Genomic DNA, 72089 nt, shown 5'->3' with positions numbered 1-72089 from the left:
CTTGATAAAGTTTTGAAGAAGTTCAAAATGGATCAGTCAAAGATAGGGTTCTCACCTGTGTTACAAGGTATGAAGTTGAGCCAGACTCAATGCCCGAGCATTGTAGAAGATAGAGAAAAAATGAAAAGCATTCCCTATACTTCAGCCATAGGTTCTATCATGTATGCAATGTTGTGTACCAGACCTGATGTGTGCCTTGCTATAAGTATAGCAGGGAGGTACCAAAGTAATCCAGGAGTGGAGCACTGGACAACGATCAAGAACATCCTCAAATACCTAAAAAGGACTAAGGACATGTTTCTCGTTTATGGAGGTGACAAAGGGCTCATCGTAAATGGTTACGTCGTTGCAAGCTTTGACACTTATCTAGATGACTCTAAGTCGCAATTCGGATACGTATTTATATTGAATGGTGGAGCTGTCAGTTGGTGCAGTTCCAAGCAGAGCGTCGTGGCGGGATCTACGTGTGAAGCGGAGTACATAGCTGCTTCGGAAGTAGCAAATGAAGGAGTCTGGATGAAGGAGTTCATATCCGATCTAGGTGTTATACCTAGTGCATCAGGTTCAATGAAAATCTGTTGTGACAATACTGGTGCAATTGCCTTGGCATAGGAATTCATATTTCACAAGAGAACCAAACACATCATGAGATGCTTCAATTCCATCCGGCACCAAGTCGTGGAGGGAGACATAGAGATTTGCAAAATACATACGGATCTGAATGTTGTAGACCCGTTGACTAAGCCTTTTCCATGAGCAAAACATGATCAGCACCAAGACTCCATGGGTGTTAGAATCATTATTGTGTAATCTAGATTATTGACTCTAGTGCAAGTGGGAGACTGAAGGAAATATGCCCTAGAGGCAATAATAAAGTTGTTATTTATATTTCCTTATATCATGATAAATGTTTATTATTCATGCTAATTGTATTAACTGGAAACTTAGTACATGTGTGAATACATAGACAAAACATAGTGTCCCTAGTATGCCTCTACTTGACTAGCTCATTAATCAAAGATGGTTATGTTTGCAAACCATAGACATGTGTTGTCATTTGATGAACGGGCTCACATCATTAGGAGAATGATGTGATGGACAAGACCCATCCGTTAGCTTAGCATTATGATCGTTGTTGTTTCATTGCTACTGCTTTCTTCATGACTTATACATGTTCCTCGGACTATGAGATTATGCAACTCCCGAATACCGGAGGAACACTTTGTGTGCTATCAAACGTCACAACGTAACTGGGTGATTATAAAGATGCTCTACATGTGTCTCCGAAGGTATTTGTTGGGTTGGGATAGATCGAGATTAGGATTTATCACTCCATGTATCGAAGAGGTATCTCTGGGCCCTCTCGGTAAAGCTCATCACTATAAGCCTTGCAAGCAATGTGACTAATAAATTAGTTACGGGATGAAGCATTACAGAACGAGTAAAGAGACTTGCCGGTAATGAGATTGAACTAGGTATGATGATACCGACGATCGAATCTCGGGCAAGTAACATACCAATGACAAAGGGAACAACGTATGTTGTTATGCGGTTTGACCGATAAAGATCTTCGTACAATATGTAGGAGCCAATATGAGAATCCAGGTTCTGCTATTGGTTATTGATCGGAGATGTGTCTCGATCATGTCTACATAGTTCTCGAGCCCGTAGGGTCCCCACGCTTAACGTTCGATGACGATTTGTATTATGAGTTATGCATTTTTGATGACCGAAGTTCACGGACGTGACAAGGAGTCTCGAAATGGTAGAGACATAAAGATTGATATATTGGAAGGTTATGTTCGGACATCAGAAAGGTTTCGGAAAGGTTCGGGCATTTTTTGGAGTACCGGGAGGTTACCGGAACGCCCCGGGGGAAGTAGTGGGCCTTAATGGGCTTTAGTGGAAAGGAGAGGAGGGCCGCAGGGTGGCCACGCCCCCTCCCTTGGCAGGTCCGAATTGGACTAGGAGGGGGCGGCGCCCCCCCCCCCTCTTTCTTTCTCCCTCTCCTACTCCTTCCCTCTCTCCCCCTCTTGGAAAGGAAGGGGACTCCAACTAGGATTGGGAATCCTAGTTGGACTCCCCATGGTGCGCGCCCCTCCTGGCCGCTGGCCTCCTCCCTCCCTCCTTTATATACGGAGGCAAGGGGCACCCCAAGGCACAACAGTTATTCTGTTAGTCGTGTGCGGCGCCCTCCACAGTTTAACACCTCGGTGATATCTTCGTAGTGCTTAGGCGAAGCCCTGCGCCAGTAACATCATCAACACCGTCGCCACGCCGTCGTGCTGATGGAACTCTCCCTCGCCCTCAGCTGGATCAAGATCTCGAGGGACGTCATCATGCTGAACGTGTGCTGAACACGGAGGTGCCGTACGTTCGGTACTTGGATCAATTGGATCGTGAAGATGTTCAACTACATCAACCGCGTTACTAAATGCTTCCACTTTCGGTCTACAAGGGTACGTGGATACACTCTGCCGTCTCATTGCTATGCATCTCCGAGATAGATCTTGCGTGATCGTAGGAAAAATTTGAATTACTGCGTTCCTCAACCTACCGGATTCACTTCGACATGCAACAACATGCTGCATACCTCAGACATGTGGTGGATGCTTCAACTGTATCAACAAACCCAAAAATAATTCATATAATTAAACAGTGGCCTACTCCAGCAACATCGAAGAAAGTCTGCAGTTTTCTAGGCTTTGCAGGGTACTATAGAAAGTTTGTCCAACATTTTGGGATCATAGTAAGACCCTTGTTCAACCATATGAATAAAAATCAACCGGTTTTGTGGATGATGACACCAATCAAGCATTTGAGTTACTCAAGCAACGAATTATCTCTACACATGTTCTGCAATTCCTAAACTTCACTAAACCCTTCACCGTCGACACTGATGGGTGTGATTATGTAGTCGGAGCTGTTTTACAACAAGGTGGGCATCCCATTGCTTACATGAACAGGCCACTAGGTCCGAAAAACAGAGGGTTATCTGCATATGAAAAAGAATGTATGGGCATCTTGATGGTTGTCAAACAATGGTGACCATATCTCCATGTAGATGGATCTGTAACTAGGACAGACCAAATAAGCCTAGTTCACCTTGATAGTCAATGCTTGTTGACATCATGGCAGCAAAAAGCATACACCAAACTGCTCGCCTTATGCTACATTTTTTGTCGACAACTCCAACAACGCATCCGATGCTTTGTCCTGTCGCAAGCCTGTTGAAGTCATGTTATCTTTAGCCGTTGCCTGCCAACCAGTTTGGCTTGAGGATATATCCACCAGGTACACAACAATCCCGCATGCGAAAATGATCAATGCTTAGTCAAATATGGCCATTCTACATGGCCTACTTTATTTCCGCATTTGCTTCTAGCTCGCGGTGCCCCTGCTCTACAACAAAGCATACCCCCATGTTTTCCACACAACATAGTCGGTGGGTATTTCGACTTTCCAGTCACATACCGCCGTCTCTGGCTATCGTTTGCTTGATCAAAGATGAAGGAACAACTGCACTAATATGATAAATCATGTAAAAATTTCCAACAAGCTAAACCGGAACAAGCCAAATACCCCGTCCTCCTGGAACCAATTCCTCTTCCATACAGTGCCTAGAAGGTGCTAACCATGGATTTCATTGATGGTCTTCCACAATCACGGGTTTAACCGCATTTTGGTGGTGGTTGGTAAGTTCGCTCACTATGCATGCTTTCTTCCTTTGAATCATCCCTTCACAACCGCTAAAGTCGCTCACTCATAGATTGGCTAGAAGAACACAAGTTCATGCAGTAGATCCTAAGCAACACCTGCATCGTGCACGTAACATCATGAAAGTGCAAGCCTACAAGAAGCACACCGAGCGTACATTCAACATTGGCGACACCGTCTTCGCATGCTCCAGCCCTACATTCAAGCTTCCATTGAAAGGCGCGCCAACAACAAGTTATCATTTCGCTACTTCGCCCCCCTTCAAAAGTCTTCTTACTACTCGTCAAAAAAAGTCTCCTTCCTCCTCACGTGATGTGTTGCTGGTCCGCCCCGATTCCTATGGCTTCTGGGACATGAAGGTGTGGAGGATCTCTGTCCCTGTTGGCGGGAGGGGCCCCGATCTCGTTTTTTGTTAGGCTCAACATCTTTGTTGGGGCTATGTGGCGGTGGTGATGTCCCTAAGTAGGAATAATGTTGCCCATGTCTGATCCCCGCCCTGATGGTGTGTCTAGTACCGTCGGAGGGCGTGTGGAGGTGTGTCGCCATCGGATCTCAAGATTTGGTCGGTGTGGTCTTCACTGGATCTATTTGGATCCAGTTTTCGTTCATGTGGTTACATGTTTGACCTTTCCGATCTTCGACTCTCTTCATCAGTGATGGTGCTGCTCTGGTGCGGTAGTCCTTTGGGACCTTAGCACGGCGACTTCCCGACTGTCTATTGCAACAAGGTTTGCCCGGCTGCAGTGAGGGAGCGGCGATGACGACGGCGTGCCTTCGGCTCGCTCCAGTGCTTGTAGTCATCACTAGGTGATCCATGGACCTGGTTCTAATATTACCTCTAGTGTTCTCTGTATTGCCATAATTGATTAATGAATAAATCAATATTTTCTCTCGCAAAAAAAAAACGCTCACCTACGAGCTCGACCTCCCCAATGAGTCCAAGGTACAGCCGTTGTTCCACATCTCCCATCTACGCAAATTCCCTGCGCCTGGGATGACGGCCACGACGGACCTTCCGGCGCCATCATCAACATCAACGAGGCCGATTGAGATCCTTGATAAGAAACGGTGCCACACTCTCACTGGTGGAACATGAGCAAGTCCTGATCAGCTGATTTGATCCATCCGTTATGGACACCACCTGGGAACATACTACAAACCTGTCCAAGCGCTGTCCAGAGCTCTTGACCTGAGGATAGGTCAACTCTCAAGGATCGGGGGATGTCAAGACCCCAAATGCCTCAAGCCCTCAACAACCCAGAACGTGGCCATGGCAGCCAACACGGCTGGCAGCGAAGCAGAAAAACGCTGCCACGACAGCTAAAAATAGTGCCATGGCAGCCACCGGAACCGACCGTGAGAAGAGGCGCGTCACCACAAGGCTAACCTGGCCGGTGCAACCAAACCGGAGATACATCAGTTCGGACTGGGTCAAAAGCACCAAGGCTCGAGCCAACACATCACCCGCGAGAGGTGTTTGACGCACCGATAGATATTAAGAGCATCTCTAACAGGCGCGCTATATAAGCGACGCGCTGAAAAAGTAATGCTTTTAGTGCGCGCGCTACCGCTCCGGGCGCTCCAGCGGACGCGCAAAAACCGCGCGCAGGGCATATCTAATTCAGCGCGTGGGCGAAAACGCCATCGCGCATGCTTATTTGTTGCGCCCGCTCTCGCGCGCTGGACTCTCGAGCGCTCGCTCGCAACTCCACCTATCCATCCAGCCGCTGCCGCCACCGCCCCCCGCGCCACCCTATTTCTTCCGTCGACCGCCCGCGCCACCCCATCATGATTTGTGCGTCTGATGTTGTATTGTTGGATGTTGTATTGTTGAATTATTTGTTGTATTTGATGAAATATACTACTCCCTCCGTTCCTAAATACTTGTCTTTCTAGAGATTTCAACAAGTGACTACATACGGTGCAAAATGAGTGAATCTACACTTTAAAATATGTCTACATACATCCGTATGTTGAGTCCATTTGAAATGACCAGAGAGACAAGTATTTGGGAACGGAGGGAGTATTTGTTTGAGTTGTAATAATAAATTAAATTATTTATTATTGATTTATTTTGTTTGTGTTTGATCTTCTAGCTTGTGTTTGGAGCGCATATGTTGTTTGTGCAAGAGCACGCGCTGCATTTTAGCGCGGCAGCTGGAGCCAGCGCTATGCGTCGCGTCAAATCTAACGATGGGCACGCCGCAAACCAGTTTTTAGCGCGCCGCGCATTGGGTGGCTGTTGGAGATGCTCTAAAGTAGGCTCGGGGAAAAGGTGCTGTTATGGAGGGACAAGTGGATTCACGGCGTCGCGGCGGCCGACATCGCAGCACTGTTTGTGGCTTCGATGCAGACCAGAACTGTCAACAATCGTATGGTACAGAAGGCCCTTGAGGATGGCAGATGGATGAATGACTTTGAGGCAGTAGCGGAGCTAGCGAATTGCTAAAGCCCGGGCACAATGTAAGCTAAAGTATATTTTGGCCTTCCAAAAAAATACCAAGTATCACATATCTCACAATGTGCTCAATTCTGAAATTTGAACAAACCTCATTTGAATCGACACAATCAATGCTAAATAGCATCTTTTTTTCATTAAATTACAGATAATGACTCACCTAATAGTCGCGTGCCGCGGTAGCCCTCTTTTACAGTATGGTGCCGGCCGCCTCTCGGTCATGGCTTTGTGTGGCAGTGCTACTGGCACGGCTGAAGAGCCACCGCCCGCCGGAGCCGGAATGAAATTTCTACGGGAGGAGCCGCTGCCTGGGCGCTTGCACTTTCGATCGTACTTGACCCTCGCCCGCCTTGCCCGGTGGAGTAATGGCCCTGCCGCGTGCCAACACTATTGCGGACCCTTCATCGATGCCCTCCGGCAGTCCGCCCTCCACCAGTCGGCAGATCATCTTTGAGAACGGAGTACCGAGCTAGGGTTTAGGCGTGCCGCGTGAGCGCACGCTCCCATCTCCCGGATTTTCTCGCCTCTGCTCGACAGGCAACAAATCGATCAATTGGTGTCCTGATTTTCTCGAGTTTGTTGTAGCCCACGTTAGGAAAGGGTGCATGGCCTCCTGGTTGTTCTTATAAAGGCCCAATAGACAACAAAATGACCACGCTGGCCCAGTTAAAGAGCAATTTTCCTGCAGCGTATTTTCACGAGTTTTCAGCGTATACGAGCAACTTTTGCGATTCCTGCGGCTCCGGGAGCTCGCCAACATTTTGGAAAGTGGCGGCGTCGAGCCCGGGCACGTGTGCCCGGACGGTAAAATCGCCCTTGCTTTGAGGCCAACATATCTTTTACCGCGCAAATCCAGTGCATGCATCTTTGTCACGCTATTACCACGGTGGAGCGACCTGACGGATCCTGACGGTTTCACTTGGCCGGCCTCAACGACCGGCAACTACACGGCCAAGTCGGTGTATGACCATCTATGCTCTTACCTAACCTGATCAACAACATCGGCCTGCAGTTGGGGGAGTTGGGCCCCGCTCAAGTGTAAGTTGTTCGTCTGGCTGCCCTGCAGCGCAGACTGTGGACCTTGGATAAAAGAGCCAGACATGGACTACGGGACCATCCTTTGGCTTGTTACACGTGCATGCAGGCCAAAGACAACGTCGAGCGCATCCTAGCAAACTGAACCTATGCGCAGATAGTGTGGCATAGGGTGTTTGGGCTAGTCATGCTTGAGGTGGAATGCCCCACGGGAACAAATGTTTTTGCGGAATGGTGCTCGGGGAGCGTACGAGGTTCAAGGGAGCTGACTGAAGAGGTTTTGACACTTTGGTTGCCGCCATGGTGTCGGCTCTTTGGAAGCACCGGACAGTAGGGTGTTCAACAGGAACGACCAACAGAAGACGGCGCATGACCTACGATTCATGGTGCTCGACGAGATTGCGGAATGTAGGCTCACAGGGGTGGGTGTGGGTGGATTACAATGTTTTGTGAGGAGTTACCCTAGGATAGGTAGGAGTTGGTGTCGAGCATGTTGTACCCCGCTCCCGGATATTCGCATCTGGGACGTCACTCTTTTTTTTTTGAGAATTTTTCATTCATATCACGAATCAGTACAAAGTAGTTGACCCTTACAAGCACATTGAAATGCAAACACAAAGGACCATGAACACCTAGACTACCCTAAGACAACCATAACACAAGAAGATCTCCGGAGCCCAGTATCATCATCCCTAAATCTTGAGAGAAGATGCTATGTCTTGAGCTTGCGTTGGTTTTCCTTGAAGAGGAAAGGGTGATGCAACAATAGTAGCGTAAGTATTTTCCTCAGTTTTTAAGAACCAAGGTATCAATCCAGTATGAGGCTCCTCAAACGTCCCACACACCTACACAAACAAACAAAGAACTCGCAACCAACGCAATAAAGGGGTTGTCAATCCCTTCACGGCCACTTGCGAAAGTGAGATCTGATAGAGATAGTATGATAAGCTAAATGTATTTTTGGTATTTTATAATATAGATGCAAAAAGTAAAGATGCAAATAAAAGTAGATTGAAAGCTTATATGATAAAAGATAGACCCAGGGGGCATAGGTTTCACTAGTGGCTTCTCTCAAGATAGCATAAGTATTACAGTGGGTGAACAAATTACTGTCGAACAATTGATAGAAAAGCGAATAATTATGAGATTATCTAGGCATGATCATGTATATAGGCATCACATCCGCGACAAGTAGACCGACTCCTGCCTGCATCTACTACTATTACTCCACACATCGGCCGCTATCCAGCATGCATCTAGAGTATTAAGTTCACAAAGAACAGAGTAACGCATTAAGCAAGATGACATAATGTAGAGGGATAAACTCATGCAATATGATATAAACTCCATCTTGTTATCCTTGATGGCAACACTACAATACGTGTCTTTGCAACCCTTTCTGTCACTTGGTAAGAACACCGCAAGATTGAACCCAAAGCTAAGCACTTCTCCCATGGCAAGAAAAATCAATCTAGTAGGTCAAACCAAACCGATAATTCAAAGAGACTTGCAAAGATAACTCAATCATACATACAAGAATTCAGAGGAGATTCAAATATTATTCATAGATAAACTTGATCATAAACCCACAATTCATTGGATCTCGACAAACACACCGCAAAAAGAGATTGCATCAAATAGATCTCCACAAGGGAGGGGTAGAACATTGTATTGAGATCCAAAAAGAGAGAAGAAGCCATCTAGCTAATAACTATGGACCTGTAGGTCTATGGTAAACTACTCACAACTTATCGGAGGGGCAAGGATGTTGATGTAGAGGCCCTCCATGGTCGATTCCCCCTCCGGCAGAGTGCCGGCGAAGGCTCCAAGATGGGATCTCGCGGATACAGAAGGTTACGACGGAGGAAATTGTGTTTCGTGGTGCTCCTGGATGTTTTCGGGGTACGCAGGTATATATTGGAGGAAGAAGTACGTCGGTGGCCGCCCGAGGGGCCCATAAGACAGGGGGCGCGCCCTACAGGGGGGCGCCCTCCTATCTCGTGGCCGCCTCGGCTGCTTCTTGGCTTGCACTCCAAGTCCTCCGGATCACGTTCGTCCCAAAAATCATGCTCCCGAAGGTTTCATTCCGTTTGGACTCCGTTTGATATTCCTTTTCTTTGAAATACTGAAATAGGCAAAAAAATAGCAATACGGGCTGGGCCTCTGATTAGTAGGTTAGTCCCAAAAACGATATAAATGTGTAAAATAAAGCCCATAAACATCCAAAAGGGGTAATATAATAGCATGGAACAATCAAAAATTATAGATACGTTGGAGACGTATCACCCCTTGTATATGGACATTTATTATGCAGTCTGTCACTTTTATTGCTTCCATAACAAGATCGTACAAAGCTTATTTTCTCCACACTAATAAGTCATGCATATTTAGAGAGCAATTTTTATTGCTTGCACCGATGACAACTTACTTGAAGGATCTTACTCAATCCATAGGTAGGTATGGTGGACTCTCATGAAAAAACTAGGTTTAAGGATATTTGGAAGCACAAGTAGTATCTCTACTCGGTGCTAGGAATTTGGCTAGTATGAGGGGGAAAGGCAAGCTCAACATGTTTGAATGATCCATGACAATATACTTTAACTGAGATGTGAGAAAACATAACCCATTACGTTGTCTTCCTTGTCCAACATTAACTTTTTAGCATGTGATACTTAATGAGTGCTCACAATTATAAAAGATGTCTAAGATAGTATATTTATATGTGAAATCTCTCTTGCTTTAATATTCTTTCATGAATTGTTCAAATGACCAATACAATGCTTGCTAATCTTCAATAAATTTACAACCTCTACTTCTTAGATATGAAGTCATTACTCCCCATGGGATAAGCAAATGATACATATATAATTTCAGATTTATGACATTCAACTCATTCAACCATTTACTCATAGGATATAAGTGAAGCACATGAGTAAATGACAAACTACTCCAAAAAGATATAAGTGAAGATCAATGAGTAGCTAAATAATTATGTAGCTATGTGAAGACTCTCTCTCATTTAAGAATTTCAGATCTTGGTATTTTATTCAAACAGCAAGCAAAACAAAATAAAATGACATTGTAAGAATAGCACAACTCATGTGAAGAAGCAAAAACTTAGGCTCAACCGATACTAATCGATGATTGTCGAAGAAGAAAGGTGGGATGCCTACCGGGGCATCCCCAAGCTTAGATGCTTGATACTTCTTGATTATTACATTGGGGTGCCTTGGGAATCCCCTAGCTTAGGCTCCTGCCACTCCTTATTCCATAGTCCATTGAATCCTTACCCAAAACTTGAAAACTTCACAACACGAAACTCAAAACAAAACTCGTAAGCTCCGTTAGCATATGAAAACAAACCACCACTTTAAGGTACTGTAATGAACTCATTCTTTATTCATATTGGTGTTAAACCTACTGTATTCTAACTTCTCTATGGTTCATACCCTTACATACTAGCCATAGATTCATCAAAATAAGCAAACAACACAATGAAAACAAAATCTGTCAAAAACAGAATAGTATGTAGTAATCTGTATCAAACGTATACTTATGGAACCCCAAAAATTATGAAATAAATTGGTGGACCTGAGGAATTTGTCTATTAATCATCTGCAAAAAGAATCAACCTAAAAGCACTCTTATGTAAAAACTGGCAGCTAATCTCGTGAGCGCTAAAGTTTCTGTTTTTTTACAGCATGATCATAAAGACTTCACCCAAGTCTTCCCAAAGGCTCTACTTGGCACTTTATTGAAACAAAAGCTATAAAACATGATTACTACAGTAGCATAATCATGTGGACACACAAAAACAGTAAGGGTAAATATTGGGTTGTCTCCCAACAAGCGTTTTTCTTTAATGTCTTTTTAGCTAGGCATGATGATGACAATGATGCTCACATAAAAGATAAGAATTGAAACATAAAGAGAGCATCATGAAGAATATGACTAGCACATTTAAGTCTAACCCACTTCCTATGCATAGGGATTTTGTGAGCAAACAACTTATGGGAATAATAATCAATTAGCATAGGAAGGTAAAACAAGCATAACTTCAAGATTTTAAGCACATAGGGAGGAAACTTGGTATTATTGCAATTCCTACAAGCATATATTCCTCCCTCCTAATAATTTTCAGTAGCATAATGAATTAATTCAACAATATAACTAGCACCTAAAGCATTATTTTCATGATCTACTAGCATAGAAAATTTACTACTCTCCAGATAAGCAAATTTATTCTCATGAATAGTAGTGGGAGCAAACTCAACAAAATGACTATCATATGAGGCATAATCCAATTGAAAACTAAAATCATGATGACAAGTTTCATAGTTATCATTATTATTAATAGCATACAAGTAATCACAATAATCATCATAGGTAGCAACTTTATTCTCATAATCAATTGGAACCTCTTCCGAAATAGTGGAATCATCACTAAATAAAGTTGGCACTCTTCCAAATCCACTTTCATATTCATCACAATAAGATTCAACATCCTCCAAAATAGTGGGATCAATACTACCTAAAGTTGACACTCTTCCAAACCCACTTTCATCAATATAATCTGTTGGAAATATGCCCTAGAGGCAATAATAAAATGGTTATTATTGTATTTCTTTGTTCATGATAATTGTCTGTTATTCATGCTATAATTGTATTATCCGAAAATCGTAATACACGTGTGCATACATAGACCACAACATGTCCCTAGTGAGCCTCTAGTTGACTAGCTCGTTGATCAACAGATAGTCATGGTTGCCTGACTATGGACATTGGATGTCATTGATAACGGGATCACATCATTACGAGAATGATGTGATGGACAAGACCCGATCCTAAGCATAGCTCAAAGATTGTGTAGTTCGTTTAGCTAGATCTTTTCCAAATGTCAAGTATCATTTCCTTAGACCATGAGATTCTGCAACTCCCGGATACCGTAGGAGTGCTTTGGGTGTACCAAACGTCACAATGTAACTGGGTGACTATAAAGGTGCACTACGGGTATCTCCGGAAGTGTCTGTTGGGTTGGCACGAATCGAGACTGGGATTTGTCACTCCGTATGACGGAGAGGTATCTCTGGGCCCACTCGGTAATGCATCATCATATTGAGCTCAATGTGACCAAGTATTTGGTCATGGGATCATGCATTACGGTACGAGTAAACTGACTTGCCGGTAACGAGATTAAACGAGGTATTGGGATACCGACGATCGAGTCTCGGGCATGTAACGTACCGATTGACAAAGGGAATTGTATACGGGGTTGTTTGAATCCTCGACATCGTGGTTCATCCGATGAGATCATCGATGAGCATGCGGGAGCCAACATGGGTATCCAGATCTCGCTGTGGTTATTGACCGGAGAAGCGTCTCGGTCATGTCTGCATGTCTCCCGAACCCGTAGGGTGTACACACTTAAGATTCGGTGACGCTAGGGTTGTAGAGATATGAGTATGTAGTAAACCAAAAGTTGTTCGGAGTCCTAGATGAGATCTCGGATGTCACAAGGAGTTCTGGAATGGACCGGAGGTAATGAATTATATATAGGAAGTCGAGTTTCGGCCATTGGGAAAGTTTTGGGGGTCACCGGTATTGTACCAGGACCACCGGAAGGGTCCCGGGGGTCCACTGGGTGGGGCCACCTATCCCCGAGGGCCCCATGGGCTAAAGTGGGAGGGGAACCAGCCCCAGGTGGGCTGGTGCACCCCCCCCTGGGGCCCCCTGCGCCTAGGGTTGGAAACCTAGGGTGGGGGGCGCCTCCACTTGCCTTGGGGGGCAAGGCACCCCCTTGGCCGCCGCCCCCCTAGGAGATCGCATCTCCTAGGGCCGGCGCCCCCCCCTAGGGGCCCTATATAAAGAGGGGGGAGGGAGGGCAGCCGCACCCATGCTCTTGGCGCCTCCCTCTCCCCTTGCTACACCTCTCCCTCTCGCAGAAGCTTGGCGAAGCCATGCCGAGATCGCTGCTGCATCCACCACCACGCCGTCCTGCTGCTGGATCTTCAACAACCTCTCCTTCCCCCTTGCTGGATCAAGAAGGAGGAGACGTCTCCCTGACCGTATGTGTGTTGAACGCGGAGGTGCCGTCCGTTCGGCGCTAGGATCTCCGGTGATTTGGATCACGACGAGTACGACTCCCTCAACCCCGTTCTCTTGAACACTTCCGCTCGATCTACAAGGGTATGTAGATGCACTCCTCTCTCTCGTTGCTAGATGAACTCATAGATTGATCTTGGTGAAACCGCAGGAAATTTTTTATTTTCTGCAACGTTCCCCTACAGTGGCATCATGAGCTAGGTCTATGCGTAGTTCTCTTTGCACGAGTAGAACACAAATCTGTTGTGGGCGTAAATGTTGTCAACTTTCTTGCCACTACTAGTCTTATTTTGCTTCAGCGGTATTGTGGGATGAAGCGGCCCAGACCGACCTTACACGTATGCTTACATGAGACAGGTTCCACCGACTGACATGCACTAGTTGCATAAGGTGGCTAGCGGGTGTCTGTCTCTCCCACTTTAGTTGGAGCGGATTCCATGAAAAGGGTCCTTATGAAGGGTAAATAGAAGTTGACAAATCACGTTGTGGCTTTCACGTAGGTAAGAAAACGTTCTTGCTAGAACCCTATTGCAGCCACGTAAAACATGCAACAACAATTAGAGGACGTCTAACTTGTTTTTGCAGCATATGATTTGTGATGTGATATGGCCAAAAGTTGTGATGAATGATGAATGATATATTGTGATGTATGAGATCATGTTCTTGTAATAGGAATCACGACTTGCATGTCGATGAGTATGACAACCGGCAGGAGCCATAGGAGTTGTCTTAATTATTGTATGACCTGTGTGTCAATGATTTAACGCCATGTAATTACTTTACTTTATTGCTAAACCGTTAGCCATAGTAGTAGAAGTAATAGTTGGCGAGCAACTTCATGGAGACACGATGATGGAGATCATAGTGTCATGTCGGTGACGAAGATGATCATGGAGCCCCGAAGATGGAGATCAAAGGAGCTATATGATATTGGCCATATCATGTCACTGTTTAATTGTATGTGATGTTTATTATGTTTATGCATCTTGTTTACTTAGAACGACGGTAGTAAATAAGATGATCCCTCATAATAATTTCAAGAAAGTGTTCACCCTAACTGTGCACCGTTGCGAAAGTTTGTCGTTTCGAAGCACCATGTGATGATCGGGTGTGATAGATTCTAATGTTCACATACAACGGGTGTAAGACAGATTTACACATGCAAAACACTTAGGTTAACTTGACGAGCCTAGCATGTACAGACATGGCCTCGGAACACAAGATACCGAAAGGTCGAACATGAGTCGTATGGAAGATACGATCAATATGGAGATGTTCACCGATGATGACTAGTCCATCTCACGTGATGATCAGACACGGCCTAGTCAACACGGATCATGTATCACTTAGATGACCAGAGGGATGTCTAATCTGAGTGGGAGTTCATTAAATAATTTGATTAGATGAACTTAATTATCATGAACTTAGTCTAAAAACCTTTGCAAATATGTCTTGTAGATCAAATGGCCAATGCTCATGTCCACCTCAACTTCAACGCGTTCCTAGAGAAAACCAAGCTGAAAGATGATGGCAGCAACTATACGGACTGGGTCCGGAACCTAAGGATCATCCTCATAGCTGCAAAGAAAGATTATGTCCTAGAAGCACCGCTAGGTGAAGCTCCCATCCCAGAGAACCAAGACGTTATGAACGCTTGGCAGTCTTGTGCTGATGATTACTCCCTCGTTCAGTGCGGCATGCTTTACAGCTTAGAACCGGGGCTCCAAAAACGTTTTGAGCAACACGGAGCATATGAGATGTTCGAAGAGCTGAAAATGGTTTTCCAATCTCATGCCCGGGTTGAGAGATATGAAGTCTCCGACAAGTTCTTCATCTGTAAGATGGAGGAAAATAGTTCTGTCAGTGAGCACATACTCAAAATGTCTGGGTTGCACAACCGCTTGACTCAGTTGGGAGTTAATCTCCCGGATGACGCGGTTATTGACAGAATCCTTCAGTCGCTTCTACCGAGCTACAAGAGCTTTGTGATGAACTTCAATATGCAGGGGATGGAAAAGACCATTCCTGAAGTATCTTCAATGCTGAAATCAGCAGAGGTAGAGATCAAAAAGGAACATCAAGTGTTGATGGTGAATAAAACCACTAAGTTCAAGAAAGGCAAGGGTAAGAAGAACTTCAAGAAGGACGGCAAGGAAGTTGCCGCGCCCGGTAAGCCAGCTGCCGGGAAGAAGTCAAAGAATGGACCCAAGCCTGAGACTAAGTGCTTTTATTGCAAAGGGAAGGGTCACTGGAAGCGGAACTGCCCCAAATACTTAGCAGACAAGAAGGCCGGCAACACTAAAGGTATATGTGATATACATGTAATTGATGTGTACCTTACCAGTGCTCGTAGTAGCTCCTGGGTATTTGATACCGGTGTCGTTGCTCATATTTGTAACTCAAAGCAGGAGCTGCGGAATAAGCGGAGACTGGCGAAGGACGAGGTGATGATGCGCGTCGGGAATGGTTCCAGAGTCGTTATGATCGCCGTCGGCACGCTACCTCTACATTTACCTACGGGATTAGTTTTAAACCTCAATAATTGTTATTTAGTGCCAGCTTTGAGCATGAACATTGTATCTGGATCTTGTTTAATACGAGATGGCTACTCATTTAAATCCGAGAATAATGGTTGTTCTATTTATATGAGAGATATGTTTTATGGTCATGCCCCGATGGTCAATGGTTTATTCTTAATGAATCTCGAACGTGAGGTTACACATATTCATAGTGTGAATACCAAAAGATGTAAAGTTGATAATGATAGTCCCACATACTTGTGGCACTGCCGCCTTGGTCACATTGGTGTCAAGCGCATGAAGAAGCTCCATGCTGATGGACTTTTAGAGTCTCTCGATTATGAATCATTTGACACATGCGAGCCATGCCTCATGGGCAAAATGACCAAGACTCCGTTCTCCAGAACAATGGAGCGAGGAACCAACTTATTGGAAATCATACATACTAATGTGTGCGGTCCAATGAGCGTTGAGGCTCGCGAAGGATATCGTTATGTTCTCACTCTCACTGATGACTTGAGTAGATATGGGTATGTCTACTTGATGAAATACAAGTCTGAGACCTTTGAAAAGTTCAAGGAGTTTCAGAATGAGGTAGAGAATCAACATGACCGAAAAATAAAGTTCTTACGATCAGATCATGGAGGAGAATATTTAAGTCACGAATTTGGTACGCACTTAAGGAAATGTGGAATCGTTTCACAACTCACGCCGCCTGGAACACCTCAGCGTAACGGTGTGTCCGAACATCGTAATCGCACCTTATTGGATATGGTGCGATCTATGATGTCTCTTACCGATTTACCGCTATCTTTTTGGGGATATGCTCTAGAGACAGCTAGATTCACTTTAAATAGGGCACCATCTAAATCCGTTGAGACGACACCATATGAATTATGGTTTGGGAAGAAATCTAAGCTGTCGTTTCTAAAAGTTTGGGGATGCGATGCTTATGTCAAGAAACTTCAACCTGAAAAGCTCGAACCCAAGTCGGAAAAATGCGTCTTCATAGGATACCCTAAGGAAACCATTGGGTATACCTTCTACCTTAGATCCGAAGGCAAGATCTTTGTTGCCAAGAACGGGTCCTTTCTGGAGAAAGAGTTTCTCTCGAGAGAAGTAAGTGGGAGGAAAGTGGAACTTGATGAAGTACTACCTCTTGAACCGGTAAGTAGCGCAGCTCAGGAAGATATTCCTGTGGTGGCTACACCGACTGGAGAGGAAATTAATGATGATGATCAAGGTACTTCGGATCAAGTTGCTACTGAACTTCGTAGGTCCACAAGGACATGCTCCACACCAGAGTGGTATGGCAACCCTGTCCTGGAAATCATGTTATTAGACAACGGTGAACCTTCGAACTATGAAGAAGCGATGGCGGGCCCAGATTCCAACAAATGGCTTGAAGCCATGCAATCCGAGATAGAATCCATGTACGAAAACAAAGTATGGACTTTGACAGACTTGCCCGATGATCGGTGAGCAATAGAAAACAAATGGATCTTTAAGAAGAAGACGAACGCGGATGGTAATGTTACCATCTATAAAGCTCGACTTGTCGCTAAGGGTTATCGGGAAGTTCAAGGGGTTGACTACGATGAGACTTTCTCTCCCGTAGCGAAGCTGAAGTCCGTCCAAATCATGTTAGCAATTGCCGCATACTATGATTATGAGATATGGCAGATGGACGTCAAAACGGCATTCCTTAACGGTTATCTTAAGGAAGAACTGTATATGATGCAGCCTGAAGGTTTTGTCGATCCTAAGAATGCTAACAAGGTATGCAAGCTCCAGTGATCCATTTATGGGCTGGTGCAAGCATCTCGGAGTTGGAACATTCGCTTTGATGAGATGATCAAAGCGTTTGGGTTTATGCAGACTTATGGAGAAGCCTGCGTTTACAAGAAAGTGAGTGGGAGCTCTATAGCATTTCTCATATTATATGTAGATGACATACTTTTGATGGGAAATGATATAGAACTTTTGGACAGCATTAAGGCCTACTTGAATAAGTGTTTTTCAATGAAGGACCTTGGAGAAGCTGCTTACATATTAGGCATCAAGATCTATAGGGATAGATCGAGACGCCTCATAGGTCTTTCACAAAGCACATACCTTGATAAGATATTGCAGAACTTCAATATGGATCAGTCCAAGAAAGGGTTCTTGCCTGTATTGCAAGGTGTGAGATTGAGCTAAGCTCAATGCCCGACCACGGCAGAAGATAAAGAAGTGATGAGTGTCATCCCCTATGCCTCAGCCATAGGATCTATTATGTATGCCATGCCGTGTACTAGACCCGATGTAAACCTTGCCGTAAGTTTCATAGGAAGGTACCAAAGTAATCCCGGCAAGGAACACTGGACAGCGGTCAAGAATATCCTGAAGTACCTGAAAAGGACAAAGGACATGTTTCTCGTTTATGGAGGTGACGAAGAGCTCGCCGTAAAGGGTTACGTCGACGCTAGCTTCGACACAGATCTGGATGACTCTAAGTCACAAACCGGATACGTGTATATTTTGAATGGTGGGGCAGTAAGCTGGTGTAGTTGCAAGCAAAGCGTCGTGGCGGGATCTACATGTGAAGCGGAGTACATGGCAGCCTTGGAGGCAGTGCATGAAGCAATCTGGGTGAAGGAGTTCATCACCGACCTAGGAGTCATACCCAATGCGTCGGGGCCGATCAAACTCTTCTGTGACAACACTGGAGCTATTGCACTTGCCAAGGAGCCCAGGTTTCACAAGAAGACCAGGCACATCAAGCGTCGCTTCAACTCCATTCGTGAAAATGTTCAAGATGGAGATATAGATATTTGTAAAGTACATACGGACCTGAATGTGGCAGATCAGTTGACTAAACCTCTCCCTAGGGCAAAACATGATCAACACCAGAATTCCATGGGTGTTCGATTCATCACAGTGTAACTAGATTATTGAACTCTAGTGCAAGTGGGAGACTGTTGGAAATATGCCCTAGAGGCAATAATAAAATGGTTATTATTATATTTCTTTGTTCATGATAATTGTCTGTTATTCATGCTATAATTGTATTATCCGGAAATCGTAATACACGTGTAAATACATAGACCACAACATGTCCCTAGTGAGCCTCTAGTTGACTAGCTCGTTGATCAATAGATAGTCATGGTTTCCTGACTATGGACATTGGATGTCATTGATAACGGGATCACATCATTAGGAGAATGATGTGATGGACAAGACCCAATCCTAAGCATAGCTCAAAGATCGTGTAGTTCGTTTAGCTAGAGCTTTTCCAAATGTCAAGTATCATTTCCTTAGACCATGATATTGTGCAACTCCTGGATACCGTAGGAGTGCTTTGGGTGTACCAAACGTCACAACGTAACTGGGTGACTATAAAGATGCACTACGGGTATCTCCGAAAGTGTCTGTTGGGTTGGCACGAATCGAGACTGGGATTTGTCACTCCGTATGAAGGAGAGGTATCTCTGGGCCCACTCGATAATGCATCATCATATTGAGCTCAATGTGACCAAGTGTCTGGTCACGGGATCATGCATTATGGTACGAGTAAAGTGACTTGCCGGTAACGAGATTAAACAAGGTATTGGGATACCGACGATCGAGTCTCGGGCATGTAATGTACCGATTGACAAAGGGAATTGTATACGGGGTTGTTTGAATCCTCGACATCGTGGTTCATCCAATGAGATCATCGAGGAGCATGCAAGAGCCAACATGGGTATCCAGATACCGTTGTTGGTTATTGACCGGAGAAGCGTCTTGGTCATGTCTGCATGTCTCCCGAACCCGTAGGGTCTACACACTTAAGGTTCGGTGACGCTAGGGTTGTAGAGATATAAGTATGCAGTAAACTGAAAGTTGTTCGGAGTCCCGGATGAGATCTCGGACATCATGAGGAGTTCCGGAATGGTCTGGAGGTAAAGAATTATATATAGGAAGTCAAGTTTCGGCCATCGGGAAAGTTTCGGGGGTCACCGGTATTGTACCGGGACCACCGGAAGGGTCCCGGGGGTCCACCGGGTGGGGCCACCTATCCCGGAGGGCCCCATGGGCTGAAGTGGGAGGGGAACCAGCCCCAGGTGGGCTGGTGCGCTCCCCCCTTTGGGCCCCCTGTGCCTAGGGTTGGAAACCCTAGGGTGGGGGGCCCCTCCACTTGCCTTGGGGGGCAAGGCACCCCCTTGGCCGCCGCCCCCCCTAGGAGATCCCATCTCCTAGGGCTGGCGCCCCCCCTAGGGGCCCTATATAAAGAGGGGGGAGGGAGGGCAGCCGCACCCATGCTCTTGGCGCCTCCCTCTCCCCTTGCTACACCTCTCCCTCTCGCAGAAGCTTGGCGAAGCCCTGCCGAGATCGCTGCTGCATCCACCACCACGCCGTCGTGCTGCTGGATCTTCATCAACCTCTCCTTCCCCCTTGCTGGATCAAGAAGGAGGAGACGTCTCCCTGACCGTACGTGTGTTGAACGCGGAGGTGCCGTCCGTTCGGCGCTAGGATCTCCGGTGATTTGGATCACGACGAGTACGACTCCCTCAACCCCGTTCTCTTGAACGCTTCCGCTCGATCTACAAGGGTATGTAGATGCACTCCTCTCTCTCGTTGCTAGATGAACTCATAGATTGATCTTGGTGAAACCGTAGGAAATTTTTTATTTTCTGCAACGTTCCCCTACATAATCATCATAAATAGGAGGCATGCTTTCATCATAATAACTTTGCATATCAAAACTTGGGAGGCTAAAAATATCATATTCATCAAACATAGCTTCCCCAAGCTTGTGGCTTTCCATATCATTAGCATCATCGATATTCAAGGAATTCATACTGACAACATTGCAATCATGCTCATCATACAAAGATCTAGTACCAAACATTCTAATGCATTCTTCCTCTAGCACTTGAGCACAATTTTCCTTTCCATCATACTCACGAAAGATATTAAAAAGATGAAGCGTATGATACAAACTCAATTCCATTTTTTTGTAGTTTTATTTTATAAACTAAACTAGTGATAAAACAAGAAACAAAAAGATTCGATTGCAAGATCTAAATATATACCTTCAAGCACTCACCTCCCCGGCAACGGCGCCAGAAAAGAGCTTAGTTGATGGGGTGTGAGTGCCGTTTACCTAGCCTCCCCGGCAATGGTGCCAGAAAAGAGCTTGATGTCTACAACACAACCTTCTTCTTGTAGACGTTGTTGGGCCTGCAAGTGCACAGGTTTGTAGGACAGTAGCAAATTTCCCTCAAGTGGATGACCTAAGGTTTATCAATCCGTAGGAGGCGTAGGATGAAGATGGTCTCTCTCAAACAACCCTGAAACCAAATAACAAAGAGTCTCTTGTGTCCCCAACACACCCAATACAGTGGTAGATTGTATAGGTGCACTAGTTTGGTGAAGAGATGGTGAAACAAGTGCAATATGGATGGTAGATAAAGGTATTTGTAATCTGAAATTATAAAAACAGCAAGGTAACTAATGGCAAAAGTGAGCGTAAACGGTATTGCAATGGTAGGAAACAAGGCCTAGGGTTCATACTTTCACTAGTGCAAGTTCTCTCAACAATAATAACATAGATAGATCATATAACAATCCCTCAACATGCAACAAAGAGTCACTCCAAAGACACTAATAGCGAAGAACAAACGAAGAGATTATGGTAGGGTACGAAACCACCTCAAAGTTATCCTTTCTGTTCTGTCTATTCAAGAGTTCGTAGTAAAATAACATGAAGCTATTCTTTCCGCTCAATCCATCATAGAGTTCATACTAGAATAACACCTTAAGACAGAAATCAACCAAAACCCTAATGTCATCTAGATACTCCATTGTCACCTCAAGTATCCGTGGGCATGATTATACGATATGCATCACACAATCTCCGATTCATCTATTCTTCAACCAACACAAAGTACTTCAAAGAGTGCCCCAAAGTTTCTACCAGAGAGTCAAGAACGTGTGCCAACCCCTATGCATAGTTTCATGGGTGGAACCCACAAGTTGGTCACCAAAACATACATCAAGTGGCACATGATATCCCATTGCCACCACAGATAAGCATGGCAAGACATACATCAAGTGTTCTCATAAAAGACTCAATCCGATAAGATAACTTCAAAGGGAAAACTCAATTCATCACAAGAGAGTAGAGGGGGAGAAACATCATAAGATCCAACTACAATAGCAAAGCTCGGGATACATCAAGATCGTGCCATAGAGGGAACACGAGAGATAACTCGAGAGAGAGAGAGAGAGATCAAACACGTAGCTACTGGTACATACCCTCAGCCTCGAGGGTGAACTACTCCCTCCTCGTCATGGATAGCGCCGAGATGATGAAGATGGCCACCGGTGAAGGATCCCCCCTCCGGTAGGGTGCCGGGAAGGGCTCCCGAGAGGTTATTGGTGGATACAGAGGCTTGCGGTGGCGGAACTCCAGATCTATCTTGATATTCGATGTTTTTAGGGTACGTAGGCTTATATAGGCGAAAGAAGTCGGTCGGGAGGTGCTCGAGGGGCCCACGAGACAAGGGGCACGCCCAGTAGGGGGGGGGCGCCCTCCTATCTCGTGGCCTCCTCGAGGCTCTTCTGGCGTGAACTCCAAGTCTCCTGGGTGATATTCTTCCCAAAAATAATGCTGCCGAAGGTTTCATTCCGTTTGGACTCCGTTTGATATTCCTTTTCTTTGAAATACTGAAACAGGCAATAAAACAGCAATATGGGCTGGGCCTCCAGTTAATAGGTTAGTCCCAAAAGTAATATAAAAGTGTATAATAAAGCCCGTAATCATTCAAAACATATAATAAAATAGCATGAATGCTTCATAAATTATAGATACGTTGGAGACGTATCAGCATACTAACAAATAATCATGTCCTATCAAAATAGCATAGCCAAAGAAAGCTTATCCCTACAAAATCATATAGTTAGGCCATACTTCATTTTCATTACACAAAATACTCCCATCATGTACAACCCCGATGAAGAGCCGAGCAATTGGTTCATACTTTTTAACGCGCTTCAACTTTTTTTCAACTCTTACGCAATACATGAGCGCAAGCCATGGACATAGCATTATGATGGTATATGGTGGTGGTTGTAAGGACAAAAGGGAGAAGATAGTCTCACATCAACTAGGCGTATCAACGGGCTATGGAGATGCCCATTAATAGATATCAATGTGAGTGAGTAGGGATTGCCATGCAACAGATGCACTAGAGCTATAAATATATGAAAGCTCAACAAAAGAAACTAAGTGGGTCTGCATCCAACTTGCTTTCTCACAAAGACCTAGGGCATTTTGAGGAAGCGCATCATTGTAATATACAAGCCAAGTTCTATAATGAAAAATTCCCACTAGTATATGAAAGTGACAACATAGGAGACTCTCTATCATGAAGATCATGGTGCTATTTTGAAGCACAAATGTGGAAAAGAGATAGTAGCAATTGTCCCTTCTCTCTTTTTCTCTCATTTTATTTTTTTTCTTTTCCCCCTTTTTTCTTTTACTTTTTACTTTTTTTCTTTTTTTCTTTGGCCTTTTTTTTGGCCTTTTTTTTGTAAAGTCTCATCCCGACTTGTGGGGGAATCATAGTCTTCATCATCCTTTTCTCACTGGGACAATGCTCTAATAATGAAGATCATCACACTTTTATTGATTTACAACTCAAGAATTACAACTCATAGCTAGAACAAGATATGATTCTATATGAATGCCTTCGGCGGTGTACCGGGATATGCAATGAATCAAGAGCGACATGTATAAAAATTATGAAGGTGGCTTTGCCACAAATACGATGTCAACTACATGATCATGCAAAGAGAAATATGACAATGATGGAGCATGTCATAATAAATGGAATGGTGGAAAGTTGCATGGCAATATATCTCGGAATGGCTATGGAAATGCCATAATGTGTAGGTATGGTGGCTGTTTTGAGGAAGGTAAATAATGGGTGCATGCTACCGGCGAAAGTTGTGCGGTATAATAGAAGCTAGCTAAATGGAAGGATGAGTGTGCGTATATCCATGGACTCACATTAGTCATAAAGAACTCATATACTTATTGCAAAAGTCTACTTAGCCCTCGAAGCAAAGTACTACTCCCTCCGTCCCATAATATAAGAATGTTTTCAAGCTGTTTTAGCTTCAAAAACGTTCTTATATTATGGGACAGAGGGAGTACTACGCATGCCCCTAGAGGGATAGATTGGTAGGAAAAGACCGTCGCTTGTCCCCGACTGCCACTCATAAGGAAGACACTCAAAAGAGCACCTCATGCAACAAATTTGTCACACAACTTTTACCATACGTGCATGCTACAGGACTTGCCAACTTCAACAAAAGTATTTCTCAATTTCATAATTACCCACTAGCATGACTCTAGCATTACTACCTTTATATCTCAAAACAATTATCAAGCATCAAATTGATCCTAGTGTTTAATGCACTTTCTATGATAGTTTTTATTATACCCAACTTGGATGCTCATCATTCTAGGACCAAACTCATAACCATAGCAAATACCATGTTGTTCTAAGAGACTCTCAAAATAATATAAGTGAAGCAGGAGAGACTAGAAATTTCTATAAAATTAAGCCACCGCCGTGCTCTAAAAGATATAAGTGAAGCACTAGAGCAAAAACTATCTAGCTCAAAAGATGTAAGTGAAGCACATAGCATATTCTAATAAATTCTAATCAAGTGGGATTTTGCCAAAAGGTGTGTACAACAAGGATGATTGTGGTAAAGTAAAAAGCAAATACTAATATAATACACGACGCTCCAAGCAAAACACATATCATGTGGCGAATAAAAATAGAAAAAAGTCCATTTTACTACCCTGAATAAAGTGGGTGGTTCACTTTACCCCCTGATTAATATTTCTGCTTCTTCTAGCCCCCAAACAAACCCAAACCGGACAAAACACCCCCCCACACACACGACTGGTTTGTCTCGACCCGCTGTTGATGTGGCAGTAGTCAACGGCGGTATTTGACCAGTGGGGCCCACCCGTCAGGTGACCCATCAATGTCTCCCGGCGGTGCTGTAGGTGGTTGTGGTGGCACGACTGACCGGAGCAGCAGCTATGGGCACGGACCTGAGGTGGAAGCCGATGGTGGGGTCGCTGGACGGCGGCGAGGTGCTGCAGGAGGCCCGGAGGTGGCCGGCGGTGAGCTCCTGGTTGGAGCAGGAGCGGTGAAGCGGCGGACCAGAGCTTCGTGCCACTTCTCACCCCCGGCTGCGCGGGGCAGGAGGCGCTGGGCTGGGCCTTGCGGGGGCGTCGGGCTAGCGGATCTGGTAGGGCAATGCGGGACTTGGCGCTGGAGCGAGCGTCGTCCTCCTGGTGGCGCAGTGCAGCTCGGGCGCTGTGGTTTGGGGAGGCTGGCGGGCGCGACTTCCGGTGGCGAGGAGGAGATGGGGAGCATACAGATCCGGGCGAGGAAGGCCGGTTCTCACCGGAATCGATGCTAGTGGCGGCGGACGGAGCTCCATGGCGGCTCCTGGTGGTCCTGCGAGAAGAGAGGAGAGAGAGACGCGAGGGAAGGAAAGAGAGAGAGAAGAAGAGAGAGGTAGAGAAAGAGAGGGCATCGAGGAAGAAGGGTGGGGCGACTGGAGCTGCTGCTGATGCGGGCGCTCGCCGGCTGCGGCAGGGAGCCACCAGCGTGAGGAAAAGGGAGCTCGGGGGATCTGAGGGCACTGTGGTCGGCCGGACAATGTCCGGGGACACATGAGCAAATGTCCAGGGGGCATTTTGGACGATTATGGGTCAAAACCACCGTTGACTAGTGCCACGTCAGCAGGAAGTCGAGAGAAACCACCCAGAGGTCTCTTTTAACCGGTATGGGTTTGTTCAGGGGGTGAAGGGAACATAAATATTGATCAGGGGGTAAAGTGAACCACACACCTTATTCAGGGTAGTAAAATGGATTTTTTCATAAAAATATAGCTCCAATTAAAGTTACCAATGAACGAAGACGAAATAGGGGATGCCTTCCGGGGGCATCCCCAAGCTTAGGCTTTTGGCTATTCTTGAATATCTTGGGGTGTCTTGGGCATCCCCAAGCTTAGGCTCTTGCCACTCTTTATTCCAATAGTCCATCAAAGCTTTACTCAAAGTTTGAAAACTTCACAACACAAAACTCAACAGGAAATCTCATAAGCTCCGTTAGTGAAAGAAAACAAAACCACCACATAAGATATTGTAACGAACTCAATCTTTATTTATTTTGGTGTTAAACCTACTGTATTCCAAATTCTCTATGGTTCACACCACTTAATATTAGCCATAGATGCATCAAAATAAGCAAACAACACACGAAAAATAGAATCTGTCAAAAACAGAACAGTCTGTAGCAATCTGTAACTAACGCAAACTTCCGGAACTCTAAAAATCCTACCAAAATAGGAAGTTCTGTACAATTTGTTTATTGACCAGCAGCAAAAAGAATCAATGCAAAAGCACGTTCTGTGATTTATTGAATTTTTTCTCGTGAGCGCAAAGTTTCTGTTTTTCAGCAGAATCAAATCAACTATCATCATAGGTTATCCTATAGGTTCTACTTGGCACAAACACTAATTAAAGCATGAAAACACATCTAAACATAAAGTAGATGCAAAATTTATTACTAAACAGAAATAAAAACAAAAAACATAAATAAAATTGGGTTGTCTCCCAACTCGCGCTATCGTTTAACGCCCCTAGCTAGGCATAAAAGCGAAGATAGATTTAAGTACTGCCATCTTTGGCGCTTAATTCCTCAATAGAGCATTTATGATCTTTAGGGGTGTCTCCCTTTTTAGCAAAGATTAAACCTTTAGGCAAAAATTCAAGAAATTCGTTGGTAGCAAAAGGTTCCTTAACGATAGAGAGACAATTGGGATGAACACTTATGGATTTGAGATCCGCGTCTCCTTTACTAGAAGATTCACCCTTACTTTTAGGAACATAAATAAACTTAGCAGTTTTGGTAGGAGGTTTTGGAGTGTTTTTCATGGAAGAAAAAACGCGGAACCTAAGTTGGTAATGATATCCTCAAGTTTACCGATTCTTGCAGAATTTAGATCTATTTTTTCATTAACTATAGGTTCTTTCTTTTTAAGATTTTTCAAAGTAACTCCAACCCTAGATCCATATTGGGTAATGTGATTATGAATTTTTTTATCCAAATTTTCAATCAACTCAACAGTGGCAATTTTATTTTCAATAATCTCAAGCCGTTGCATAACATGTTCTAAAGTTAAAATAGTTCCATTAACCAAAAGATGTGGTGGGCCAAACAAATCTAAAGTAGCGTTGTAAGCATCAAACGTATGGCTACTCAAGAAATCCCCTCCGGTAACGGTATCAAGAACGCATCTATTCCAAGGAGTAATGCCTACATAAAAATTGCGAAGAAGAACGGAGGTAGAAAGTTTCCTAGTAGATCTATTTTGAGCATTGCAAATTATATTCTAAGCATCTTTTAAATTCTCTCCTTCCCTTTGTTTAAAATTGAGAATCTCATGTCCGGGAGTAATAACAAGGATAGGAGGACTAGCCATAACGACAAGGTAAACGAACTAACACACGAGCAAACAGAAAAAAGTCAAACAAAAGAGAGAGAGAGAGATTGGAAAAGAGAGGGCAAATAAAACGGCAAAGGTGAAGTGGGGGAGAGGAAAACGAGAGGCAAATGGCAAATAATGTAAATGCGAGGGAGATGAGTTTGTGATGGGTACTTGGTATGTCTTGACTTGAGCGAAGACCTCCCCGGCAACGGCGCCAGAAATCCTTCTTGCTACGTCTTGAGCTTGCGTTGGTTTTCCTTGAAGAGGAAAGGTGATGCAACAATAGTAACGTAAGTATTTCCCTCAGTTTTTGAGAACCAAGGTATCAATCTAGTAGGAGGCTCCTCAAAGTCCCACGCAGCTACACAAACAAACAAAGAACTCGCAACCAACGCAATAAAGGGGTTGTCAATCCCTTCACAGCCACTTGCGAAAGTGAGATCTGATAGAGATAGTATGATAAGATAAATATATTTTTGGTATTTTATAATATAGATGCAAAAATTAAAGATGCAAATAAAAGTAGATTGAAAGCTTATATGATAAAAGATAGACCCGGGGGCCATAGATTTCACTAGTGGCTTCTGTCAAGATAGCATAAGTATTACGGTGGGTGAACAAATTACTGTCGAGCAATTGATAGAAAAGCGAATAATTATGAGATTATCTAGGCATGATCATGTATATAGGCATCACGTCCGCGACAAGTAGACCGACTCCTGCCTGCATCTACTACTATTACTCCACACATCGGCCGCTATCCAGCATGCATCTAGAGTATTAAGTTCATAGGAACAGAGTAACGCATTAAGAAAGATGACATGATGTAGAGGGATAAAATCAAGCAATATGATATAAACCCCATCTTTTTATCCTTGATGGCAACAATATAATACGTGCCTTGCAACCCTTTCTGTCACTGGGTAAGGACACCACAAGATTGAACCCAAAGCTAAGCACTTCTCTCATGGCAAGAAAGATCAATCTAGTAGGACAAACCAAACTGATAATTCGAAAAGACTTGCAAAGATAACTCAAGCATACATAAAAGAATTCAGAGAAGATTCACATATTTCTCATAGATAAACTTGATCATAAACCCACAATTCATCGGATCTCGACAAACACACCGCAAAAATAGTTTACATCTAATAGATCTCCACAAGAGAGGGGGAGAACATTGTAGAGATCCAAAAAGAGAGAAGAAGCCATCTAGATAATAACTATGGACCCGAAGGTCTGTGGTAAACTACTCACAACTAATCGGATGGGCTATTGTGTTGATGTAGAAGCCCTCCATGGTCGATTCCCCCTCCGGCGGAGCGTCGGCGAAGGCTCCAAGATGGGATCTCGCGGATACAGAAGGTTACGGCGGTTGAAATTGTGTTTCGGTGGCTCTCTGGATGTTTTCGGGGTACGTAGGTATATATAGGAGGAAGAAGTACGTCGGTGGCCGCTTGAGAGGCCCAGGAGACAGGGGCGCGCCCAGGAGGGGTGGGCGCGCCCTCCTATCTCCTGGCTGCCTCGATTGCTTCTTGACTTGCACTCCAAGTCATGTGGATCACGTTCGTTCCAAAAATCACGCTCCCGGAGGTTTCATTCCATTTGGACTCCGTTTGATATTCTTTTTCTTCGAAATACCGAAATACGCAAAAAACAGCAATACGGGCTGGGCATCCAGTTAGTAGGTTAGTCCCAAAAATGATATAAATGTGTAAAATAAAGCTCATAAACATCTAAAAGGGGTAATATAATAGCATGAAACAATAAAAAATTATAGATACGTTGGAGACGTATTAGAAGACCCTTGCAGCAGAAGGATCTGCAACCAGTCGCAAACAGGTCATCATCTTCGACCACGGTACAATTACTACCACGCTGCTTCATCCTTTCTTGACACCAACGCTGAGAGGGCATGGACATCAATCCAACACACCTGCAACAGCCGTCGCCATCTTTGGCTTTGAGTACCGTGAAAAGTGTCCCTTCCGAAAGAAAGAGAACTCGAGTCATCCGACCGGTCCAGCAGTGCGGCCGGGCCATCCGCCCGGGCAAAGCAGGATCTCCCACCAGCATTAGCGCAGAGGAAGAAGAAGAACATCAGCAGCAAATCATACCAACAAGGAAGAAGAAAGGTCTTCGTCTCGCTGCATCCATCGCCCATCTGAAGACCCAAACGGCCAGTGCCGATGGACCTCCAGCGACCATAGCCCGCGACCTCGACGAGATCCGGGGATACCCAACCCCGCTGGCTCCTAGACGCAGGCAAAAGCCTCGCCTGACCGCGAACGGAGCCCGAAGAAACTTATTCCGACGCGACACCACCGCAACGGCCTCGGTAGCGTCTCCCTCAACCCTAAGCCTACCACACACCCACCTAGCGAATAGACCCGAGGTTCCCCCTCCCTCGCGCCACCGGAGCGGCTGACGGAGAGAGAGGGAACCAACGGCGTCACCGACGGCGCGCAAGGGAAACCTGGTCACCTCCTTGATCGCCTCGTGCGATCCTATAATCGTGCGATTTCGTTTGGCGAGCGGAAGGGAAACTGTCAAACTGACGAGCATGCATCTGGAACGTCACTCTTGTAATTAAACTTTTATCTTCTATGAAAATATAGTACGCCACTGGCGTACTCTTGAAAAAAAAAAGAGGTCATCCACTGGATCAGGCTTGGCCACATTTCCCTTTTGTGTTCCTCCTTTCTTCTTCCTCAATAACAACTTACCAGTACACTGATATGTATGAACTAGTGAATGTGTCCTTGAGTGACTAGATCGAGTTGGTACCTAACAATTTTGGACTGCTGGATTTCTAACGGTAATAATTCGCTTGTTCTTGCCTTGTCTCACCCAATCGGTTCTACCATGAGCGCTGCTACGTGGCAGCACCGTCAGCGTTTAGGCAATTATTTTTTATTCAAAAGCTGAAGCTAGCGCAGTTGGGAAGGAAATATCGGCTGCAAATTGTGCATACGGTGTCGTCCGTTCTACCATAACCACGGCCGGCGCCTACCATGTCGCGTCGCGTCCCATCACTCTAGCCCACAAGTCTTGCCGTCGTACATGACCCATCTCTCCGACAACAGGGAAGACATGTGTTTCTTCTTCCGGCGCCGATTCATCAGCACAGGTCAGGGAAGGCACGTATTTCTTATTCCGGTTTAGAAAAATGCAGCCGCCCACCATCTAGTAAATGCGAACTGTAACTGGCCAGTGGCCGCCCTCATTGTATGGCTGATTTCATTGCGTTCACGCACATGGTACATATCTCACTCTTCAGCCACGGTTCGGCCCTGGCACTCTTCAACTCTCTCTACTTCTGGTCCCATCATTCAAGAGACCAGCATGAATGCATACGTGACAATGTTAAAATAACAAGGACGCAGAACAACGTGTTCGTTGAGCGTTGCATGCATCTGCACACCGGCCTGCCTCCACCGACACACCGTCGCACTATTTGCACTACTACGATTCACTGCGATTGGGCCAAAATGACATAGATAACATAGGTATGCCTTTTTTGCTTGAAAAGAAGAGGCATCTACGTCAAATGATGTACACAACCATTTCGTTAAACAAAGTACATAGTTCAATACAAATTCGCAAGCAAAGCCTAAAGAAAAGGAATAAACTGCCACAACTGATTAAAATAGGGCAGCATGACTAGACACTTATTCTATTGTTGGCTGAGTAACGACTAGATAAAAATAGGGCAGCTGGTTGTGTGTATGCTCTGCTGCCGTTTTCTAGCGGTTGTACCCATAGGCTATATACTCCTTGATTTTCGCATGGCTAAGTAAAGACCACGTACGGATCCATCCAGACGACGGGAAGACCTGCAATTTTTTTTTTGATGATGTGTCTCTTAATATGATGTCATTTCGACAATTTCATATAGTCCAAAATAATGCACACACTCCGACTTGAATATGTGTCATTGTCTTAGGCTCTATCCTGTTTAACCATGTCCCAATAAACTGGAAATGCAATTAGGAGGACAAATATTAAACGACACATGTATTGTATGTCACAATTACTTGGCTTGTGGACATTCGAGGAGAAGATGTTGGATTGATTCGTCCTATCATAAAAATAGCACCATTTAATACCCTCCCATCTACGCTTTGTCAAGTTGTCCTTAGTTCTTGTGCATAAACCACATAAAGACCTTTATTTTAAAGGCACCTTAATTTTTTGAATATGAGGCGACTTTGGGATAGGACCAATGTGTATCAAATCTACATACATAGATTTAACTGAGAATACTCATGACATCGATAGTTTCCGGTGTAGAGTATCTGACGCATCAGAAAGGATAACCTCCATACACCTATGCACGAGATGTAGCCATCTATCCCATCGTTCCCCCACCAGTACTGGCCCGAATACTTAAGGGAACATAACCTAGTATTGTACTAACAGAAGCGCCTTTACATAGGTATGGCGTGTGAACGGATATCCTTAGGACATCTTTAGCCGATCCTTGCAAATTTATTTATTTTCAGAATCCTCCTCAAGCTTAACTCCTTAAATTTTTGGAGGAGATGAAAAACAGGAACCTAACCGAACTCTTAAATTTAACTCCTCAAACAAACAAGACTCCACATGGAAGTCTCTCTCCCTCTTCGTCTTCCTTCTTCTTTCTTCTTCTTTTCACGCGGCGAACGACAACTTTTCGGCACTTGATGATTCCCATGAGCTAACTACTACCTAGGATAGATGCTTCACAAAAGTACTTTGACATGGGGTCACCTTGCGTGATGTAAGCATGCAACAAAGTAATCAAAATTCGTCCTCCACGGTCAGTGGCTTGATGCTTCTTTGTACGAATGAGTTCTTCCTCTCACCCTTCTACTAGTGGCGCAATGACATGGACCGGAATGCAAGGATTCGCCGAAATCGGCGATGGTGAATGGCGACCGCTTTTTATGTAAGTTTTCTTCATGTATGTGAACTTTTCCTCTGTGTAGATGTTCCTCCTCGCGTGCTGCAGCTTGGCCAAGGAAGACGGTAGGTGCGCCGCCGGTCTAATGAAGGAAAAAGGATCGTTGGATTCTCGCTAGAATTTGGCGGCCTAGAGGTTGGCGGAGTTGCGGGGTGTTGGCCTGCGTGTGGGTTGGTCACCTGAGGCAAGGAACGCTGCGGGGGTGGCGCTGTTGTACAAGTGGCCGAGTAAAGGATATTTGAGGAGTTGGTTTGGCTGCTCAAATTTGAAAGAGTTGATACATTTCTCCTTCAATATACGAGGATATAAAAGAATTGGGAGTTCGGCTAGGTGTGGATTAACTCGATCCTCCAAAGAAAATCATGCGGGACGGTAGCAGTGTGTGCCGATCCTATCGGGAAGACAACCTGAGGCGACTAGGGTTAGGACAGGTGGTTGTCGGTTGCCATGGGGTGAACTGCCTCCTCGGCGGCGGGCGGCACCAGTAGGCGGCCGGAGGTTGATGCGGAGGACCTGATTGTAGTTTTAATCTGTGATTTGGGGGGCCTCTTTGCACATGTCAGAGACCTATTTCTAATATAGAAATTTTATTTAGATTTTTTTATAGCTGGCATGTGGGCCCATCTATCGTAACGTCCAAGTTAATGGTCCAACCTAACAGAGTTGACTTTTCCACCACGCAAGCCCTGCGGGTTGGCCATTCCGTTATTTGCAATTACCTTCGGCCCAAACGGTAACTAGTGCAATGTGTTAGGTCTTTGTGAAAAATTACCACAAAATGATACTCCCTGCGTCCCATAATGTATGACTTTTTTGTGTCAAAAAACATAGTACATTATGAGATTATGGGAGAAATGATGTAGTTTTTTGTTAGGGCATCTCCAGCGGTAACTCGTAAAAATCTTTCCGCATTCGTCCACGGACGGGGGGCCAGTCCGCAGACACGGATGTGGGAGGACGCCATCTTTCCGCAGCTCGGAGGGCCACCCGGCCGGCTTATATGCCGAAGAACTGCTCTTCGAAAGCCATCGGAAGAGTGTCGAAAATGATGAAGGAGGAGGTGGGCAGCGGTTCTTGCCCGGTGTCTAGCCTCGTTTAAATAAAGGACGGACGGGAGGAGCTCAGACATCATTGCGTTTAATGCCGACCCGCTTATGAACGGACGTGTGGTCGTAGCAGGTTTCTCGGCATCCATACGGGTTTAATAAAGGCATATGAATGCAGCGAGGAGATGTGTTTAGCTGGGCGTGCAATGGGCGACGCCCTCGGCCGACACACTGTTTTAATGGTGCAGGCAGTGAGAGGTTGTGGTCGCCCTGAGGCGCCTTCAATGTGGAGCGGCGCGCTCTATAGCCACATGAATGCGGGCAGCTGGCGTCGGGTGAGAAGCGTGCGAGGGAGGGGGGTTAATGGGTCAGCGCGGTCAGAAGCGGGCTTGGGATTGGTCCGGACTCCCGCAAACCTACCCACTTTTGTATCCGGCTGGCAATAGAAAACTTGTTCGGACCACGCCACGAACTGATACAGGTTGGCGTTGGATGGCTTTTACGGTCCAGACAGTGTGATATAGACGATTCGGTTGCGGAAGGTTTGAGGATCGCGTTAGAGATGCCCTTAGCCTTAGGTCCCATAAAAGTGATCGTTTTTGGGAACACACGTGCTCAAGTGTGATAGATTATCTCCATGTGCAAACGAGGATGCTTGTACCCAGAAATCACCATTTCTTAATCTTCTACACATTTCCACGCCTATAAAATGCTCTCGGCCACCAGCCAACCTCGCACACTCGCACCACCTCCATCTACACTACTCAGAATGGAAACCACTACCACCGTCGCAAAGTGTTTTTTACCGGAGCCGGGAGCTACCGGTGATCTTGCCACCAATGAGATGCTGTCACATCTAAAGTTGTGGGACCATGTGTATGTCTATATGAAAATATTCATAGCAAAATATCTCTTGTATTTCTGATTTAAGTCTAATCAATGTCAGAATGATGCAGTACCTTTTAACATGAACCGTACGCATGCATGCATGCAGAATCTCTCCTCTCTCTCACACACAAATTCATCCATTTTATCTTTGTTTAAAATTTTAGATGTACAATACCTCTCACACTAATTTTCTATAATTGAAATATTTTATATATTCAAATTCCTGAACATGTGATCTGTAGAACAAGACCAATTTTGAATATATTTAAACTAGTTTAAGTTTTTCTATTTCAATCATATCAAAATTTAAATTTCACTTATTTCAAATTTACTTATTCGAAATAATTGGAGTCGATTTTGAAACTAGTGAAAATATTTTTTGAAATAAGTGAAATCAGTTTTCTGAAACTAGTTTGTTCAAACATGTCAAACTGATAATTTCAAAACATTTTGGTAACGAACGAAATAAGTATAATGGAATGAGTGAAGTCATTTCTTTTGAAATGAATGAAATCAATTTTATATTGAAATAATTGAAACCACTTTTCTAAATATAGTTTTCTTTGTGAGTTTCATATCCCAGTTTATGAAACTGTTTCTTCAAATGGAGTAACTGTGATGTGTTTTTCTGAAACTAATGAAATCTATCTTTTGTAATGAGTGTAATCAGTTTTTGAAATAAATTGAAATATAGTATTTCAATTGAGCGACTGTAATGTGTTTTCTGAAATGAGTGCCATTCCCCCCACCGCTAGCCCCACTGCACGTCACCATGCCCATGCTAGTCCTCCTGGTCGTCTCATCCATTCTACTGCTGCGAGCCAGAAAACCTCCCACGCACCGCCTCCCACCGTCCCCGCGGGGTCTCCCGATCGCCAGTCACCTCCACCAGCTCGGCGCGCTCCTGCACCGCGCCCTGCACGCGCTCGCCGCGGCGCACGGGCCCGTCATGCTGCTCCGCCTCGGCCGCGTGCCCACCCTGGTCGTCTCGTCCGCGGACGCAGCGCGCGAGGTGCTGCAGCTGCAGGACCACGCCTTCGCCAACCGGCCCTCGCTCGCCATCCCGCGGCGGCTCCTCTACGGCTGCACGGACATCGCCTTCGCTCCCCACGGCGCCTACTGGCGAGGCGTGCGCAAGATCGCCGTGCTCCACCTGCTGAGCCCCGCCAGGGTGCGCGCCTACCGCGGCGTGCGCGAGGAAGAGGTGGCCGAGCTTGTCCGGAAGGTGGAGCGGCAGGCACACGCAGGCGGCGGCGTGGTGCGGCTGAGCGAGCTCCTGAGCGGCTTCGCCAAGGACGTGAACGGGCGGATCGTGCTCGGGGTGCGCGCCTCGGGCGGGGCCGGGTGGCGCGCCAAGGTGGACGCGCTGCTCGAGGAGGCCAACGCGCTGCTCGGGGAGTTCCACGTCGGCGACTACTTCCCGTGGCTGGCGTGGGTGGCCGCCGTGGACGAGACGGATGCCAAGGTGAGCAGGGCGTTCGAGAGGATCGATCGCATCCTCGAGGAGATCGTCGTGGCCGCGAGCGCTGGCACGGGGGGACGCCACGTCGAGGCGTTCGTGCATGTGCTGCTATCACTGCAGAGTGATTTGAGCGGGGCCGGGTGGCGCTTGACCAGGGACAACGTCAAGGCTCTACTCGAGGTACGTAAGAGCATCTATAACCACGAATAGCTAATCTGAGCCCCTATACGGCCGCAGACGCGTCCTGACATCGCCGAAGCTTTCAACCCTCGCCGTAACATAATTCTCAAATTTATGCACAACGATCATACAAGACAAATTCAATGATATAAAGTTAGTATAGGCCAAAATAAAATTCATAGATCAATTTAAAAAATCTCTTGCATTGTAGCAGGGTTATCAACGTATATGAACCAGACGAACTTGACACACGATTAACAATCATCAGTTGATAAAATGCAATCCGGTGTCAAGCTACCTCGTTCACACACCAATTAAGATTGATGGACCTAATGCAACAAGAGAGAAGCTTACCGACGTCTGCGGATGCGTCTATTTAAGCCGTCCGGCGCACGCCTCAAAGAACGAGGTGGGTCTAAACCGATAGTATTTTCGGATGATTTGTGTGGGTCCGGCTTGACAGAGCCTACATGGCGGGCGTCCGGGCGTGCTTGGTTGGGGGTTTAGTTCCACCTCGCCAAGCGAGGAGCCACGGATACAAAGGGTGGGATAACCGCAACAAGCATGGAGTTGCACAAACACATATTGCAACAAAATATATGTTGCAAAACCAGTTGATTAGTTTGCACGCTGTGTGCTGTATGATCAAAATTGGATCGGACGGCCGCAAGGAGGCCGACGTGCCCGAGTCATCAGTCGGTTGAGCGGAACGGTTTTCATGAAGTAAAATTGATAGCTATTGGCTAAGGATCAAGCATTGACCAGGCTCGTGAAATCTCAGTCCCATGCATGTGCGCCAGACGTACCGCTCGGTCGTTGCAGTGGGCCTGTGGAACTTGTTGATGTGTCATAATTTGGAAATCGCCGAGCTATAATAATGAGTACTTAATTTTTGTAATCAACGTCATCCGTACATTTCCTTCTCCTCCAAGAGCATATGTACGACTGACGCTCATCGTGTATCTGTATGGTCCCTTTTGTCCTATCTTCATGTTTCCAACGGAGAAGATTTTGCAAATTTTGCTTGCTCAACGTTTTCCGTCGGCGCACCGGCCGAACGCTCGGCCGGTCGCGTGCGACTAGTACGACTCCGCTTGAATAAAAACAGTGCCTGGATGTCCACATGACCACGATAGCCCAGCTCACCTGGCCCACAATCGCTCGTTCCTCTCGTCCTTATCCGGCGCAGACGCTTCTCGTCCACTCATTCACCCCGTTACTCATCTCCTACCTCCAGCGAACAGCCAAATCAAGTCGCCGGAGAAATCACCATGACCGCCCACAGCCAGGGGCGCGCTCGTTGCCTTGTCCGCCGGCAACTGGATGCATGCCCTCTCCATGGCAACCACAGCCAGGGCTTCATTAGTTCACCATGACCAAGCTGCAATCGGCCATGGCGGCGACGAGTTTGTCCTGAAGCCGGAGGGTTGCTGGAACCAGGTTTTTTGTTTGCTGGATCCACTCATTTTCTTTGGTACAACCCTTTTCTTTTTTGCTGCCATCCTCATTTGATTTGATGAACTTTTTTCATATTTGCTGGAAGCGGTGTCCCGATTTGCTAGAACCAGCTGGTGGATGTGCTTCAAGGTTCACACCTCATCGGAGGAAGCTGCATCCAGTGGCGAGGAGGGCTGCATCCAATGTCGGTCAAACGCCGGGAGTTGCAACCATGTACGCCGGAGCTACAACCGGTGACCAGGGGAGCTGCAAGAAGGGGGTGGCCGTTTTTGCTGATGTTTTTTTTACAGAACCAAAATTTTGTTTTTGCTGGAACCGATGTATTGCTTTGCTGGAACAGATGTAATTGTTTGCTTCATTGGCTGTAGAGCTCTCAAATGTTTCATGTCGTTTTTGCTGGAACCTAAGTTTTGGTTTGCTGGAAGCGTTATTTGATTTTGCTTCAATCGACCACTGGAATTCTGTAGGTACGATGCATGTCGATGGAGGCCAGCAGAGACGGCGACGCCTGCGGCAAGCTCGACGGCGAGGACAAAGGGGGGTGGTGCACCAGATGCTGCAACCGCGGGGGCGGGGAGCTTCAACCGCTGCCGACGGAGGCTCCGTGTCAGCCATGGCCAAGTTTGGCGGGGGATCTGACCACGACGGAAGCTGCAAACGAGTGAGATGGTTGGGAGGAGCTGACACGCGGCGAAGGAGGCAACTGACGGCGAGGGCAGCAACCGGTGGCGAGGGCAGTGACCGGCGTCGGGGGTGGCCAAGCCGGGTGGTGCTTCGGGTTCGGGGGCCTCGCTCATCCATGGCGGCTAGATGCGTACGCAAAGGAAGGAAGAAGAAGCTGCACGATTTGTTTATTTTTTTATGCTCGGATCCAACGGTCGCACGGCTCAAATCCAACGATGTGGGCTAGACCGGCGGAATGTTTCGACCGGCGCGCCGGCGCGTAGCGCTGCCCTTATTGATTTCTGAGGCCGACCTTCCCTTGTGTACAACTATAACTTGGTGCTGATCTTTTTTTAACTTTCTACTCTCTCCGTTCCTAAATATTTGTCTTTCTAGACATTACAAATGGACTATCACATACGAATGTATGTAGACATATTTTAGAGTGTAGATTCACTCATTCTGCTCTGTATGTAGTCATTTGTTAAAATATCTAGAAAGACAAATATTTAGAAACGGAGGAAGCATGAATTATTTGTGAGATGTTCTCCGGTTGTCCCTGTTTTGGAAAAGAGAAGAAATTATACTCTCCCAACATTACTTTGCACCATTATGAATCTAGCTTGACACCATAACTGAGTACGTGGTCTGTGATACCACATTGTTTTTAATAATTTTGACAGGACCTATTCGGAGCAGGGACAGACTCGACCATAATCGTTCTGGAATGGGTCATGGCCGAACTACTCCGCAAGCTACAACAAGAGATCAGGCGGCACTGCACGAAGAGTCACTCCCTTGTCATCACCGAGCAGGACCTCCCGGCAATGGAGCACCTTAGGGCCGTCATCAAGGAGACGATGCGGCTGCACCCGCCGGGGCCTCTCCTTGTCCCTCGCGAGTCCATGCAGCACACAAAGGTTCACTTTTACGATGTCCCGCGTGGGACAAGAATCATTGTGAATGCATGGGCCGTCGGCAGGGACCCGACGGTGTGGGATAACGCCGACGAGTTTCGACCAGAGCGGTTTGTCGACAGCGAGGTGGACTTCCGTGGGCGGCGTTCTCAGCTCATACCATTTGGCGCAAGGAGGAGGATGTGCCCTGGGATCGGGTTCACGACATCCGTCGTGGAGCTGGCACTAGCGAACCTGGTGGGACAATTCAACTGGACAATTCCTACGTTGGAGAATAAGGCGTCGGCGGTGGTGGACATGGAGGAGGCCCCTGGGATCACGTCACGGAAGAAGGTGCCACTGTGTGCCGTAGCGGCACGGCCGGCGTAGTTGCATGGGTATTGTTTAGCAATAAAATTGGGCTATAGTACGTGTTGTCGGGTTTTGTTCTAAGGGATGTACTGTCAGCAAGATTTTAAATTTCGAAAGCAAAACAATTTTGGACCATCCGCATATTTCAAAAAATATTTCAGCTTTTGAGTTTGAAATTTCTTTTAATTAAAATGAATTTTAACCTAATAAAATTTGTGACAAAATTTATTTGAACCTGACTTGGAATTCTAAGGTTAAAAATATTTTGGACCCCACTGAAATATGTGAAATTTCCCTTAAATTATGTTGAAAATTTAACACCGTCGTAGGTGTAATTTGCTGAAACAACGTTTATTGTGCTGGTCACGTTGGATGCTAGTGTGATGACTAGTGACTATCATTGGGGATTGTTGACAATCATTTCAATCACGACCTTTCGGAAGCCGTTAGCAGCTGTCATCGGCATAGCATCCTCACATGCAAACTTAGTTGCAAATGGATTGGTTGGCAGTCATCTTATCACCGGGATTTTCTCTTAAAGCATCTCTAACAGAAGCTCAAGCCCGGAAGGGGCTTAAATTCTCAAAAGACAGCTGAATTCGCATTTATTTTAGTTGCTCAAATAATTGAGAAGAAGCCTCCGCCGACTCTCAATTTTGGGCGGCCAAAAGCATCCACGCCGCACTGAGGGTGTTGCCTCCGGCGGCCACCACGCACTCATGCCGACACCCCGTAGCCCCCGCCGACCTCACGCCCTACTTCAATTCGCTCAGCCGTCTCCGGAATCGATGCATCTAGCCTCTGCCGCAGTGGCGAACTCGTCAACAAGAAGGGCCGCTGCGAAGCCATGCCCCCCGACCGCCCACGCAGACTCCGGAGCTCCGTACAACATGTCCTCGTCCCCTTGGTGCTCACCTCACAACGCTCCTCCTATCAACATGTCCTCGTCCTCTTGGCGCTCGCCCTACGACGCTCTTCGGCACTCGGCCCGGCTTAGCAATCGGCCAACAATTTGTCGGCTCACCATTGCTGATGTTAAGATGCGACGTTGCTGGTGCAGCGGTTATTGCCTGAAGTGCATCAGCATTGGCATATGCGGGTTCTATTTCCACTTCTCGCAGAATAGTAGAGCAACTCCTATTTAGCGTTGCAGGCGTCCGTTAGAGTGCAATTTGCAAACGGACGCCGGCAGCTGCCACAGCTGGGCTCGGCCTGTTTTGCTTTTTTTTTTCTTTTGTTTTTAGAGAAACATCAAAAAATTGCAAGAACGAGGGATCAAACCCAGAACCACATCGACGCATCTAGCCTCTGCCGTAGCGACGAACTCGTCAACAAGAAGGGCCGCTGCGAAGCCATGCCCCCCGACCGCCCATGCAGAGTCTGGAGCTCCGTACAACATGTCCTCGTCCCCTTGGTGCTCACCTCACAACGCTCCTCCTATCAGCATGTCCTCGTCCTCTTGGCGCTCGCCCTACGACGTTCTTCGGCACTCGGCCCGGCTTAGCCATCGGCCAACAATTTGTCGGCTCACCATTGCTGATGTTAAGATGCGACGTTTACTGGTGCAGCGGTTATTGCCTGAAGTGCATCAGGATTGGCATATGCGGGTTCTATTTTCACTTCTCGCAGAATAGTAGTGCAATTCCTATTTAGCGCTGCAGGCGCCTGTTACACTGCAATTTGCAAACGGGCGCCTGCAGCTGCCACAGCTGGGCTCGGCCCGTTTTGCTTTTTTCCACCAGGCCATGACCGCTTCTATGAATATTTACTTCAGTCACTTTATTTATTGACGACGTTAGTTCGGTTTTTCTTTTTCTTTTTGTTTTTTCCTCATCCTTTTTCAAATTCTGTGAACTTTTTTCAAAATCAATCAATTCCTTCTCAATTTTGGTGAACTTTTTTTTACATCCGATGAACTTTTTTCAAAATTGATGATTTTTTCAAATCCAATGAACTTTTTTCAGATTCGGTGAACATTTTTCGAAATCGATGAACTATTTTCAAAATCAATGAACTTCTTTCAAATCCGATGTACTTTTTTTTGAAATCCGATGAACTTTTTTCAAATCCAATGAACTTTTTTCAGATTCGGCGAACTTTTTTCGAAATTGATGAACTTTTTTCGAAATCAATGAACCTTTTTTCAAATCCAATGAACTTTTTTCAAATTTGATGAACTTTTTTAATATTGCACGAACTTTTTTTATATTTGATGATTTTTAAAATTGCACGAGCTTTTTTCATATTTGATGATTTTTTTTAAATTGCACAAACTTTTTATAAAAACATGAATTGTTCTTCAAAATCCATGAACATAATTCACAAACATTCTCATATTATGAAAGTTATGCTTTCGTTTTCATAATAGTATATGTTACTCGCAAAAGGAAAAGGGTCAATATATTAACTAAACTAAGTTCAAATAACTCTACTTACAGATATTCGACAACAAACTGAGGGCGACCTAGTGGTTACCGGCTACATCTTCCATGGTCGTGTTCGCGGTTCGAAACCGGCTTCTCCCGTATATAAGCGATTCGTCTTTTTTTTTTCCTTTCTTTTGCGTTTCGCTGTGCTTCAGTGCAAGTTAATGGGCTGGCCCGCTACAGGCCCCTGCGAGCGTCAACTAGCTTAAGGGGCGCTGAGGGCGCCAAACAGGAGCTCCCGCCTTTTGATGTTTGTTTTGTTTCGACATTTTTGCTGGACCCGTTCGATGCTGGGCTGGCCCATTACTGCTTGCCTTCGAGCGCCAGCTAGCCTAAGCGGAGCTCAGGGCGCCGAAGAGAATCTCTCTGAAGGCATCAGCAAATCATGAGCCGGTCTAGCCAGTTGTGTAACCTGTGTACTGCTGTGCCATGTGGCTAAGAGCACGTACAAACAAAAAAAGGCAACAAGGGCCGCGGTTATGTCACGCTTTATGCAGAGATAGTAGTTTTTTTGGTCTACTGTGAGACAATAGCTCGGCTCATCTATACGGAGTCAGTAGTAGGCCGGCCCAGTAGCTTGCTTCGCTTGTTTCTTTAGTTTTTTCTAATAACTCTGTAATGGGAAAATATTTCACTTAAACTTTTAAAACGCTTATCATGTGTTTAAAAAATGTTCATGGAGTATAAAAAACATGCGTGCAACCTTATAAAAAAGCATATATCATCTATACAAATAATTATATCATTTAGAAAAACAAATTGTGAACAAATGTTTCTACAATGCACAAAAATGTTAGTGTCAATTTGAAAACAATTATGTGACATTTAAAAAAATAGCCACATGTCCCAAAAATATTGTTATGGCATTTAAAGTAATCTTAATGTAATGTAAAGAAATTTTAATTAAATATAAAAATGTTTATACCATCTAATAAAATGTTAATGTGTATTTTAAAAATGTTTAACATTTGTTCAAGAAATGTTCAAACATTAATTTAAAGAAATGTTTTCTTGTATTTGACATGGACAACATTCATTGGAAAAAGTAGACATGGACTGAGAATAATAAAAAATAAATAAAAACACATAGAAGAAGGAGAAGAAACACATGGAAGCTTCTAAACTCGGACCAAACAGGTCCACAGGAGCTTCCTAAAACCGTTCCTAAGAACTATAGTATTGGGCAGGCCGAGTATCCTCGCCCTAGAGGAGAGACAATTGGTTCTCTCTATAGGGAGACATATAGCTCTACCGGGCAGCAAGCTCCCTTTGACGGGTGAATCTTATTTGGCGCTTCTATCGCCAAATATAGTGTATTTCATAGGTGAGACACACACACCCCTTGATAAATGGCCGGCCCATCTAGCAAATCATACTTGTTGGGAGCTTCTCCCGATGTTGGGAAACTTCCGGTTTTGTTGAAGATTCTAGAAACTTCCACCCCATTTTTATTTTTTTCCCTTTCAAATGTTTTTATCTGGTTTTGTTTGTTTTTATAGTTTTTTCATCCCTTTTCTTTTTTCTTTTTTTGTTTCTATTAAAAATATGAAGTTCTTTCAAATGCGTGAACTTTTGTTAGAATCTCAAACTTTTTTCAAATGCATCAACTATTGACAAAGGTAGAGTATTTTCTAAATTTTGTGAACATTTTTAGCAAACGATTTTCATATTTTTGGGTCATATTTCAATTTGTGAAAATGTGAATATTTTCTAAAATTCTCAAATAAAAATCAAATGCACGAAAAATAATCAAGTGAACCATTAGTTTTTTCAAATCCATGAACTCTTTTGTATCAAAATCTTTTTTTGAGCATGCAAACTTTTTTGAAATTCATGAATTTTATTCTTATGTGCGATTATTTTTTGAATGTGGAATAATTTTAATTCCATAATTTGTTTTTCAATTCCATGAACATGTTTCAAATCCATATTTTTTTATTCAAAAACTATTTTGAATTTGTGAATATGTTTTAAATACACAAACATTTTTTTGTATTCATTATTTTTTCCCCAAATCCATGAACCATAAGAAATGATGCTATTATTTCTTAAGCTAGTAATAGAGGAATGGAAAAAGGCAGCTAAGCTGACTAGAGATAGCGAGCGAGCAGACCAAGGGTTTCAAGCCAACGTGACAAAAAAGATCTAGCCAAACGTGCAATTCCAATCTAAATCTATCTTTTGGCCTCGACTCCTTAAGCTTGCATGTGGGTGCTACCTGTGTGAAACTTTTTTTCTTTTGAGAAAAAACTGTGTGAAACTGGGCTTGAAGTGTCGATTAGGGGCTCTCCCTTTGACAACACCATCCAAAGTACCCCACTTGTTCATTGCGCCAAGCCACTTTGGCGACGCATATTTCTCTCCCGTATTGTTACCCTTCCGAGAACGACTACATCTTAATTATTACGAGACGGTAGATTGCCTAGCCACGATGGAAACCGTTAGCAGTTGGACTAGTACTGGTACATTACCATTACGAGTATTTGTTTGGTACTTTTCTATTTTGTTTTTGATTTATGTTTCTATTTTTCAGATATTCTAAATGCATATATTTGAAAATAATAATTTACTTAAATTTTTAAACAATGTTATTCACGCATTTAAAAATGTTCATGCAGTGTAAATAAAATGTTCATTTAACTTTTAGAAAATTTTGATAGCATTCAAAGAATATGTTCATCACAATTAAGAAATATTCATGCATTTCAAAAATAATTTTACGATATTTAACTTTTTTTAATAAAATATACGCAAAATGCATGTGTAATTTTTTTTAAAAAAATAATAATTGTTTTCGAAAAATATGTTTGTGATTTATTTATAAAATGTTCCATACCATTCAAAATGTTCATATCATCTAAAAACTGTTCTGACAATTAAGTAAATGTTTTGGACGTTTTAAAAATTTGTTGCAGTATGTAAAATGTTCAATGTGTGTTAAATAAGTATTCACCATTTAACATTTGTTCCAAAATGTTGAACGTGTATCTGAATTTTTTTGACATGTGTTAGAAAAATGTTCACCATGTACTAAAAAACGCTCAATGTATTTCCCGCAAAAAAAACGCTCAATGTATATCTGAAAAATGTTAAATTTGTATATGAAAAATCTTCAGCGTGCACTTAAATAAAAGGAGGCATGTATTTGAAAAATAAATAAATGAGGAAAACGGAAAAAGGAAACCATTGAAAATCGAATTGAAAAGCAGCACAAAACCAAAAGAAACCCTGAAGAAGAAGAAGAAAAACAAAAAAACTAAAGGAAACCTCTGAAAACCAATAGAAAAATACACAGACAGAAACGAAATTGAAAAACACCAGTACATAGAACGTTTCCTTCTTTTTTATTTGAGAACATAGAACGTTTCCTTCTTTTAGAGAAACTGCTTGAGGCGAGGCCATCTTCCGCAGTAGGCGAGATAAAGCGGACCTTTCGGCGCCTCCACCCAGTCCACGCACGACCGACCACACACACGGTCCACGCGCACCAAAGCAGAGCAGAGTGACAGCAGCAACACGCGACACGCTTCCGCTTTCCTCGTGACCGCGAAGCGGACAAAAGGCTGACGCTCGAGTTCGAGACCACCGTCGTGGCGACCGGGCCGCCGGTGGAAGGATCATTGAAGCCTTGACCGGAGACCGCCCGTTCATTTCCCCCGGCCGGCTGTCTTCTGAGCACACGGGCAGGCAGCGGCCACGAGCACGTACCAGATACGGCAGCACGCGCGTGCAGACTGCACAAGGGATGGGTCATGGGTGGACGGTGAGTTAATTTGCTACCAGGAAAGGGGCGGAAGCAGCGGGGCGCAGGCGTTGGCGCAAGGCTGCCTGCCGGCGCATGCAGACACCCCCCGATGCTGCCTGCCTGCCGCGCCGAGCGCCGACCCGCTGCACTCTGCTCGTCGGGGAGCGCGCGTACTCGCCCGGCGCGGGCACCGCATTCAACCAGCTATATCGATCTTTCGATGTCCTCGCAGGCACAGCTGGACGTGGCTGCGCAGTGCTACTGCGCGCAGCACCGACCGAGCTTAGTTTGTTGCTGTGTCCCGGTGCGTGTCAGAGCTAGGAGGAAGCCACGCACGGCGGCCGGCCGCGTTCACGCTTGTAGCGGAAACTGGCCACCGCCAGCCGCGCCGCGTGATGATGGTCGAGCCTTCGGTGCGCCTTCCGTCAGTTCCACGCCATCTCCACGGCCGCCCTGGTCGCTCGCGGTCGCTCGCTCACCCGCTCCGATTGGCGCCCCCTTTTCCATTAGTTTTTCTTTGGGTCCGAATAACTGCCACACGTGTGGCGTCGACGGAAACCAGCCCGCACGTCTCGTGTGGCATGGACGGGAACCGGCCCGCACAACCACGTTCGCGCGCACAAAAGCACGGCCCGCACGTTCGTTGCGTGCCAACCCCGTCCGCACTGCCTCGTCCGGGCAAGCCGACCCGCTACCCGCACGACCAAACAGTTCACGGCCTTCGATCAATCCCCTCTCTCGTCTGCCGCCATCGTCCCCCACCTCTCGAACCCCGACCTCCGTCGCCGGCCTTCTCTGGTTGCCATGGCAATCAGAGCACATCCATAGGGCACTCCCACCTCAAAACCACACCCCAACCCTCTCCACCCCCAGCCCCAAACTCCAACCCAGCCTTCCAGAGACGAAAATCTAAAAACCAGGTGAGAATCTCCCGATCTCGACCTTCTCATCCTTAAGGCTGAAAATATCCCGATCTTGTGCTGGATCTATGCTATAGGGGTAGAACACTACATAATTTAGTGTGTAGTCGCAATTGCCAGGCAGAGTACACCAGATCTGCCATGTACTACGTTTGAAAATGACTTAACTTCCTAGCTTAATTGACGCAAGTAGTTGGGTATGAAAAATGGATGAGTAGGAATCACTAAAGAAGGACAGTAGGGGAAAATGTTGGAATGAAGAGGGCTGAAGGAAATTAGTTGCCACTTGTGTATAACGACAGTTGCCACCTTTTCTTGTCGGTAGCTGCCACCTATTTTGACCCGTCGCTTGCCATCCATTTCTTCTATGTGCAAGCAACAGAAGAATACAATTCTTGTGGATTGTTGATGCCTTCTTGTTCATGCAGAGATTGAGAACACATTGGAAAGAAGCGAGACACGGAAAGAATGAATCACGAAGATGGCGCTGATGCTTGGGGTTCTCAAAGGCCAGAAACGCCCCCTTGGGATGCATCAGAGTACAGTCAGCTCATCTCTTCAGGGCAGTTGCTGCCACTACTAGAGCAGTATGCAGGTGTAGGTATGATGCGTGATAACAAAAGAAGAGAACAGTTGCCATCTTCGCAACGATGAAGATGACATTCTACTTATGTCGTGCATTGTCATTTTTTCGCAGGTTCTTATGACCAAAACACAATTAGGGGGCCCCCGTGGCAAGTTCACTCACAAGGCGCTAACACTGACAAATGTATGGGCAGCCAACTTGAACTAGCTTGTATGGATAATCAAGGTAATGCAAACCGAGAAAAGTGAACATACTGCAGTGGACATGAAAAATGAACATGCAAAAAAAACTGTCAAAAGGACTCACGAGTTACCACGGGTGAAAATGCAGAGCCTTCATGCAGCGCGTGGCATCAGGCAGCACCAATGTACCTGCCATCGACGTCATACACAGATGAGTCCATAAAAAAGTGAAGTTATGGATGATCAATTAGCAGAAGGAGCATAGTTGACAACTACAATTGCCAGGACTGGACAACTACAGTTGCCGTGAATTAGAAAATACACTTGACATCTCTGCACAATTGTTGTTGCCATCCATGGACACCTGCAGTTGCTAGGGAAGAACAACTGCAGTTGCCATGCCAGTGCGACTACAGTTGCCATGCCATGGCAACTGCAGCTGCCATAAAGGAGCAACTGCGGTTGCCACGCCGATGCAAATACAGTTGCCATGCCAGTAAAACTGTAGCTGCCACAGAAAGGGCAACTGCGGTTGCCGTGCTAACACAAAATGCATTTGCCATGAATTGACCAACCACTACTTTGCGTACATGTTATTACACTGGTGGTAACCCGGCAAACGTCTCGTGGCAAGCTTCAGAAACTACAGGTGGAGCACGTCATTTTGGTGTCACAAACCACACAAGAAGGTCAAATGCAACACAACAAGGTAAGAAAAAAAACTGAACCACAAAAACAGCACTACATTTGTTATTTGAAGTTATTTGTAGGCAAAAACAATAGTTGCCATGTTTTGTTGAACAGTAGCTGCCATCACTGGACAGCTGTAGCTGCCGTACATGTCACGCGCAGAATCACGGCTTGCTGTTTGAAATGATGTCGTGCCAAATCACTCGTAGATGGTGTAATCCGTTGCGATACACATGTTATTCAAACAAAAAACTTACTCTCGTACCTGTTTTTCCTATTACAGGGCCTACAACTACAGTTAACAGCGGCGCGGGGACATCTACTGCGGGGAGCTCTGAGCGCACGGAAGACGCGTTCCACCAGCCAGCAAACAATCATGCCGCAGACAATTTCGAGTCACAGTCGAGAATGGCAATCATTCTAGCAATACCGACAAGCACCCCTTTGAACACAAGCACTGCCAACACTCAAGTGGATGGAACTGCCGCCGATACTGAAGTGAATGATGAAACTGACGACGAGGCAGAAGGGGATGAAGATGGCGGGCAATCAGAGATCATGGTACCTCAGCCACCGTACATGGACAGAGATTTGAATCGTTCGAAGAAGCAAAGGAATACTACCAGACATATGCAAAGTTCCATGGATTTGCGGTCAACACCGAGTACCATAGGAAAATTAAGAAAACTAATGAGTACAGCAGAGGTGAGATGAGGTGCCACAAGGCACGGAGGAACAAGAAGGGGAACGGTGATGCGCCTGTCGTTCCGGAACGAAAAAGAGAAATCATTCTCAAGACGGGATGCCCTGTCCGGTGTAAGCTGAACGTAGATGGAACACAATATGTGGTCACTGAATATTTTGACGAGCACAACCACAAACTCATAAAGAAGTTCGACCTGGTCAAATTTCTGACCGCCCACAGAGGATTCACCCCAGTCGAAAGGCAATTCGTAAAGCTGCTACATGATTGTAACGTCGGTCTATCAAGAATGGTCCAGATACTATCACTCATCCACAGCAAAAAGGGGAAACTGAGTAGCATGCAGTACATACCGGCTGACGTCACAAACCTACAGGCCAAGTACCGTAGAGAGAGCAGGCTGGCTGACATAGAGGCTACAATTGCCTACTTCGATGAGAAAGCAAAAGAAGATCCAGATTTCTTCTACAGGATAAGGTTGGACGATGAGGACCGTGTCAGGAACATGTATTGGGTGGATGGTGCTGCAAGGAGAGCCTACAAACATTTCTGAGATTGCATTTCATTCGACGCGACATACCTCACCAATATGTACAAGATGCCATGTGCTCCGTTCATAGGAATAAATAACCACAATCAGTCGTTGCAGTTCGGCTGCGGGCTCATTCGGAACGAAGACACGGATGGGTACGTCTGGTTGTTCAAGACCTTCTTGGAGTGTATGGATGGACTTGCGCCGATGAACATAATAACAGACCAGGATTTACAGCATGCGTGCAGGCATAGAGGAGGTCTTTGCGTTGACAGTGCACAGGCACTGCAGGTGGCACATTATAAAGAAGACTGAGGAGACGCTAGGACCGTTCTTTGCTGACCGTCCAGAGCTGCACAAGGCATTCGAGTTGTGCGTGGACCACAGCTTGACGGTCGAGGAGTTTGAAAGGAGCTAGATGGCCATGGTTGAAACACATGAAGTCCAAGACAACGAGACGCTTGCTAGCCTGTGGGAGAAGCGAATGTACTGGGTGCCCGCCTACTTCATGCAGTGCTTCTTCCCCTTTCTGCAGACTACGCAGCGCAGCGAGGGGTTCAATGCTGTTTTGAAGCGATACGTGAGTCCTGGCAACTCATTGCTACAGTTTGCCAAGCAATATACAGCTTTGCAACAAAAAATACTGGGATCTGAGCTGCAGCAAGAAGCGAACACCGCACTGAAGCAGCCAAAATTGCTGACGTATTTACCGATGGAGAGGCAAATGAGCAAGATATACACAAACAAGATATCTAACAAGTAAGTCAGTTGCGTTACGGTCTTATTTGCGCAAAAGTACTAAGTCAGTAGGTGCCTAGTAGAGTGCAATGCAGTTGCCATGATATGCAGTTGCCATGTTTAATGAAATACTATTTGCCATGCTTACTCACCTGCAGTTGCCATGTTCAATGAAAATTCTATTTACAATGCTTACTCGGATACATTTTCCATGTTCAAATGAAGTGCAGATGCTATGTTTAATGAACTGTACTTCCATTGGGGCATGTTGGTATGCAAAATGCCAATATCAAATGAAAAATGTTATATTGTCAACGCATATGCTGAAATGCAATTGCCATGTTTACTGAAATGCAACTGCCATGTTTGTTGAAAATGCAATTGCTATGTTTACTCAAATGTAGATGCCATGTTTTATGCACTGTGCTTCCATTGGGGGAAAATATTGGTGTGGAAATGACGATGGCCAGTTAAAAATGTAGTACAGTTGCCATGTTCAGTGTACTCCAGTTGCCATGTCTGATGTACTGCAGTTGCCATGCCTGGTGTACTACAGTTGCCATGTTCAGTGTACTATAGTTGCCATGTCTGGTATACTGCAGTTGCCATGTTCAGTGTACTATGTTTGCCATGTTCAGTGTACTATGTTTGCCATGTTCAGTGTACTATGTTTGCCATATTCAAACAAAAATCTAGTTCTATTTCCATGACAGCGTAACGTCCTACAAAAAAAAGATCGCACGATAGATTAACATAAAACACACAAAACTTGCAGATTCCAGGAAGAAATAAAGTGTGCCAGCATGTTCACGGCTTTCCAGGTGGACGAACATATGTTCAAGGTGTGTTCTATTTTGGGCATGTCGGATTCAGAACCTGAAGACCCAGACAAAGGAAGGAACTACTTCGTGAAAACCTCGATCGAGCAAGGCGAATACTACTGCCAATGCTGCAAGTTCAAACGGGACGGCATTGTGTGTTGTCACATACTAAAGGTAATGGACATGAACGCTGTGACACGGATGCCCCACCATTTCATAAGGCGGCGATGGACTTGGGACGCTGACGACGCGTTGGCGCCGCAGACAACACACGCGGTTCTGGCTGTGCATGACGAGAGACCTGAGTCAACCATGGAAGCCGTGAGGCACGTTGTGCTCACAAAGAACTATGCTGAGCTAATTGATGAAGCGTGCAAGAGTGATGAGACAGCGAGAGTCGCAGAAAAACACAGGAAGGCACTGAAAAGAGAGCTTGAGGAGATCAAGAAGAGGAAAGCTGAGGAAGCCTTACACCGGTTCCCCCGCACATCAAGTGTGCCTTCATCGACGGGGCCATCATCTGTAAACTCGGAGATAGGATCTGGAACAGCAAGCGCACAAACCCAGGTCAGGAACCCATCCTGTTCCATCACAAAGGGTCGCCCCAGAGAGATAAGGTACAAGTCAGGATTGGAGATTCAAACAAAACACAAGAAAATGAAGAAAGGGGCGGGCAATCCATGAGCAGAAATTGTCGCAATGTGAAATGGTCCTTGTGGACATTTTCTTCTGTACCCTAGACGATTTGGGAGAGTAACTCTTGAGGAGCATCAGAAGTGGAAGGAAAATTCATTGAATGGAGAAATGTAGTTGCCATGTTATGGGTACTTAATCTGCCATGTTATGTGTACTAAATCTGCCATGTTATGTGTATTAAATCTGCCATGTTATGTGTACTAAATCTGCCATGCCATTCTATTTTATACTAAAATATGTGCCATGCTACTTTGTACTAAATATGCCATGCTAGATGTACTGGATCTGCCATTTTAGTTGTACTGGATCTGCCATGCCATGCTATTTTATACTAAAATATGTGCCATGCTACTTTGTACTAAATATGGCATGCTAGATGTACTGGATCTGCCATTTTAGTTGTACTGGATCTGCCATGTTAGTTGTACTGTATCTGCCATGTTAATTATGCTTGATCTGCCATGTTGTTTGAACTGTATCTGTCATGTTAGCTCTGCTGAAAATATACCATGGTATTTGAAATGACTCTGCGTGACATATATTTCCATGGCAAATACCACGCGGTTTAGAGAAACAATAGTGTGTTGTGGGCGATGTATGGGAAACAAGTTGGAAAAAGGCGTAACGTGCATAAACCATAGCCAAGGTTGTGGATGCATGATCAACCCTACCCCATGCTAGCCGGTGCACTTAGCGACGAAAAAGAAGAAGCAAAACCGACAAAATGAAAACCGACGATGACTTTCGCTACCCGTGTATGTTGAACTACATTTGCCATCTGTTTTAGAACATCATAGACGCAATCAAAATAGCAAACTGGAAGCTGTAAGCGATGAAACCGTTGTAATAATGATAAAACATAAAAACATATGTGCATTTACGCCTAAAAAAGGTTCACGTCCACACATATATTAGAGAAACTACTAAATTGTCGCTCACACACCACCACTACAAAGTAGCCTGCGCGGGGTCGCAGTCGTAACATAGCACACTGACATAGTTTTCAACGATAAATAGATAAGTACCTTACATTCCTCAGCAACAGAATGTAAGGTATGCGTCCGGTGTGTAACACCACGTGATCACTTGTACTTCTTGTTGATTTTCTTGACAGCTTCCTCCACGAACTTGCATGCTCCGGACCGCTTGTTGAAATCTTCATTCGTCAACCAGTTCCATGTGTGGATTTTCCGGAGCTCAACGACCGTTGCAGTTGAGATAGCGGGGACAACTCTGCCGTCCCACTTTGCAAAGTATTCCAGCGCATGAAAGCCACAGTCCGTACTGCACGAGAAAAAGACTCAGATGAACACGCAAAAAAGGATAGACGTATCAAAGATAGACTTCAATTCAGATGTGACAGCAAAAATAGGGGTTGGATTGATGTAAATGGCACATGAAGGAGGGGGTTGAGATATTACGTGTTCCCTTGCTTCACAGTCGCCACATACTCAATCAGGAAATGCCTGATCTGGACCTTTGAATGTTCATAGTGACGGTTCCATGTCTCTTTGAGGTTGTTGATGAAGAATTCGGCATGCGTAGTAAGGTCTAAATCAGCTTCCGAACGGATTGAATCAAGCACCTCAAAACGTTGGTTCTTCAGGTCAAGGCAGATGGCATAGTGGTGACCGCACTTGTCTTGCTGGTCATGTGGTGCAAGCTCCTGGAACATGGGGAACATTACCTGCATTTCAAAAGTGAATGAATGAGAAAGCAGATTACACAAAAAGAACAGCGGAGGGACAAAAAAATAGAATCACGTAGAATGTTTGATTATCCGTGCATTTTGCAATCAAATTGCCACGTAGTTCGCACGGGATGCAAAAATCAAGATGACAGTGTGCACGATAGCTGTTGCCACATGAAAACATCTGCCACATAATCACAAGTGCAGCAGATGGCAAAAACCACAACATTTGAAAAAATAGTGCAGACAGGGGAGGGGAACTCACATATTTCTTCAGTGTTAGCTTGAATTCACCGTGTTGAGCGAAATTCTTACTCAGGATTTTGTGGTGGAAGTCACCATCCCATATTTTGCATGTCACACTGTAATGCATGATGATCTTGTCGGCACATACATCGATGTGATTGTTGATGTAGTCGATCCCGCATGCAACTACATTTGTCGACATTTTACCGTTTGGCCTCACGGACTCGGCGAGATCACCTAGGTCGACGTACGTCGCTCCGCATTGAATGACTTTGGTTCTGTCCAAACATGAGCTGTATGAAAACGACATAACATGGAAGAATCATGCCTGCTAAGTAAAAAAAAAATATGAAAGAACTAGAACATAAGCGCATCATGTACATAGAGTACGAAGAAGATGAATGTTAAGAAAGGAACAAAGCAAAATGAGAGATTATAGGGTGTGGTCATTTACGCTTTCAACTCCTTCATGTGCTTGCTGATGGCCCTCGCATTTCCAAACCGCTTGATGATGTTGTACAGCTAGGTCTGTTCCTTAGTGGCCCTGAATTCGGGCTCGTAGTCTTCCGCGGGAGGTGGGTGAACTACCCTCTGCTGTCTCACAGAACCAGGGGTGGCACTTCTGATGGTATCCTCAGATGCCGTCTCTGCAGGCAAGTTGGAACTTGATTGCCCTTGCCCTCGTGAGGTCCTCCTCTGCAATGCTGCCTCCTCGATCTTGCGGTAACCTTCGTCAAGTGACGGTGAAATTTCCTCAGGGGTGCCTGCAATAGCTCAAAAAATAAAAAGTGTGTTAGGACAAGGAGAAAGTCAGAAAACAGATGGGTTGTGAGGAAATAGGGTGTATGATGTGACATGTAGGTAGAAAAATAGTGGGGAAATTGACATGTGTGGTGCAACTACAGTGGCCACGTCATGGCAACTACAGTTGCCATGCCGTTGTGCTGAATTACCATCTAGGTGGATTGTGGTTGCCATGTCACATGAAATGCAGTTGCCATGCTGTGTCAACTCCACTTGCCATGTGATTGCCGTACAGAAAAAATGCAGAATGGTAACAAAAAAATGCAGATGACATGGTGTGGCAAATCTAGTTGCCATGTGGAATGCACTATATTTGCCATGTACCAGCAAATACAGTTGCCATGATGAATCAACTTCAGTTGCCACGTGTTTACCCGAATGTCAAAAATGCAGCATGGCAACCAAAAAAAATGTAGGCCATGGTGCATCAAATCCACTTGCCATGCCATCACACGGCAGTTGCCATCACAAGTGAGAACACCAAAAAGAATATGATTGGGACAAAATTCAAACCACAAAGATGTATCCAGGAAAATCATAAGGACATGACAAGTGTACCTTGCATAATTGGCTCCGCGAACTTGACAGGCTTCCTGCCCTCGACCATTGGCTGCACCATCATTGCGGGCATGCCTCCTGGAAAAGCAAAGGCAACTGGCAAAGGATCGTGCACCACCGGTTGATCTTGACTGATGCCAAGGCTGAAGCTCGGTGGGGTAAATGACATTGGGTGCCTCTCATTCCTACTGGCTGGACCACGAACGATTTGCGGGGCAGAATCCAATGGTGAAAGATCGACAAACATATCTGAATCGGCCGCTACAGAATGTTCGGGCTTATTTGTAGGGCGGGGCGTGTTGTCGGCGGTATCAGCAGCAGCTTTCATGGCAATCTTCTTGTTTGGGCTGTAGGGGACACCGACATTGACTGGGAGCCTGGAAGTGCGCAGATTTATGCTGGGGATTTCCACTGCGGGTAAAGGCGCAGTCTGCCCCGGCCGTTCACCTGCGTCACTCGTGCCCGGCTTCACACCTGCATCAATTGTGCTCCGGTCTTGCGGTTTCTCCATCACATTGCTTCTGGCGGGTGGCGGGAACAGTGTGGACGCAGGAACATACCCAGGCTCGTCTCTCCTGCTCCTAGATACAGCCGGTACATTGGGTATGACTGTTGGTTGCTTGCGGGGGCTGCGACGCCTAGGTGGAAGACCAGCACGTGCCACAGACACCTTAACAGTATCTGCACCGACAGGGGCTGGAGCTGTTGTGCCAGGACTCTCACCTGTAGATGGCATATCCTTATGAACTGCCGCCTCAGCAGCTTCTATCGTGGACACAGGTGTGCCACCACGCACGCGCTTGGAATCAGTGTCAGAAGAGCGGGAATCTTCCTTGCCTAGGTTCGTCTTGGGAGCGTCCACTTCAACACTTGCTGATGGGTGGCATGGCTCACAGCAGCATCCTTCATTGCCAAAAGAGTTGGCAATATTTCAGCTGTCCTGGCAGATACCGACTCGTCACTCCCCGATGTACAGATGCCTTTTATTCTAGCCTGGACATCCGCAGCCGGTGGAGATGGTCGGCCACTTGCATCAGAGTTGGTGGGAGCAGTCATCGATGTAGCAGCAGTGTTGTCGCCGGGTGCCTCATGTACATCTGAGTTGCCCCCCATTGACAACTTTGAATGTAGGCGTTCGAACGGGTCCTTACTGCTATGCTTGGCCCCACGCATATTGGTCTTCTTCACCCTGCAAAAAGAAAAAAATCACATGAGAAAGGTATGAAAAAATGAACAAAAAATATGTTTGCCATGGTAGAAATCTTAAAAGAATTGAAAAAACAATTGTAAAAGCTGGTAGTTGCCATGTAATGGGAACATGAGTTGCCATGTGTCATAGTTAGCAGTTGCCATCCAGCAGTAGTTGCCATGTTAGCAAACTTGAAGAATGATACAAGTGTATGTTCTGTCAGGAATGCAATTTGAAACCTGTGTGTGGGATGAGCTCACAAAGCCAAAGGTAAAAGATGGCAGCTGCCATTAGCTAGAGTGCTAGTTGCCAGTTGGCCTAGATGCCAGTTGCCATGTAAAGACCAATATGAGTTGCCGTAAACTAAAAAAATGAAGGAAGAAATTAGTTGGAAAAACAGCGGTTGCCGCATGGGGGACGATGACAGAAGAACATGTGACAAGCTGAAACAGTAGCATTGGAAATTCAAGAAAAAATACCACTATGTAAATGAAAGCACATGGATAAACATACTTCTTGACTGGCTTCCTCAGGTCTGGCAACACGACAGGATCCCCGGTGTTGGTCGTCGTCGTACGAGGAGAAGACCTGGTGGAAGGGGTGTCACCGACAATGGGGCACCTTTGTTCAAGCGAGCAGAAACACGGGTTGGCGTTGGCGCCTATTTCTTCGTAGCTGCTCGTCCACCAGCAGTCGGCTCACTACACATAACAGATGGAGGGAAAAAGGAAGGTGGCAACTGTCAGACAACAAACCCATTGCCGCGCTTGACAAAAAACAAGTGCAAAGAAATGGATGAGATTGATCCAAGAAAATAGACACAGCAGAAAACTAAAATTGAAAGTCGAACCTCCTCCTAGCAGCTACGAGATCGGTCCTAGACCTCTTGCCATGCGAACCCTGCCCAACATCATCTGGAGCCCTCCCCCTCCTTGATGGCAACACCCCCTCGCCTCCCGCAGCCGTATGTTCTATCACTTTCTCCGGTGGGGGGGGGCATCTGTTGCATCCTTGCCCTTGTTGGCGCCTGTGCGAACTTCAGCATGTTCATCGTCATCCGTGTCCTAATGCACATTATCCATGTCATCGTCATCATCCTTGCTGAGGCCAGCGTCTCCATCTACATCATCTTGTGTGTCACCGGGCTCTTGGGAACTGTTGTAGTCATACCGGCCACGGTAACCGGTTGGTCGATGTGTACGTTCTGGGACAAATGAAGTGAACTGCCTCGCAACCGCGTCGCTATCAGAGGCACTGAGGGACGTCCACCCCTCAACCAACTTCCCGAGCAAGCCGGTCATTCCGGATGCAAACTGCCCAATTAGATGCTCAACTGGTGCCCTCGCCTGTGCATAAAAACAAGAAGCATCAACAACAACCCGTATTGCAGTCGCTTGCGCGACATCAACAACTAATCCACGGAAAACAATGGATGTCGATATTTTGATTACCTCAGAAGGGCAAGACGGAGCTGAGTGCACGTCCATCCACTTTCCAAATTTTTGAGGCCCCCCAAACACGCTGTAGTCTATAGCATGCTTGGCCATCAGCTATGAAAAACAAAAAGAAATTGTAAGCATGCCTTACAAACCACGGACAGTTGCGTCATGTCAAATTTGTAAGCATGCCGTGGGAAGAGATAAACAAGAACTAACCTGTAGTTTTCCATATGTGGTATCAGTTGCCCTGTCTGCGGCAAGCACAGCCTTGACAGCGTTGATGGTCCACGCAGAAACAACAAACTTGTGCGTAGGCGGCGGGCCTCCTACCCCAGAGAAATCCATAGTGGACAGATCAAGACAGTCGACATATATGAGCTGATTTAAAACAGTTTTACAAAGAAAGAAATGTCAGTTGCCATCATGGGTACTGTGTAGTTGGGAAAAAGATCAGGATAATGTATGATCCAATGATAGTATGTATGTGCTAGTTGCCATCATAGTGTGTTGGCAGTTGCCATCATACTGTGATAGTAGTTGCCATGCTAATAATATGATGGCAGTTGCCACATTGTCAGTATGACAGTTGCCATATTTTCAATATGGCAGTTGCCACATTGTCATTATGGCAGTTGCCATCTTGTTATGATCGGGTTGCCATGCATGAATAAAACTGTGTTATAAACAAGAGTTCACACAGAGATATGGTAAAATAAAATACCATTAAATGCAGTCGACAACCCTTCTGGTACATCTTGTTTTTGAAAGCATCATGGAGAAAGTCGGCAATAAACTTACACCAGTTCATGTTCTTCACATTTTTCAGATTCGCCTGCACCACACAAAATTTCAGGGCAAAAAGTTCGCCGCATCAGAAATCAAACGAAAAATAACAACGAAAACACTGGCAGTCATTAGCTTAACACGTGACATCGGAGCCATAAGATTGAAGGAAAATAAAGTAGAAAGGATGGAGCATTCACTAGGATGGGGAAACATTTGTTGCTTGGGCGAAGGGAAGTGGTCGGCGCGAAAACAGCTGTGATGAGGTACATGAGTAGCTTCATCTTGAAAACATCTCCATGCGTCGTCATGGCCTGCAGCGAATCTGCCAGTACAGACGTGTTCGGCATGGACTCCAATCCAGGAAACAAACGGGCGAACATAGCTTCCTCGATCTCATTATTGACCTCGTACGGGACTTTGATATGTCCACGAGGCACGCCCAGAGTGCAGAACACGGATTCCTTGTTCAACGGGAGTCTTCCACGTCCCGGAATCACGAACTCCCTGGAGGCAGGCTCGTAGATCTCACCAAGCTAGTCGCATACAGGGTTGACAAGGTTCGTGCACCGGACAACCATCATAGACTGCATGCCCATCTCAGCAGCAGCCCCCTTCTGATCATCGCTGAATTTGCCAGTCAACGCAGTCAGTCGTTCTTGGGAGGCTCTGTTGTGAATACGTTTCTTCTTCTGCAAAAAAAAGACACAAAGTGATCAGCTGTTGCCATGTTTTGCAATGTCATGAGAATTTAGTTCATGACAGACGACTACAAAAGATGTAGGTGCCAACCAATAACAAAAATTGGGAGGAGATGGGGCAGGTGTGTGGACAATTACCTCGTCGCCCTCTTTTCTCCGTCCAGTTGCCCGGTTACGCTGTGGTGGATCCATGAAATCATCGTCATCATTTTGATGATCGCCACAAGCCATTTTGCTGATGTAGGAACAGACCAAATTGTTAAGGGGAAAAATGTAAATGCAAGAGGTAAGCATTTGCCACCTAACAGAAAATGTCAACTAGTGAATGCAAAAATATAGCATGAACACGCACGCAGCCCCCCTCCCCCCCCCATATGATTGTCGAGAACATAAACGTGACAAGTAAGCACGTTGGTTAATGCACTTGAAAACAAAATGTTGAAGTTGCCATGTTAGCCCAATGTAGTACAAAAAAAGCAATGAAACCACATCTGAATCGATAACCTGAAAAACAGGCACAGCGTGTTCACATATCACAAAAGCCAGTGTGGCAAAAAGAAAAAATTGCGTCTGTAGTACAATGAAAATGCCACATTGTACTGACTGTAACATGGCAACAGACATGATGTGGCAACAGACATGATATGGCATCTGGCACAATTGGTGCGCAAATGTGGTTGTCATATTATGCAGCCAATTTGCCACACTGTCATATCTGCATTGTGGCAACAGACATTTGTGTTCACATTCTATTTGCCACATTACTATACAATCCAAGTAGAAAACACGCACACTCGATGTGCACATTAGTTGCCGTCCAGTGCAGCTGGATGCCGAAACTGCATTGACTACCGATTGTGGCAACTATCAAAGTGTGGAAACTATAACAAATAATTCAAAAAAAAATTAGATCTCACAATGAAAAAGCATGTTTGTGGTTACTATCATATAAATTCAGCAAAATTCAGTTTGCCACATGGAGGAGCGTGGGTGTGGCAACTATCATAGTCATTCAATAAAAATTAGTTGCCATATGTGAAAGCTTGAATGTGGCAACTATGACAGACATTTTCAGTAATTTGTTGCCGCAAAGGAAAACACGTTTGTGGCAACTATCACATTTGTTCAGGGAGTTTAGTTGCCACACAAAATTCGCCTCGTTCTGCCAAGTTCAGCCATTCTGCCAAGTTCAGCCATTCTGCCAAGTTCGCCTCGTTCTACAGTTTCAAAACCAAACTAACTAGATCTAGGTTTCAATGGCAACTACTTCGACTTCAAAATCACCCTCAAAATTCTCGCACGAACTGAATGCAAACACAAATTCGAACCAATGCGCATCAAAACAAACCGGGGGGCACCTCCCAAATCCATGCGCAAGACTAGTGCGTGCCTCGGAACAGGCATAACCGCACCGACGATGCCGCAGCCGCGGCGGCGACGAAACTGCCCAGTGCCACAAAAAAACGGCTACCAGACAACTTCGGCGCCGGCGGGAACGCCAATGCACCACCGAATCGCCAGAATCTCTATGAATCGATCTAGGAATCGAACAGGGAGGGAAAGGGGAAAAATGCAGGAAGTGGTTGCGAGAGATGAAGCTAGCATTACCTTCAACCGGCACGGGTTCCGGCGAAGCCGCTCCGCTCCGGCGAGCACCACCGACGGCCGCGAACACTGTCGATTGTTCCGCCTCCGTCGTCGCCTTCTCCTCTCGCCTTCTCCTCCAGTGGTTTGAAGTGCGAGTGGGTTGTGCCAGTAAATGCGTCACAGGTGAGTAAAATGGAACCGTGAGGGAGAGGGTGGAGGGGTGTGCGACGTGTTTGACGTCAACCGCGGTCGGAGCGTGGCGTGCAGGCGCATGGCAGTTCCACCGCATGCCTCTGAGTGGCAACCGCTGACCACGGGATGGCAACCACCGTGCGGGCGAACTGACTAGCACACCGCACACGAGGCTCGTCCTACGTGGCACCGAAAACCGGCCTGTTTGCTACAAGATTCGTGCGTAACGAAGCCAACGGAGATGTTTGCGTGTGGTCGGGGTGTTGAACGCCCACACATGTGGGCGTTAACATTTCCCTGGTCGCGCTAACTGCCACACGTGTGGCAGGAAGGGAGACGCACCACACGTCTCTAATATAAACAGATTGCCACGTCATCGCATGCATGCATGCAGGAATCTTTTTGGATTTTTAGTTTTTAAAATGTTTTATCTCTTAAACGAAAAATCCGATTGAAAATCCGTCTTCACCATTAAATCCCTCGCGATGAGATCTTCGAAACTAGATCCCATGTTGATATGTTTTGATGAAAAAAAATTGGATTAAAAGTTGCCATGTCTATTGCATATGAATTGCCATGATGTTTACACTGAAGTTGCCATCATATGTTTCAGCTATTTTCTTCTACATTTAAAAGTAAATTTTGACATTTATAAAATGGGGAATTAAGAAACTAGACTTGCCATGAACCATAAACTAAAATTGCCATGATACATGCACGTAAAATTGCCATGGTTCATACAAAAAATAATTTTCATGGTCAAAGTACTAGAGTTGCCATCATCAAAATACTAAAATTGCCATGATCTACAAACTAAAATTGCCACATGGCAACTTTAGTTTAAGCCCTATGGCAACTGTAGTGTAAACATCGTGGCAACTTCTGGCAAATTTTTTTTCGTCGAAACATATCAACATGTGGTCTAGTTTTGAAGATCTCGTTGAGACGGATTTAATGGTGAAAATGGATTTTTAGTTTGCTTTTTTATTTAGGAGATACAACATTTTTAAGCCGAAAACCAAAAAAAATTCTGCTGATGTCATCTATTCATACGTGGCAAAACGAGTGGTGATGGAGGCGTGTGGGCGATGTGCAAACGTCCACACGTGTGGGCATTAACTTTTCCGTTTCTTTTTCATTTCACTAGGAGCGGTTGGCCGAGTTGGACACGAGTGGTTTAGTTTTGTTGGGATCTATAGTAATACTCCCTCCGTCTAGTTAGTACAAAGTTGAGTCACTTATTTTGAGACGGAGGGAGTATTCTTCAAGATGAACAGATCGACTCTCGAAGGGGTGTGTTTTTCTTTTTCATATAGAGGCATTTCGGTTCTAAAATATATGTAAAGATTGTCTCAATTGTCTAGCTTAAATATTATGTCATGGGCCTATATGTTCGAATGCACCCATGCCATGGACCTAACATTCGTCCTATGGATGTATGGCGTGATAGGAGTTGTAGGAGGTGGTCATGTCGCCGACGAGCACGACCTATGATGTGTGGGTGTAGCTTCACCTGCATTACCGCTACAACCAGCCAAGGAGGGCGATAGCACGACCTATGATGTGTGGGTTTAGCTTCACCTGCATTTCCGCTACAACCAGCCAAGGAGGGCGATCATCCTCGGTGCAGAGTTTCGAAACATCGTCCAGGACGGCCTTTCCATCACCAAATACTCGCGCCGCCTCAAGAGTCAAGAGCCTCACCGACACGCTCGGCGATGTCGGAGAATGCATTTCTGACCAAACCCTGACCCTCCAGCTCATACAGGGGCTTAACCGGCGCTTCTAGGTCATGGCGACCTTGCTCCCCATGCAAGACCCGTCCCCGTCATTCGTTCAAGCGTGCCCGCATCAACGGTCGCCGCGAGGCCTCCCCAACTCAAAGAACATGCGGTGCCCCCATGTTTGGTTTAGTAGTTGATGACAATCTCTATGGGCTAATGGTTGTCTTGAGTTATATTTGAAGGATTTATCAATAGAAATTTCTTGAAGTCCATCTGTTGGTTTCAAGGAGTTTATATGTTGACCAGTGTGCTATTTAAGGAATTATCCAAAGAGTGGTCATGTAGAAGACATGATACACGGTTGATCAAGACTAAGTCAAGAGTGAATCAAGTTGATCAATACACAAAGCGTACAAGATGTACCGAGAGGGATCAAGTGATCCCATGGTATGGTAAGCATTGTCCATTACGCTTTGTGTACTAACCCATGATCTAGTGTGAGTTCTATGTGGGATTAGGTTTGTTTCCATGGGTTTGCATCAAGAGGAAGATATCATACAACCCATGGAGGATGACATCAAGTGGTGATCATCATCAAGATCGCGGAGTGCAAGTTCAAGTGGAGCATCATGAAGAGATTGTCCTTGAAGCTTGCCGTCCATTGTGGTATCAATGGACTTGTGAAGATGTGCCAAAGAGTGGCTCACCCATAGTGGAGTAGGGGGGAGCAATCGACTAGTCTTCATCGAGCTAACACAATCAAGAAAGGTGGTCCAACTTGAGGGAGTCAAGATCGTCATCATCTAGCTCAAGTGGACTATGTGCAAGCCAAAGGTTTGCCCTTGATAGGTTTTCTATTTTACCGGTCTCATGGTGGTAGTCGGGAGACCGGGTTATAGGATCAATTACCATACTATCAAGAGGGGCTCTCGATGAGTAGCTTGATCGTATCATTCGTAGAGAGTTCAAACCATTGCATCCTTGCATCATCTCTCTTGGTTCTTGTTTGGTGTTTCACTTTGTGAGTCTTGGAGCTTATGGTCATCTTCATGACAAGCTCGAGCTCATCGAAAACAAAGTTCGCATGCATCTTCTATGATGTTTTCGATGTTGGGTTTTTTGCCGGTTCTTCATTCATAGAGGTTTCACATCTCTATACCTTTGGCATTTTTTCTACTGCCTCTTCTTACTATAGAGGTTTTCTCTACTGGATAGTTCTTCTCGTCTTCTATCCAACAAGCTTGAGTTTGCTCAATTCGGAGTTCATTTGTAGAAGTTATGGCAGTTCAGGTTTTACTATTTCCATCTGTTTGCTTGGGCTTCTTTGTAGCACCCCAAGCAGTAGTACCACTTAGCCGAGCGGTAGTATCGCTTAGCTGAGCTGGGCGGTAGTGCCGCGCGTGGTACCGCTTCTTCCGGGGTTGCGATTTTTCGTATCGGGTTCAGCGGCAATAGGAGCGTTAGTACAGCTTATAAGCGGTAGTACCGCGCCTACCACCGCTCCTAGTACCGCTCGTGGTGTTTCTCTCCATCCCTCCCATGTGTGCTTTGTCCCCAATGGTAGTACTACTCGCCTGAGCGGTAGTACCGCCCGTTGCAGCCAAGCGGTAGTACCGCTCCCTTGAGCGGTAGTACCGCGCGGTGCGGGCTGAGCACATAACGGTTGGATTTTTTCCCACCTATAAAAGGGGGTCTTCTTCCCCATTGAACCTTATCTCTTGAGCTCGTGTTCTTCCCCCATTGTTGACCTTCTTCGAGCTTGCTATCTCTCAATCCCTCCATGGATTCTTGCTAGTTTTGGGGGGGAAAGAGATAGGAAATCTAGATCTACGTTTCCACCAATCACTTTCTCCTCTATGTGAGGGGAACCCTTTGGATCTAGATCTTGGAGTTCTTCATGTTCTCTTCTTTGTTCTTCCTCTCATTTTTCTCCCTAGCATTAGTTGCTTTGGTGGGATTTGAGAGAGAAGGACTTGGCCACTCCGTGTGCCCTTGCCATTGCATTTGGTTCATCGGTTTGAGTTCTCTACTGTGATACGTGGAAGTTACAAGTTGAGAAGCTTATTACTCTTGGGTGCTTGGTACCCTTGAGCTTGTCCCTCTTGGGTGCTTGGGCGCCCTAGACGGTTGGTGGTGTTCGGAGCTCAATCATTGTGGTGTAAAGCTCCGGGCAAGCGTCGGGGTCTCTAATTAGGTTGTGGAGATTGCCCCGAGCAATTTGACGGGTTCAGGTGACCGCCCCAAGGGTTGCCAAAGTGTACGGGTTCGGTGACCGCCCCCAAGGATTGCCATTTGTACGGATTCGGTGACCGCCCTCAAGGGTCCCTTAGTGGAATCACGACATCTTGCATTGTGCGAGGGCGTGAGGAGATTACGGTGGCCCTAGTGGCTTCTTGGGGAGCATTGTGCCTCCACACCGCTCCGAACGGAGATTAGCATCCGCAAGGGTGTGAACTGAAGGAAATATGCCCTAGAGGCAATAACAAAGTTATTATTTATTTCCTTATTTCATGATAAATGTTTATTGTTCATGCTAGAATTGTATTAACCGGAAATTTAGGACATGTGTGAATACATAGACAAAATATATTGTCCCTAGTATGCCTCTACTTGACTAGTTCGTTAATCAAAGATGGTTATGTTTCCTAACCATAGACATGTGTTGTCATTTGATAAACGGGATCACATCATTAGTAGAATGATGTGACGGGCACGACCCATCCGTTAGCTTAGCATTATGATCGTTACAGTTTCATTGTTACTGCTTCCTTCATGACTTATACATGTTCCTTAGACTATGAGATTATGCAACTCCCGAATACCGAAGGAACACTTTGTGTGATATCAAACGTCACAACGTAAATTGGTGATTATAAAGATGCTCTACAGGTGTCTCCAAAGGTATGGTGATATGTATTATGAGTTATGTTTTTTGATGACCGAAGTTTGTTCGGAGTCCCGGATGAGATCACGGACGTGACAAGGAGTCTCGAAATGGTCGATACATAAAGATTGATATATTGGACGGCTATATTCGGACACCAGAAGTGTTACGGGAAATTTAGGGTAAAACCGGAGTGCCGGAGGGGTTATCAGAACCCCCCGGGGAACTAATGGGCTACCATGGGCCTTATTGGAGAGAGAGGAGGGACGCAGAAGGGCTGGCTGCGCCCCCTGAGTCCAAATAGGACAAGGGAAGGGGGCGACGCCCCCCTTTCCTACTCCCTCTCCCTCTCCCTTCCTTTCCCCCTCTCCCGGGAGGTGGACTCCTACTAGGACTTGGAGTCCTAGTAGGACTCCTCTCTCCCAGGCGCACCTACAGGGGCCGGCCAGCCTCCCCCTTGCCTCCTTTATATACGGGGGCAGGGGGGCACCCTAGAACGCACAAGTTTCTCTCCCAACCGTGTGTGGTGCCCCCCCTCCACAGTTACACACCTAGGTCATACCATCGTAGTGCTTAGGTGAAGCCCTGCGCTGGTAGCATCATCATCACTGTCGCCACGCTGTCGTGCTGACGGAACTCACCTTCGTCCTCAACTAGATCAAGAGCATGAGGGACGTCATCGAGCTGAACGTGTGCTGAACGCGGAGGTGCCGTACGTTCGGTACATGGATCGGTTGGACCGCGAAGACATTCGACTACATCAACCGCGTTATTGAAATGCTTCCGCCTTCGGTCTACGAGGGTACGTGGACACACTCTCCCCTCTCGTTGCTATGCATCTCCTAGATAGATCTTGCATGATCGTAGGATTTTTTTTGAAATTACCGTGTTCCTCAATAGTGGCATCCGAGTCAGGTCTATGCATAGATGTTTTATGCACGAGTAGAACACAAAGAGTTGTGGGCGATAATAGTCATACTACTTACCACCAATGTCTTACTTTGATTCGACGGTATTGTTGGATGAAGCGGCCCGGACCGACATTACATGATCGCGTTCATGAGACTGGTTCTACCGACGTGCTTTTGCACATAGGTGGCTAGTGGGTGTCTGTTTCTCCAAATTTAGTTGAATCGAGTTTGACTACGGCCGGTCCTTGTTGAAGGTTAAAACAACACACTTGATGAAAAATCGTTGTGGTTTTGATGCATAGGTAAGAACTGTTCTTGCTAGAAGCCCGTAGAATCCACGTAAAACTTGCAACAACAAAGCAGAGGACGTCTAACTTGTTTTTGCAGGGCTTGCTATGATGTGATATGGTCAAGACATGATGTGGTATAAATTGTTGTATGAGATGATCATGCTTTGTAACAAAGTTATCAGCAACTGGCAGGAGCCATCTGGTTGTCGCTTTATTGTATGCAATGCAATCGCCATGTAATTGTTTTACTTTATCACTAAGCGGTAGCGATAGTAGTGGAAGCAATAGTTGGCGAGACGACAACGATGCTACGATGGAGATCAAGGTGTCGCGCTGGTAACGATGGACATCATGACGATGCTTCGGTGATGGAGATCATGAGCACAAGATGATGATGGCCATATCATGTCACATATTTTGATTCCATGTGATGTTTATCTTTTATGCATCTTATTTTTCTTAGTACGACGGTAGCATTATAAGATGATCCCTTACTAAATTTCAAGGTATAAGTGTTCTCCCTAAGTATGCACCATTGCTACAGTTCATCGTGCCGAGACACCACGTGATGATCGGGTGTGATAAGCTCTACGTTCACATACAGCGGGTGCAAGCCAGTTTGCACACGCAGAATACTCGGGTTAAACTTGACGAGCCTAGCATATGCAGATATAGCCTCGGAACACTAAGACCGAAAGGTCGAGCGTGAATCATATAGTAGATATGATCAACATAGTGATGTTCACCATTGAAAACTACTCCATCTCACGTGATGATCGTACATGGTTTAGTTGATTTGGATCACATGATCACTTAGATGACTAGAGGGATGTCTATCTAAGTGGGAGTTCTTAAGTAATATGATTAATTGAACTTGAATTTATAATGAACTTAGTCCTGATAGTTATTTTGCATGTCCATGTTATTGTAGATCAATGGCCCGTGCTACCGTTCCTTTGAATTTTAATGCATTCCTAGAGAAAGCTAAGTTGAAAGATGATGGCAGCAACTACACGGACTGGGTCCATAACTTGAGGATTATCCTCATTGCTGCACAGAAGAATTATGCCCTGGAAGCACCGCTAGGTGTACCACCCGCGCCAGCAACTGCAGACATTGTGAATGCTTGGCAGACGCGTGTTGATGACTACTCGATAGTTCAGTGAACGCTTAGAATTGGGACTTCAAAGACGTTTTGAATGTCATGGAGCATATGAGATGTTCCAAGAGTTGAAGTTAATATTTCAAGCAAATGCCCGAGTTGAGAGATATGAAGTCTCCAACAAGTTCTATAACTGCAAAATGGAGGAGAATAGTTCTGTCAGTGAACACATACTTAGAATGTCTAGGTACCATAACCACTTGACTCAGCTAGGAGTTAATCTTCCTGATGATAGTGTCATTGACAGAGTTCTTCAATCACTGTCACCAAGCTATAAAGGCTTCATGATGAAGTATAATATGCAAGTGATGAACAAGACAATTCCTGAGCTCTTTGCGATGCTAAAGGCTGTGGAGGTAGAAATCAAAAAGGAGCATCAAGTGTTGATGGTCAACAAGACCACTAGTTTCAAGAAAAAGGGCAAAGGGAAGAAAGGGAACTTCAAGAAGAACGACAAGAAATTTGCTGCTCAAGAGAAGAAACCCAAGTCTGGACCTAAGCCTGAAACTGAGTGCTTCTACTGCAAAGGGACTGGTCACTAGAAGCGGAGCTGCCCCAAGTATTTGGCAGATACGAAGGATGGTAAAGTGAAAGGTACATTTGATATACATGTTATTGATGTGTACCTTACTAATGCTCGTAGTAGCACCTGGGTCTTTGATACTGGTTCTGCTGCTCATATTTGCAACTTAAAACAGGGGCTATAGATTAAACGAAGATTGGCTAAGGACGAGGTGACGATGCGCGTGGGAAATGGTTCCAAGGTCGATGTAATTGCTGTTGGCATGCAACCTCTACATCTACCCTCGGGATTAGTTTTAGACCTGAATAATTGTTATTTGGTGCCAGCGTTGAGCATGAACATTATATCTGGATCTTGTTTGATGCGAGACAGTTATTCATTTAAATCAGAGAATAATGGTTGTCCTATTTATATGAGTAATATCTTTTATGGTCATGCACCCTTGCTGAGTGGTCTATTTTTATTGAATCTTTATCGTGATGATACATATGTTCATAATATTGAAGCCAAAAAGATGCAAAGTTGATAATATTAGTGCAACTTATTTGTGGCACTGCCGTTTGGGTCATATCGGTGTAAAGCGCATGAAGAAACTCCATGCTGATGGACTTTTGGAATCACTTGATTATGAATCACTTGGTGCTTGCGAACCGTACCTCATGGGCAAGATGACTAAAACTCCATTCTCTGGAACAATGGAACGAGCTAATACTTATTGGAAATAATACATACAGATGTATGTGGTCCAATGAGTGTTGAGGCTCATGGCGGGTATCGTTATTTTCTTACCTTCACAGATGATTTGAGCAGATATGGGTATATCTACTTAATGAAACATAAGTCTGAAACGTTTGAAAAGTTCAAAGAATTTCAGAGTGAAGTGGAAAATCATCATAATAAGAAAATAAAGTTTCTACGATCTGACATATTTGAGTTACGAGTTTGGTCTTCATTTGAAACAATGTGTAATAGTTCCACAACTTACGCCATTTGGAACACCATAGCGAAATGGTGTGTTCGAACATCGTAACCGTACTTTATTGGATATGTTGCAATCTATGATGTCTCTTACTGATTTATCGCTATCATTTTGGGGTTATGCTTTAGAGACGGCTACATTCACTTTAAATAGGGCACCATCAAAATCTGTTGAGACGACGCCTTATGAACTGTGGTTTGGCAAGAAACCAAACTTGTGATGCTTATGTGAAAAAGCTTCAACTTAATAAGCTCGAACCCAAATCGGAGAAATGCGACTTCATAGGATACCTAAAGGAAATTGTTGGGTACACCTTCTATCATAGATCCGAAGGCAAGATATTTGTTGCTAAAAATGGATCCTTTCTAGAGAAGGATTTTCCCTCGAAAGAAGTGAGTGGGAGGAAAGTAGAACTTGATGAGGTAATTGTACCTTCTCCCGAATTGGAAAGTAGTTCATCACAGAAATTAGTTCGAGTAATTCCTACACCAATTAGGGAGGAAGCTAATGATGATGATCATGAAACTTTAGATCAAGTTACTACTAAACCTCGTAGGTCTTCCAGAGTATGATCCGCACCAGAGTGGTGCGATAATCCTGTTCTGGAAGTCATGTTACTAGACCATGGTGAACCTATGAACTATGAGGAAGCGATGATGACACCAGATTCCACGAAATGGCTTGAGGCCATGAAATCTGAGATGGGATCCATGTATGAGAACAAAGTGTGGACCTTGGTGGATTTGCCCGATGATCGGCATGCCATACAAAATAAATGGATCTTCAAGAAGAAGACTGACGCTGACGGTAATGTTGCTGTCTACAAAGCTCGACTTGTTGTGAAACGTTTTCAACAAGTTCAAGGAGTTGACTACGATGAGACTTTCTCTCCCGTAGCGATGCTTAAGGCTGCCCGAATCGTGTTACCAATTGCCGCGTTTTATGATTATGAAATTTGGCAGATGGATGTCAAAACTGCATTCTTGAATGGATTTCTGGAAGAAGAGTTGTATATGATGCAACCAGAAGGTTTTGTCGATCCAAAGGGTGCTAACAAAGGGTGCAAGCTCCAGCAATCCATTTATGGACTAGTGCAAGCCTCTCGGAGTTGGAATAAATGCTTTGATAGTGTGATCAAAGCATACGGTTTTATACGGACTTTTGGAGAAGCCTGTATTTACAAGAAAGTGTGTGGGAGCTCTATAGAATTTCTAATATTATATGTAGATGACATATTTTTGATTGGAAATGATATAGAATTTCTAGATAGCATAAAGGGATACTTGAATAAGAGCTTTTCAATGAAAGACCTCGGTGAAGCTGCTTACATATTGGGCATCAAGATCTATAGAGATAGATCAAGACGCTTAATTGGACTTCGCACATACCTTCATAAAGTTTTGAAGAAGTTCAAAATGGATCAGTCAAAGAAAGGGTTCTTGCATGTGTTATAAGGTGTGAAGTTGAGTCGGACTCAATGCCCGACCACTGCAGAAGATAGAGAGAAAATGAAATTCATTCCCTATGCTTCAGCCATAGGTTCTATCATGTATGCAATGTTGTGTACCAGACCTGATGTGTGCCTTGCTATAAGTATAGCAAGGAGGTACCAAAGTAATCCCGGAGTGGAGCACTGGACAGCGGTCGAGAACATCCTGAAATACCAGAAAAGGACTAAGTATATGTTTATCATTTATGAGGTGAAAAAGAGCTCATCATAAATGGTTACGTCGATGCAAGCTTTGACACTGATCTGGATGACTCTAAGTCACAATCTGGATACATATTTTTATTGAATGGTGGAGCTATCAGTTGGTGTAGTCCCAAACAGAGCGTCGTGGCGGGATCTATGTGTGAAGCGGAGTACATAGCTGCTCTAGAAGTAGCAAATGAAGGAGTCTGGATGAAGGAGTTCATGTCTCATCTAGGTGTCATACCTAGTGCATCAGGTCTGATGATACCAACGATCGAATCTCGGGCAAGTAACATACCGATGACAAAGGGAACAATGTATGTTGTTATGCGGTTCAAACGATAAAGATCTTTGTAGAATATGTAGGAGCCAATATGAGCATCCAGGTTCTGCTATTGGTTATTGACCAGAGATGTGACTCGGTCATCTCTACATAGTTCTCGAACCCGTAGGGTCCGCATGCTTAACGTTCGATAATGATATGTATTATGAGTTATGTGTTTTGATGACCGAAGTTTGTTCAGAGTCCCTAATAAGATCACAGACATGACGAGGAGTCTAAAAATGGTCGATACATAAAGATTGATATATTGGACGGCTATATTCGGACACCGGAAGTGTTCCGAGAAGTTTCGTGTAAAACCGGAGTGCCGGAGGGGTTACCGGAACCCCCCCCAAGGGAACTAATGGGCCACCATGGGCCTTAGTGGAAAGAGAGGAGGGACGCAGGAGGGCTGGCTGTGCCCCCTTGAGTCCGAATAGGACAAGGGAAGGGGGGCGACGCCCCCCCCTTTCCTACTCCCTCTCCCGGGAGGTGGACTCCTACTAGGACTTGGAGTCCTAGTAGGAATCCTCTCTCCCAGGCGCGCCTACAGGGGACGGCCGGCCTCCCCCTTGCCTCCTTTATATACGGGGACAGGGGGCACCCTAGAACACACAAGTTTCTCTCCCAACCATGTGTGGTGCCCCTCCACAGTTACACACCTCGGTCATACCATCGTAGTGCTTAGACAAAGCCCTGCGCCAGTAGCATCATCATCACCATCACCATGCCATCATGCTGACAGAACTCACCCTCGTCCTCAACTAGATCAAGAGTACGAGGGACGTCATCGAGCTGAACGTGTGCTGAATGCGGAGGTGCCGTGCGTTTGGTACTTAGATCGGTTGGATCGCGGAGACGTTCGACTACGTCAACCGCATTATTGATACACTTCCGCTTTAGGTCTACGAGGGTACGTGGACACACTCTCCCCTCTCATTGCTATGCATCTCCTAGATAGATCTTGCGTGATCGTAGGATTTTCTTTTTTGAAATTACCGCGTTCCTCAACATGAACTTCGGGATACATCATCGTCTCTGCGTGCCTCGGTTATCTCTTACCCGGGCCCTTTACTTATGCA

General features: G+C 45.3%; 1 protein-coding gene across 1 annotated transcript; it reads left to right on the top strand.

Annotated features, from left to right (window-relative positions):
- Positions 1 to 35032: 35032 nt before the first annotated feature.
- On the top strand, positions 35033 to 39309 carry LOC123114868 (cytochrome P450 71A1-like). The gene is made up of 2 exons (XM_044536248.1): positions 35033 to 35902; positions 38707 to 39309. The coding sequence occupies exons 1-2, from the start codon at positions 35033 to 35035 to the stop codon at positions 39307 to 39309; spliced, it is 1473 nt and encodes a 490-aa protein (XP_044392183.1).
- Positions 39310 to 72089: the final 32780 nt, after the last annotated feature.

Source organism: Triticum aestivum, chromosome 5B (genome assembly GCF_018294505.1).
Source record: "Triticum aestivum cultivar Chinese Spring chromosome 5B, IWGSC CS RefSeq v2.1, whole genome shotgun sequence".
In the NCBI taxonomy this organism is placed as follows: domain Eukaryota; kingdom Viridiplantae; phylum Streptophyta; class Magnoliopsida; order Poales; family Poaceae; genus Triticum; species Triticum aestivum.
Note: the sequence above shows the minus strand (reverse complement) of the source record. Positions and strands in the feature narration are given on the sequence as shown.

What these genes read in the sequence shown, in the direction of transcription:
- LOC123114868 (XM_044536248.1), top strand. Translation starts at nt 35,033, where the DNA reads ATGCCCATGCTAGTCCTCCTGGTCGTCTCATCCATTCTACTGCTGCGA. An exon ending in ACGTCAAGGCTCTACTCGAG is followed by an intron (nt 35,903 to 38,706) that starts GTACGTAAGAGC and finishes TAATTTTGACAG; the next exon opens with GACCTATTCGGAGCAGGGAC.